Consider the following 72,089-nt stretch of genomic DNA (forward strand, 5'->3'; position numbering starts at 1 on the left):
CGAGTCTAGAGCAGCTGGACCGGATGGATTACACAATGTAATGATCTAACAGCATAAACATCTTTGGGCAGATATTTTGTTTGACATGTTTAATCACATTATGCTTACTGGCCTGGTGCCGCCGAACTGGCAAACATCGATTGTTCTCCCAATTTTTAAGAAAGGTGATCGAAGGGATCCAGCCTCGTATAGACCAATTGCGCTGTTGGACTGCCCTGGAAAAATTTTTGCCCGATTAATCCTGGGTGAATTTAACCGCTGGTTAGATCAACTGTGCCTGCGAGATTCCTTTCAAACAGGATTTGTCCGTGGACTGGGTACTGCTGTTAATTTGATAACTTTGAAAGCCATTATCCATTTGAATATGCAACGCAACCAAGCAATTTTCATGGCCTTTGTTGATTTCAAGGCAGCTTTCGATTTAGTCCCGAGGGAACTATTATTCAAGAAACTAATGGATGGAATATACTTAAATGGATCATCCAGCTACATTCCAATACATCCATTTCAATTCGCCTGAATAACGAGGGCCTGTTGTCTGAGCCCATACAAACTACGAGGGGATTGAAACAAGGATGTTTATTGGCGTCAGCCTTGTTTAACTTTTTTCTATTAGATTTTGGTTTATGTATCGAAGGTTTGATTGTTGATTCTCCCAAACTACAAGGTGTAGCAATTCCTTGGCTCTTATACGCCGACGACATGGTATTAGTATCCAAGACACCCTCTGGCCTATGTAATATGCTAAGTACCTTGGATATATATGCGGAACGAAATTGCATTAGTATCAACACCAATAAAACTCAGGTAATGCAATTCGGCTGTAATAAGGGTCGGAGCCGGTGTTGCTGGCAACTACAGGGCACTAATCTGCAGCTTGTAAATTCCTATATCTACTTGGGAATTTGTGTCTTCAGTAGATTTTCGGATAAAACACAAGATCATCTTTTACAATCGAAGCTTCAGAATGCTTTATCTCAACTCCAACTAATTCGGGCTAAATATTGCAAATTTACTATTAAACCATTGGTTATATATTACAAGCAAAAATGTGTGCCCTCCATCTTATATGGATCTGAAGTGGAGATATGTCTAACATATAAATACTGGGCTAACTTCGAAAGCAAGTATTGGAAAAGAGCGCTTATGCTCCCTAAATCTGAGTCTATTACGATCATTATATATGAATTAGGTCTTATATCACTCTATGCTGCATTTAAATGGAAATTATGTCTTTTGTATAGAATGTGCATCATGAAAGAGAGCACTAATGGACTACTCGATATTATATCTAATTACCTATTAGCAGCAGAGGAGCACTTTCCAACGAAATGGCGGGCTAATGTCTCAAAAATATTGACAGGTGCTGACATCTCCAAAGCCCTACTCATTGAAAATCCCAATAAAGCGAAAAAGAAATTATGGGAATCTGATTGGATTAAAACCTGTGAAGCGTGCTTGAAAATAATTAAATTTGAGTCAAACCCTTTTGCTTTAAAACACCAGGGACATATTGAAAAATATCTTAACCAATCACCACACCCTCAACATCGCACTGACTTTTTGCGTTTTAGATTGAATATCTGGCCTACTAGAGAAATTTTGTTTAGATGGAAGAAGATATCAGTTCAATCTTGTCGATTTTGCCATCAAGGAGTGGAAACATTGAAACATCTAGTGATTGAATGCGTCACCCTTTTACCATCTAGAATAATGTACTTTAAGCATTTGATCAACAAGCCAATAGTGATGCAAGATGAATTGTGGTCAATATTATTTCAAGGCCATTCAAAACAACTGAGGTACGCCCTTGTAAATTTTCTAAATGCTTTAGAAATTAAGTTACCAGAAATAGATGCTATTAACACAGTGTAGTTGTGATGATTACATGTATCTGAGCCTTGTTCTGAGTGAGTAATAATCAATATGTAACATGTTAATAATGAGTTTAACAATTGTATATTTGGAAATATGGATGTATAATTTTTATTTTAAAAGTTTGTAATGTCATGATTATCTTCTCTTGTTGAAAGGTCAGGTTTTACTGATCAAAACAACAATAAAAAAATAAAAAAAAAGTAACACAGCAATCTATCCTGTGAAAAAAGGGAAATGGGGTTTGGAGACTAATTCAAGATCTTAGGCCGATAAACCAGATTGTAGAAGCCGATTCCCCTCTAGTTCCTAACCCGTCTACAATCTTATGTGATATACCTGTTGAAGCACGATGTTTCACAGTGATTAATTTAAAAAATGCATTTTTCTCAATCCCATTACACAAAGACTTGAAGGATCTGACGTCATTCACCTTTAGAAAAACATGATTGAAAAGTACTTGTTTACCACAAAGGTATCGGGAGTCCCCACCGATTTTCAATAGAGTCCTTCAGATGGACCTAAGCAATATCACTTTATAAAGTGTTGCGTTGCAATACGTAGATGACATATTAGTTTGCAGCACCTCAGAGAAAGAGTGCAGACGTGATTCTGTTTAGCTGATGATTATACTCACTGACAAAGGATATAAAGTTAACAAAGAAAAATTTACAATATTGTCAACAAAAAGTGCTATACATAGGCCAATTGATTTTGCATGAAGGAAAGAAGGATACCCCAGAAAGAGCTGTGGCTATTTTGAAAACTGCAAAGCCACACACGATAAAACACATGCAGAGATTTTTGGGATTATGTAATTACATCAGGGCATGGGTCTTTGATTACAGTTCGTATATAAGACCTTTTTTGCAGGTCTTAAAGACAGCACAGATAACATAGGAAAAAATCGTGTGGACTGAGGAAATGGAAGAAGGGTTTGACGAATTGACAAAAGCAATTTGCACAGCTCCAGTTTTAGTGATTCCTAATTATACTGAGGAACTATTTTTGTTCTCACATATAGATGGAACTGTTATGACAGCAGTAGTCACCAGAGAACCATGTTATGGTACAAACACCTTTCATAATACAGTGGAATCTTAGACCCAGTAATGAGAGGTCATTTTCCGTGCGAACTAAGTTTAGCAGCCGCCGTGTTCGCCATAGAGAAGGATGCAAGCATAGTCATGAGATACTCATGACGTTATTCGTTGAGCACGCATTATTTTCTATTTTAGAGAAACCAAAAGGGCACATTGACATCTCAAAGGGCTTCTGCCTATGAGATAGTCATATTGAATCCAGCGATTAAAATAGTCTGATGTAAAATAGTGAATCCTGCCATGTTTATAGTTGAGACAATAACAAAAGTAGAGCCTGAACACGATTGCGCAAATTATGAAGAGTTCTATGATGAAATCCCTAGAATAAAAGTGAACGCATTAGCAGGTGGAGAGATTGTTCTTCAAGGATCAATCAAAATAATGGACAGAGATATACAAGTGCTGCTGTGATAAAGCACACGGCTAATGGGGCATTTTGGGTGCTTAAAGGTATTTGATTGCCGTTTCATTATTCAGCACAGGCTGCAGAATTATTGCCGTTGATACTCATGCTCGAGGATCACGCAGACCAGGAAGTAACAGTGTACAGTGACTCCGCCTATGTGATGTCGACGGTGCACGCAGGGTTAGCACGTTGGAAAAGGAGGGGCTACCTCCGAGCGGACGGCATGCCAGTACAGCACGCCACCTTGTTGGACAGGCTTATTAAAGCACTACAACTCCCAGTACGCATCGCAGTCGTCAAATGCGCAGCTCACACTAAAAGGACAGATTTGATCTCACGGGGAAATCAAGCAGCAGATGTTGAGGCCAGGCGCACAGCAAATACAAAAAAAAAGAAATGATGAATGTTGAAACTCCTAATGTAAATGAAAAATGGTTGTTATGATGACTGTATCTGAAAGTTATAATAACCTGTCAAAAATGCAGTTGGTGGAGGTCCAAGGGGAAGCACCTCAAGAGGAAAAGAATTTGTGGACACAAAGAGAGTGTTCTTTAAACCCCTCCGAAGCACTGTGGTGACAAGACAGCACTGGTTAACCGTTGATGCCTGTAGCCTTATTAAGGGTGGCACTGGAACAGCTACACCACCCCACGCACACAAGGAGGGAGAATTGCGCTGCAACTATTGCTGAGGATTGGATTGTACAAAATCTATTAGAGCATGTTGCATTTTATGTAGTGAATTGTCTTGTGTGCCAAAAATTCATGGCTGGGCATACACTGCGCACAGTTAGGGGAGTTATTCCTAGACCCAATGGCCCTTTTCAGCATTTGCATATCGACTATGTCGACATGATACAAGTATGTAATGGATATAGATACCTGATCATAGTAGTGTGTCCCTTTTCAAGGTGGATTGAAGCAGGTCCCTGTACACACCCACATTCCACCTCTGCAGCAAAATTCTTAGTGCAGGAAGTTTTTCCTAGATGGGGAGTATATGAGGTAATGAGGTCAGACAATGGCCCACATTTTGTGAATCAAGCATTTGAACAGATCAGCTTGTTGCTTGGTATAAAGCACATGTTTTCTTCGGCTTATCATCCACCAGGAAATGGGATCTGTGAGAGGCTCAAAGCCCTGCTCAAGGAAAGAATAGCCAAATTTAAGCTTACCTTGAAGAAAGGGTGGTTGCATTGCCTACCACTGGCATTTTATGCTTTAAGGAACCAACCGGGTTCTGACCACCATCTCATGCCCCACGAGATAGTGATGGGGAGACGAATGAGGACACCCCTAATGCCTCCATCCAGAGTTAGAAGTGGTGCTCAGCCAACTGCAGACTTGCTAGGAATGGAATTGCGTGACTATTTGAACTGTATGACTTCAAGTATCTCTGTCATTTCAGGACAGCTTCAGCGAGAACAGTGTAGGGCAGTACAGAACACAGAAGGAGATGCTTCAACCAGTGAATCTCAAGAATTGCGTGTTCCCCAATTTTTCCCCAGAGATGCGGTCCTAATCCTCAATCATACAGGAAGAAGTGGGGCAATCCCCGCTTTAACGGTCTGTTTATCGTGGAAGACTTCACGCCGTCTGCTGTCAAAGTGCATGGCAGGCATGCTTGGACTTTCTTAGGCGATGTAAAGATCTTTGCTGGAGAAACCCCTCTACCCACACCCCTACAGGAAGCAAGTACAAGCATCAGGGAAGAACCACAGCACATGCAGACAAGATATATGACGAGGAAGAAGGACACAGAAGCTGTCAACTAAAGAAAAATAGTTAATTGGTCTGTGGCTTGTTTTGAATACTCTGTGCAGTCCTTACATGGTTGAGGGAATAAAATTGTTCTTAAAGCCACAGAGAAGCTTGTTAAAAAAACATTGGACTGAGGCATGCTTAAGCCTTGATAAAAAGAGGAATATGTCAGATTATGCCAGATTCTGATCGTGGTTACAACAATTGGAAGAGGGTGCAGTACCCTTATTCATTTCACACAGAGTTTCTGTTTGGATTTACCTATGGTCTTACCCAGTGATGACCTTTCTTGGCTCGTTCTTACTTATTTTGAGTTGGTGTTGTGCTCTTTCCCTTCGCTGGTGGGGAGAACTAATCGCATTCCTGCTTTCTTACAAGATCCTAAGAATGCCCAGTTATAAGAAGATTGCTTATAGTTATCACTGAACACATTTTGCAATTGCCTGAGTACAGTGAGGAGAGCACAAATGACACTATTAACTGATGCAGCTCATAGACTAGTCAGTCTGGTGTTCTTTTGTCTGATTGAGGAACACCCACATCTTGCTGGAAGGCACACTGATGTACTCACCTTTCTAAGGGATCCTAGAAACACTGCACACTTGAATGTGATCTTGGAAGGCAGCATAATCCAAGTGAGCATATATTCCGAGTGAACTCACAGATCGGTGGGAAACTTTCCTTCGAGGGACAGATCGAGAGGTTGCTGATAAAGAAAGACTCTTGTTTCATGCTGAAAGAAATTTGACATGTCGTCTGGGCTGAAGCAGATTTGAGGCATAGACTGGGAGCTGATATATGTCACTGAGCTTATTTAGACTTACTGAGGTCAGTTTTTCATACTAGGGAGGCATCTACATTTCGACTGGTGAAAGACTGGTTCCAGAAATACAGTAAAAGAATGTGTTCTTATCATCCAGTAAGCAGATAGCTGATTGAGGACGAATGGCTGAATGAAGACAGCATCTTCCAGAGGCAGTTCACAAACAAACAAAATGGAAGAAGGTACAAAATGCTGATGTATTAAAGTTTGAGTTTTCCTTCCTTAGGCAATAAAGATGGGCAGCATCAATAGTGGCATCATCATGCCTAACGCAGAGAGACCTCCACAGTCTCCACGAAGTAGATGTTGTAAAGTAACTTACCTCTGTGTTATTTACACTTGCATTGTGTTTCTAATCGCACTGCTTTCATTGACTGTAAACACAGCGTTCTACATTGGTGCAAATTGAGCTAAGACTCCTGTGCATGCTCCTGAGCAGAAGGAAAATATAAAAGTGACAACTACTAGGCAACCCAGACCCTATGTAGTCATTCCTGTCCCAAATAAAGATGACAAATTGCCTGAGCCTGAGATAAGTGCCATTACTAATCATTCACATACAAAATTTGTCTTAGAAACTCTTTTTGGACTGGCCACCAGGGGGCGCACGGAGGACTTCTCCCTCCGTGTGAGCTCCATCCTCGTAGGTCCCTTAGGTGATCTGAGCCCCCACCTCGGGACCCCCCCCCACACTCAAAATAACAGAGCAGCTGTCGGAAGTGTACCCCCCACAACCGTGGAAAATCCGACGCAAAACGGAACGTTGAAGGCTGAGAAAACAGCCTTTCCAGCGGAGCCCATACGTGACTGCCCCGTGGCGCTCCGTAATCTGATGAAACTTCAGAGACGGCCGGCAATAAACAGCGGTCCTGCGGAGTTTGTGAGGCCTGCCCTGCCTCTCGCCCCAAGACATCCTCCTCCTGCTGTGGAGGGACCGGTGGAATTGTCGTTGTTGTATCCGACGCCGCATCCACCTTGCTCTCGCTGACGGAGGAGCTGACTGGAGCACAGGGAGCGCCAGACCACAGGGAGAAGGTACATGCCGGCCCCACCCCCATCACCACTAGAAGCGCTGCGGGATCACCCCGCGCCACCACCCGAACTCCTGGCTACCCCAGCGCCTGCTGAACAGGGCACCACACGCCGGTCCCTCCCCCCTCTCCACCGGAGGATCGTGTTATACGCAGGTGGCCCTGCGGGGTGTGGCGCCGGGGGCCTGCGCTTGAGGGAGAGAGCGAGGAGCAGGAGGAGACCTGCATGTGGGCAGAGGACCCATCCTCCCTCCAAAACTCCCCAAACTGTGCGATTGCCCTCAATACTGCCTCAGTAGGCAGAAGTCAAGGAATGAAAGAGGAGGGAGGTGGAGAACGGAGAGAAGGGAAAGGGCAAAGAAAGAAACAGAGGCAACGGAGAACATAGACCCCAATCTCTGGGGCCCTGAACACTATCATTTGGGCACTTACCTTGCTTATAAGACACTGCGCGTCAGGGCAAACAGTGACTAAATGCGCCCTAGTATTGCACTACCATAATTCCTGACACCCTCCCCAGTGCATCTTTACTTCTAGAAGGCAGCATCTGCACGTAACCCCACAATAACATCTACACCAGACGGGGCACTCTGATCCCCCCACCCAGGATCCCCCCACCCAGGATTCTCTCAGAGGCACTGCACCTAGCCCATGCCCTGCAGAACAAAATTAACGCGAGCTACCTTACTCTAATGAGCTGTCCCACGACCCTTGCATTATCAAGAGTGACCTGCTAGAAGGACGTGGATACTACTTACCCCGAATCAGAAGCACTGAGGAGTGTTCCCAGCCCCAGCAACCAAATAGCCCCCATCGGTGGTGCTACCTCAGACTACCTGCTGTCCACACAACCCACGAGCACTAACAACCAGTGAAAACTGAACCACGAATAGACTCTATAAAGAATGGTGAATTGGTACACCCGCCCTCCCTGAGAGAGACAACCTCGGATGAACTCCCCTGGAGACATATCCTCCTCCACGCCAGATCACCTATTGAACCCCGCAGGCACCTCTCCGGCCCGTCACGAACCACGCAAAGGCCTGAACGCAGGGACCAGCACTGCTCCCACCAACCTAGGCTCTTACGAAGAGGGTAAGGCCCCCGACTACGGGGCGTGTGCCTCCTCTGACCAAGGAGACACCCTATGAACACAAAAAGTAAGCTTGCCAAATATACCTACGCCCCGTCCTCCCCGGCCCCTGAACAGAAAACGACAATGTCAACAGACGCTACAGAAGCAGGAGCCGCCGCTACCAAGGGGGACATTGCTGCATTACTATGTGAAATAACGACAATGGGGGCCAGCCTGGGTGGTAAAATCGACAGGATCACTCAGAGAATGGACAATTTTGAAGAGAGATTAGAAGGTGTAGAGAACAACCAGGCCTTGATTGACACTCTCGAAGCCCAGTTGGACACGAGGATTTGTAACATTGAAAAGAGGGAGGAGGAGAAATGCCTAGAAATTGACGATTTGGAAAACAGGGAAAGAAGGAATAACCTCTGATTCTTCGGAATTCCGGAGACTGAGGGAGAAACCGAAGACTCTCTCAAAACCACCATTCATAATATCATAAAAATCCTAATGGCGGATGAGGAGATAGATGAAGCGAAAACAGAGAGAATCCACAGGGCGGCGGGGCCCCCCGGCGGACCACGCTCTGTCCTAGCAAGGTTCCATCGATACCAGGACAGGAACAGGATCCTGACGAAGGCCAGATCCGGGGACGCGCTCACACTGGGGGGTGCACAAATTACTATCTTCCAGGACCTATCTTCGCTCACACTGGCGCTGAGGCGCCTCTGTAGCCTCCTGACAAAGTGGCTCAAGGAACAGGGCATGAGAAATAGGTGGGGATACCCCTTCTCCCTCACATTTGAACACGTCAGTACAAGGATCGTCCTCCGGTCTGAGAAAGAGATCAAAGACTGCATTGCGGACACACTTGGAACGGCCCCAAGAGGGAGCGAAAGCGACGTGCCGGAACGGGCTGGAATGCAATGGGAGCACCAGGGTCCCAGAAGAGGAAATGTGAAAGGGTCAAGGAAATACAGGCGACCAAATAATACACCTGGAAATGGAAAATAAACAAGAACTCTAAGAACCTTCCACACCGGCTGACTGAAATCTACGTCTGCAATCTCCGGAAATAATCACTCATCGTCCCAGGGTGACAAGATCACCAACAGGGAGAAGGCACCCGGCTACAAAACCTCCCCCTGAAAGTAGGGGGGATATGGACATCCGAAGGACAGGCCGGAGAACGCACGTATCATTACACTTTTGTTTTCCTTTTTAGTGTTATAGTTGAAATAAATCATTTTGGGGGAAGGGGGGATGGGAAAGGGGGCTCAATGGTATGTTACGGTAGTATACTTGGACAGGACCGTGAGGTAACGGTGTCCACTGGTGGTCCGATACTGGACTGAACATTTCCACCAAGTCCGAATCGGACGCCGTCAAGGTGTCGAAAATGACACATCTTCAGTTTGTGGGTTCACTTGAACACCATCAACTCAGGGAAGGGGGGAAAGGGGGGTAGAGGGGAAAAGGGGGGAAAAGGAGAAGAAGAACTTGGAAACAGTAGCAGCAATGTCTAAACGAATCTGATACTCTAATAACACCACAGGAAGGAAGAATCGAACATTGGTCTGGCCGCCTGAATTGAGCGATTCTCCATGTGAACCCAGCAACGGCTATACCCAATGAACACATGAAGAGGGACTCGCTCAGGGTCGGAACTATTAATGTGAAAGGCTTGAACTCGCCAACTAAAAGGTCAATGGTTTTCAGGGAATTCCGCAGATCCAATATTGATATACTCCTCCTACAGGAAACCAAGTATGCTAAGGGTGAAGAGCGGAGCATCCTGGGGAGGCTTGGAGTTCTGGGCTCGGGCCCACTCAGGAAAGGCGGTGTTGGAATTCTACTCAAGAAAGGCATCAAATTTGAGGTGGACAAAATGTGGTCTGAAGTTGGGGGGCGTGCTCTGCTCGTAACGGGGAAAATAGCATATGTTCAGGTAACTATTGCCACTGTATACGCTCCTAACACTGGACAGGTCGCATTTTTGGAGAAAACAATCCCCAAAATAATGCTAGAAGCCACTCGTCATATCATCCTGGGAGGGGACTTCAACCAACGGGCTGACCCGCACAATGATTGGAAACCGGGCAGACCTGAACTGAGACAACAATATAAACGAGAGCATACCAAACTGGCAGCAATGATGGAACTGTTTAACATGAAGGACGTGTGGAGATTCATACACCCCACCGACAGTGGATACGCTTTCTACTCCAACCCCCATCACACATTTAGGCGTATTGACTACATATATCTCACACATGATCTCACAACCACAACACACCATTCGTACATTGTCCAGATATGCTGGTCCGGCCACAACATGGTAATGGCCGATCTCAACTGGGCGGACCTACTTGTCAAAGGAGGGAAGTGGCGGTGTAACGAGACCTTCTGGAAGGATCAGGTTTTCAAAACTACCATGGAGACCGAAATCGATGGATATTTTACAATAAATAATGATGGGGAGGTCTCCAAACAAATGATCTGGGAAGCTGGGAAGGCCACGTGGAGAGGTATTCTGATACAAGAGGGGTCCTCCAAGAAAAGAGAGCGGAAGATCGTAGAACAAAGGCTCCGAACTGAATTATGTCAACTGGAAGGAGAGATAAGGAAGGATCCCGTGGTGGACCCAGACAAAGTGAAAATAGCCCAACAAAAAAGGGAAGAACTACGACTGTTGGAGCGTGACCAAGTAGTACGCAAACTGCAGTTTTTAAAACAGAAATTCTATGAAAAAGGAGACAAGGCCGACACTCTACTCGCTGCCAGGCTTAGAGAACAAAGAGCAGAGCGCAAGGTAAATGAAATAATTGAGGACTCCGTCCCCCCTGCCCTGACTCCCTGCTCTATCCCGGAATCCTTTGCCAAATTCTATGAGAAACTATACACTTCTGAAACAACTCTTGCCCAGTCAGATATAGCCTCATACTTATCCCCGATCACTGTGCCTACAATAATGCATTTAGAAACTGAGCTCCTCGATTGCCCAATTACCGAACAAGAAATCCATGATGCAATTAAAAGGCTAACACTAGGCAAATCCCCAGGGGAAGACTGCTACACTGCTGGGTTCTATAAAACGTTTAGTAAACAACTAATACCCTTCCTGGTAGAACTCTTTAACGAAATCGTAGAAACGGGCGTGGCACCAGACTCTTTTAAAAAGGCACTCATAACAGTGATCCCCAAGGAAGGGAGAGACCCCAAGTACTGTGGATCATGTCGCCTGATTTCCCTCCTTAATCTTGACGCCAAAATCTATGCAAGGGTACTAGCTGCCAGACTGGAAACATTAATGCCCCGCCTAATCCACCCAGACCAGGTGGGATTTATACTGGGGAGAGAGGGAGCTGACTCCATGCGCAAAACCCTACACCTTATCCATACGGCCCACAACCTTCTCGGCGACCCTGTCCTGTTGTCAATAGATGCCAAGAAAGCCTTTGATAGAGTGGAGTGGGATTTCCTGGGAGCGGTGCTGCAAAAGGTGGGATAGGCCCGAGAACCAGAAAGGGAATACAAGCAATATACACAGCCCCCATGGCAGCGATATTTGTCAATGGAGAATACTCCAGATGGTTTGAATTGAAATGTGGGACTAGACAGAGATGCCCACTCTCTGCAATTCTATTTGCACTCTCGCTAGAACCCCTGGCACAAAGGATGAGAACGGACCCTTTGATAGAGGGGATATGGCTGGGGCCAACAGAATACAAGCTAGCCCTCTATGCAGACGCCATTCTCCTCCACATAACTAACCCGACAGAATCCATCCCTCACGCCCTCAAACTAATGGATGAATATGGCCAATTCTCTGGTTTTAAAGTAAATAGGACTAAGTCCATTTTGTTCCCCCTCCAGGGGACCGCAGAAGTGAATGATCCCAAATATCTCCCATTGGGCCTTACGCTTGAACATGCCGCACTCCAGTACCTGGGCATACGGATTACCAAAACCCTGAATGACCTTTTTGAAGCCAATTTTCCCCCACTCCTCCAACGATTCGCAGCCGATCTTAAGAGATGGGAAAAACTCATGATCTCCTGGCTCGGCCGAATCAATGCAGTTAAGATGGTATACCTTCCCCGTTTTCTGTATCCATTTCAAATGCTACCAATTGAGATACCCAGAGAGTTCTTTAGTGAAGCCAAAAAGATCATGATGAGATTCATATGGCAGGGGAAGAAACCAAGAATCCCATGCGATACACTAACGCTGCCTAAGGACAAAGGAGGTGTTGGGCTCCCAGATCTGGGAACCTACTACAAAGCCGCCAAGCTGCACGTCCTGATCCCGCACCTCAGAAACCATAATAACCTCCAATGGGTACAAATGGACAATCACTGCCTGGCTCCTGCCACGGTATCAGAATGGTTATGGACCCCGCACAAAAGGGTACAACGGAAAATTAAAGGCCACCCCATCTTGAGCACTATATGGAGCATTTGGTGCCCAGGCAAAGAAATGCGCAAAATCACCACCTGGCCGTCCCCGCTCAGCCACTTATGGTAACCCGGCATGAACAACCACATACCAGATGTGGGCGGGTTCCAAGCATGGTACGAGGCAGGCTTGGAGAGGGTAGGACAGCTGCTAAAAAAGGACTTATATATCACTCTACCGGACCTGATGGAGGCCCTAGGTATAGGCACAATTTCCACATTTCAGTACATCCAACTAAAAGGGGTCTTAACGAAGGCAGAATGGAGAGACAAACTAAACAGAGATCTCACCTCATTTGAGAAACTTCTAGTCTCTAAAACCCAGATGAAAGGCCTCATATCCGCAATGTATCAAGAACTAATAGCGGCAGGAGACGGATCAACGGAACCCCTGCGAATGAGATGGGAAAAAGATTTTGGAGAGGAAATACACCCCGACCAATGGGAAACAATGTGCAGAGTAGCCTCCAAAACGTCTGTATCCAGCCAATTTAAGCTTCATGCTATCAAACTCTTACATAGACGGTAATACGACCCCTTTAGGCTTTCTAAAATGTCCCAAACAATGACTCCAATATGCTGGAGGAAATGTGGAGAAATAGCCACCTATTGGCACATGTGCTGGGGCTGCCAGCACATCAAATTGTTTTGGAACGAGGTCCTGGGGTGGATCAAAGAAATAGAAGGCACCCAAAGAGACCCCGAGCCCTACCTAATACTATTTGGCCTAGAAAAAGATGAGGATGAATGGACCAGAGTGAAAGGCTTGACACCCCACTTACTCCTAGTGGCCAGGGCCCTCCTAGTGATTACATGGAAATCCACAATAGTGCCTAGTAAAAAGGAATGGATCACTCTAGCCACAAACATTTACTTGATGGAGACGATAACCGCCTCTCTCCATGACAAAGCTGCCCAATGTGAAGCCCTATGGATGGACTTTAGAAGTAAACATCTCACAACAGACTCTGAGCGGTGATTGAAGGAGCCTGCTGGGTTCTGAGGAAAAGGCTAAAACTGATGGAAAACAATAGGGTGAACATTGCAACAGGTGGTTCCAGACCGACCAAACAACGAAAATCTGAACAAACTCTTTCGAAGTTCCCACGCTTTAACGACATTCAATGGACGCGTGCTCAATCATGATAGGGAGGGGAGTGGGGGGAGGGTGGGCTTTGCGAGTCTAAGATGGATATACTCTGATACAACCAATGTAACATGTACTACGAAGCTTTTCTCTTACTATTTGACATTATGTGTACCGTCCAAGTTCCGCAACCACATGCTTTCTATGGCAAAATATGTAATATGTATTCCATCTTGTTTGTTCCTTTGTTAAAACCAATAAAATCAAATAAACAATAAAAAAAAGAAACTCTTTTTGGATGCCAGAGACAGGCTTGGCAAGACAGGCAAGAAAAAGGGTTGTTAGAGAGTGGGCCTACACCAGTAATACATGCAAATTCACCTGGTCCTGTATTAAATGACCCAAAGATAATCCCCAAAAGACAGTCACACATGGAGATTTTGTGAGATATTTTTAACCCTAAAGGTTATGTTGAGAGGATGAAACCTATCCTATACAGGATGTTCCTGTAATAAGGCTAGCTGGAAGAGGCTATTATTAAAGAAGCTCACATGTGTGAGGCCTAAAAGAAGCACCCAGGAGGATAATTATGAATTAAATGATTACCTGGACAGCACAGCACACTTGGCAAATAACATATGGTATCTACATATGAAGGAAGTTGGGAGAAGAACTTCAAAAGGTGGAATGCTTTGTATGTGCACTCCTGCCATACAGCATGGGGAAGTCGAAAATCATCATTGCTATTGAAATAAATGTGCTAACTGCACACTGCATAGTGCATTTAGCATTCTGTAGTACAATAGGCCAGTTCATGGGTCGAACAGCCTCTCTGAGCAACTGAATGAACAGATCCAGATGAAAATGACTATATTCAAGACATAAAGACAAGAAACAAAGCCCAGATTAGGAATCATGTGATCAGATATGAGAAGCCTGGTGTAAAAGGAACTGGAATCAGACGAGAAGTGAATAAAAGACTGAAAGTTCTGGGAAAGTCTGCAGAGGACATTCGTAGATGGAAGAACCGAGGCCAGATGCAGATTTGGGGAACTGTCCTATCATCAGATGGCTGGGAAGAAGGTGTGGTGATCTGCAGAGACTGGGTAATTATGGGTCACTACCAGCCAATGATTGAAAATGCACAAATGTTGTGTAAACCTTTATGGCCGAAACTTGCAAGGCTACTGACATGGGTCGAAGATAGAGGAGGACGCTTGCAGATAGTGCCTTTAGAGAGTGCAAAGGTGTGTTTCGGAAATTATGGAACAAGAAAAATGGGAGAGAACCAGAAATTTGGTCGAATATTTGAAGCACCAGGAATGAACATTGGGGCAGCAGTAATTATGGATCCCTATTGGGCTTGTGGATCCAAGGCATACATGAAGCTACTTAAAGACTGGGGAGGAATATGCACACTGGTGAATGTCAATGTTCCAGCATTAGTGATTCCAAAGAGTGATCTGAATCGTGACAGTTTTCCAAAATCAGATGCTCACCTGAGGAAGAAGAGATCTGTGGAGCTGATAAAGAGGATGAAGAGAGAGAACTATTTCTCAGCCAAATCAATAGAAGCTTTTGACTCTATCCTGTATGAGCACAGACTGTTTAGCCAGTCTTCTTCAGTGTTCACGTTGATCTTCATGCTAAGAATCCAGGTTGGAGCAAACACCAAGTGGTTACAGATAACAAGATGGGAATTGCTGCAGACAATTAACACTACAATAAAGGGATTCAATGCAATCAGAGAAGAGATGAGAGCCACAAGACTGATGACTCTCCAGAATAGATACTTCTTGGACATGATCACAGCTATGGATGGCGGTGTTTGTGCAAAAATGGGAGAATCATTTTGCACATTTATACCTTCTCATGATGACGAGAATGGAACCTTGACAGAGGCCATAGACATGCTGATGAAACTCCATGGCCAGATGATAGACGAAGTGGAAGACATTGCTGATGACAGCTAATTTGGATTGCTATTTTCTTGTGTTCCACAATAGATGGCAGACATGTTTAAGTTTCTTGGAGCCCTGATACTACTGGTGTTGCTTGGATTCTGTGTGATCAAGATAATAATCTCACAGTGCAAGAAGACAGCAAAGAAAGCCATCGAGATGAAGATCATGATCGATGTTGAGCCAGGATGGAAGCCCAAGGATCTGACAGATGAAGAGATCAGAGACTTTGCGAAGGCCAGTATTCATGCACCTGAGCGAACAAAGTTCCTCTATCCCAAGAACCATAAGAAGTATGTGGGAAGATTGATGTATTGCAGTCCAATTGGACAATGCATGCTCATGACGTGGAACAAGGATGAGCATGTGTAATCAGCAGAATGCCTGAAAGGAGTCATAAGGATATGGGTCCCTAAAAAGCTCTTTTTCAGAGGACGGTGCCTGCAAGTAAAGGATAATGAGAAAGTGGTCGATGAATCAACCAGAGGGGGGGGGGGTGTAGAGGAGGAGCCAAGTACCCCTACTCCAACCGCCCCGCCTATATTACCCGTCTGTTGGAAACCAGAGTATGAGACATACAAGGAGCAGTTGAACAGACAAAGAGCAGAGTATGGACTCTGTGCAGTATCAGTGAAAGTACCAATACCTAATAAGATCTGGGAGGCAAGGTACCCATTGAGAAAACCGTACCTGCATACAAGAAAATATGATGGCCATTTGAAAAAGATTCCTGAAGAAGCAGAGCAGATAAATGGCAAAGATGAATGGTGACGTCACACAGAATCAAGCTGACGTCTGTAGAAGAGATGCAGAGACCAGAGAATGCAGACATTCTATAAGGCATCAAGAAAGTATCAAGGATAAGTGACATCTTGGGATCAAGGTGAAAAAGCTTATGCCATAGAACCAGATGAAGATATTAAAGATAGTGTACAGATGCAAAAGAAACGCAAGCATACAAAGTAAACTTGAGGCTAGCTTTATAGTAAATAGATTGTGTCAAGCGCCAATATATATATATATATGCATATGGACGAGTAAAGGATGGGTGTTTCCACTACGCATTATAAGCAGTGCTGGACATTAGCAAGAAGCCCTCATTTCAGTGTGTCGCAGTTAAAAAGCAAATTGAATTACAAAATGAATCTCAGCAGAAGGAGTTAGATAAGCCAAAGAAGCCAAGGTCTTATCAAACTGGAGTGAACTGACATTGGATACAATTTGTGTGAAAGAACAGAAACTCCTATTCAGAAGTCTTGATAAAAACAAAAGACGTCAGAGGACTATTAGAAAATAGTATTTTAATACACTAAAAGGCTTGATTCCATGGCCTCCAGTCACGTGGAAGAATGAGATTGGAAGAACGAGGTTGTCACACCTACGCATGAGGGCAGAGTTTGCCCACACTCCTTAAAATTTCTCAGAGCACAATACAAACTCAAGGCCAGGCTTCAAATCCCTAACTTACACTGGACCATTGAGGTGATGATGGATTGATACATTAATTGGTGGGAAGCTGGTGTTAAGACGAGCTCACCAGCACCTGGATGTTCAGTCTGCAAGTTGCGAGACGTAGGTGGAAAAGTACTGACGGGGGTTAGAAGTCAACCCCCTGATGTTAAGTCCCCTGTCACTTTCCTTCACTGTTCTATACTGAGGTGGAACTTATACCTAGATATTCACTTAGAACCTATCACTTCCTTCAATAGGTTATTGTAGTTTGCCACGGAGGATGACGCTGGTAATGACGCAGGTCAACACACCATTGATGTTCGTTGTACTCCCTGTTTTAGATAATTGACATTAAAACAGACTTCCTTTTGCCAAACTACTTTCTTTTGAAACTAGTTGTTTTGATTATTGATGTATGAATAAAATCTGCATCCCCATCCATCTCAAGGGTAATTGCTACTCATCAAAGGGGCTGGGATATCCAGTTCAAGACTGATGGTCACAGAGGCAACCAACAGATTCAGTGTGAAGAGTAAGCTGAGAGATGACCAACTTCTCCAGGAGCTTGCCCAGGAAAGGAGTGATAGACATCGGATGATAGTTTGCCAGAATAGAAGGGTCAGCAGAGGTTTTCTTTAGCAGAGGGTGCAAAAAAGAATGTTTGAGAGAAGTGGGGAAAACTCCAGTGGTGAAGGAGAGGTTGCAGACGTCTGCCAAGGCTGGAGTGAGAGTGTCAATATTGTCCTTGATGGTTTTGGAGGGCTAGGGGTTCACCTGTTTGGAAGAGGCTTTCATAGACTCGACTTGATCAGGCGTGACAGCAGAGAGGGAGGAGAGAAGAGGAGGAGGAGTGGTGGAGGCGGGCTAGTATGACCCAAGAGATGTTTGGTGCAGGAAGGGGTGTAGAAGAAAGAGAGGACAGGATGTCCTGTGTTTTGGTGGTGAAGTGTGCCGCCAGGGGCGAGCAAACAGCCTTGGTGGGTGCAGTAGAGGATGTGCCTGGAGTAGGCTTGGCCAGTTCCTGGTTTTGGAGGAGTAGGGGCCACCTGTTTGGAAGAGGGTTTCATAGACCCGATAGGTGTAAGTGAGCAAACATGAGGGGCCATCACTCAAGAAACCTTACGAGCGCATCTTGAAGAAGATAGTGACCACGCAGCAGGAATAGGTTTAGTGAGCAAAGGCTGGTCATGGAGAAGAACACAGTGTTAAGCCTAAGCCTATTCTGCAAAGGAGACAGTGAGTTGCTTACAAGTAAAAACAGACTGCTGAGCATGACCAGCACCCATCCATCCATCCATCCAAGCATGAGAGTACTTGGAGAAAACATTACCTAAGGGATGGTTGAAAGAATCCTGTTGGTGGCAAGCGTGGATCGAGAAGTGGATAACACAATAGCACACAGTCACATTTGCCATGACAGCGAGCAGTGCCTACCACAAGATCAGCTCATTTACACAATACAGAATCAGTACGTGAAGTGTGGATGGAAGTGCCAGCCAACTTTATTCGTTCGGAGGCACCATTTGCAAAATTAAAGCTGTAGAGCAACAGCTGTATGCCTCTGCAGGAAACCCCAACCCCCTCCTATATGTTGGAAGCCTGAGATCGTGACGTGTTTGACACCAGCAGTTGTGCCAATAACATCAGTTTCAAGAGAAGCGTGATCCAGTAGGATCATATCATTAGTAATGGTGAGACGTGGGAGCAGATTTGGTGCGCTTGATCCCAACCAGCTGCACCCCCAATAATTATTGCTCTGAACTGCACAGTATCCTTCTGTGCCTAAGGATCCTCACCGACGCATTTGGTCTAATAAGCACCATTTTGAAAATCACCTTTTCCTTTGTTTGCTGCGACCATAGCAGTACTTGAAAATGGACGCCGCATTATCTCTACAATTGTAGAGACTTGCCAATCCAGCTGATTGTCCATGCTTATCTACTTCATTGAACCGCCTGTTAGTTATGGAGAATTCTCAAGAATGTGCTAATTTCCCTTGCCTTTTGAGACCCCCAGCAACTTTGCTGGATTTCTAAGATTTGATTTTTTACCTGGGAAGAGTGTGTGCCTTTTTTTTCCACTCTTCCATGTATTTTGATGTGTGTTTTACTTTTGTATTCTTTGGTTATGGAGTTTTAAGACAACTCCATAGGTATCATCTTTTTCTGTGTGTCAAACAGCACCTTCAGTGCAGTGGCACAGGGGTGTCTTTCAGACTTCCCAGGGTTTAAATACCTTCTCTGGGACTGACTACCCTCTCCCAGAGCATTTAAAGTTAAATTGACTTTACTAGTCTCTTTACATTTACAGACCCAGCACACACTACCTTCCTATAGAGTGCTGGAGGGGTTGCCTAGCATCCCCTGAGTCAAAACACTCATGTAACAGTAAAATGTTACCCTTTCCTACTTTAAATGGCTGGTGGCAGTGGTTTAGAACAAACTACTATGATTTTTCCCGACCGCTAACAACGGTAGCTAAAAATCGTGTCAGCCATGTTTTTCACAATGGTGCCCAAGACCTATCTGTAAAAACAGACTCCAGTCAACTTTGTTCGCCATTTATTTTAGGAAAGGTCTTTCTTGTGTTTGTCTCTGCGCGCCAAACCAGGTTTGGTCCCTTTGTTTGTTGGCATTTGGCAGGCTTCATTGCTAAAGCCCTCCTCTGGCGCCTGAGTGTCTGGGGTGGACAGGATGTGAGGGAGGTGCCCAAAACTCCCTGTGCTTAGTCTCCTAGGAGCCCTGAATGCACTCTGGCATGATTGGCCGGCTAGCTGTCCGGCAAGGACAGCCACCCTTCTGTGTGAGTGACAGCCAGGCTGGAATTAATGGGGGACAACTATTTCAAAGCAGGCCTCTGGGACTTGGGAAGCAGAGTCGACCACTAGAACGAAAGAATCGAAGACGAGCTGAAGGAAAACGACTGCTGCAACTCCTGGATGACCGGTGAAGCTCTGCTGCAGGTCCGAATTGCCTAAAACTCCATTGACAGAGAAGCCATTCAAGATTAACTTCTTCCCTTGAGTTTGGTGGGAACAACCAACTCGCAAGCCTTCTAGACACCGTCCCCATCCTGGTCGAATTTTCTTCACAGTGCTGTTGAAAACCGGATAGCCAGGGGGAAGAAAACCACCTCATGGACTTTATGGCACTCACACCTTAAACCGACGTGTTGCCAAGCTTGATCTGCTCAACAGGTGAGGCCATCTTCACTTTAAAGGTACTGTGCAAACGCGGTCCGGAAATATTTTTGGCCACTGTGAAATTTTGTGAAACTTTCCCGACTTTGAAGGCTTGTCCTTCCGTTAACATTCGTCAAACTTTTTGCCTGCCCAAATTCTTCTAAAATCCGTGGCAAAGACTTAACTGTCTAGTACCAGATACTCTGAACTATTGACTTTGGCCCAGACCTATAAACTAAATTGCTGGTTGTAGTTTACTGAAACCCTTTGCCCTGCCTATTAAAGTATTTGTGCTGTTGATTGTAATAACCTTGTCTTTTTACTCCCTTTTAAAGTATCTGAAGTGCCATTTTGCTCCCACTTCAGGGGTGCTGAACTTGTTCAGTAACTTATTGGTTGTGTATTTGTAGTATATTGGAAGATGATATTGAGCTGCTCTTGCTAGTGTAATGTTTTCAAACTGACTGTGTAAATAAATGTATATTCCTTTACCAAGAAACCCAGAGTAAGTGTTTACTTGAATCACTGTATTGGTTGGTCTTTTGTGTAACTTGTTATACCACTCACCTAAACTCTTGAGATAAGTCTGGTTGCGCAGCCATCGTTACCACTTTACTGTGTAGTACAGGCTTGTACCAAAGGTGAAATGATGCTTACAGTTGTAGTCCTAATTGCCTGTAGTGTTCCCAAAGGGTACTGCGTGTGATTCTGCCTAACACTGGTGTACAGTGGTGAGGATAAAGCATACTTGTTACATTTGGAGTACTGCTCTTACCTTTGCACAAATAACCCTCAAAAGGCAAAGCAACACTAGAGAAGCAATTTTTTTTTATCATGACTAATATGGATAGCTACAGGCAGACAGGAGACCCTAGTCACTTTAACAGTTGATCAATTGAGTGATATGTGTAATATTAGGAATCTCACTGTAAAAGGCAAAAAGGTTGAATTAATAGGAAAGTTGTTAGAATACCAAAGTCTGAGGAGTGGGTCTGAAACTCCCACCCCTGCAGCAAATGTGGAACATGTTGATCAGGATGATAATGTTCCTGAGAGTAACTCACATGTTATAGATGAGTTAGATGAGGCAGAAGAGGCTCACAATTAAGGCCCTATTTTACCTCTACCTGCTCATAGGCCTCGACCTTTGACCACAGGGACCCCACCAGGTCCAACACTAAGTCCTGAATTTGTCTCTTTGGAACGAATGAGACTTGAGTTAGAATTTAAAACAATCCAAGCTCAAACTGAAACCAAACATCAAGAACCTAAACTCAATGAAATGGAGTTGAATCATGCACTTGACATGAGGAAGTTGTCTCTTGAAACTGGTTCTCTTCCAGAGTCTTCTAGGTCTTCCAGTCCTAAGAAGCCTCCCATGCCCAAAGATGCAGTAAGCATGTATGAGGTTAAGCTTGATATTTTTGATTGGTTGGCTGTTTTTGAATATAACCATGGGATTCAAGACATTACAGGGAATCGGCTGATTCCATGGCTTTTTTTAAAGGCTACCCCTTGTTGCAACTGATGTGGTAATGGAGTTGGGGGATATAGACCAAAAGGAGTATGAAAGTGTGAAACTAGCTTTGGTAGCTAGGTTTGGGAAGACCCCTTTACAGTATTCTAAGAGGTTTAGAACCCTCAAAAAGCATGATGGTACCCCTTGGGCTACCTGGGTGACTGAATGTTTGAAAAACTTAGATGGATGGGTAAAGGGTTTCCCAGTTAACACTTATGAGGGTATGAGAAATCTGTTCATGTTGCAATCTATTTATGATGCCTGCTCTCCTGAGCTGAGACAGCACTTGGCTGACTCTAAGAAAATGGATCCAAAGAAGTTAGCAAGGGCTGCTGACTTGTGGGTTGCCAACAGGGTTACTCGCAGGGATCCTCGGGTAACTCAGAAAAAGGATGAGGGGAAGCAGGACAGGAAAGATACCAAAGAGAGTTCCAATACCTCCACTTCAAAAGAGGGCCCCAAACATAACAAGGGTAAGCCACAAGGGAAACCGAATCAGGCTATTGTACCTCCTGGTGCCAAACCAGAAGGAGGTCAGAACAAACCCCCATTCATCAGGACATTTGGAAAATGTTATGCTTGTGGGTCAACTGACCATGTGAAAGGGGATCCCAGATGCATAGACAAACATTCAGGGATCCACACTGTCTCCTTAGCCTTCTCCCCAGAGGAAGAAGTATCAATGGCAAGTGGAATCTTTCACTTACTGGCTGAGGAACCCATGAAAGTCTCAGCCAGTGTTTCTTTAGTATGTCTTGGTCTGTGGGGACAAGAGATCTTAGATGTGTACAATTCCATTCCAGACAATGCTAAAGAGTATTACAAAGACAGTGTCCTAGTCAATGCTCTGGAGACCCCTGCTATCAGAGACACTGGGACCAGCATAACTATAGTTGATGAATCATTTTTCAAGGTAGGGGATGTTGCTAAGGCACCCACATTCCTAACTAAGCTTGCTGGAGGCCCTGTCCAAATGCTTACACAGTTACCAGCTCCCATCCAGTACAATGACATGACTGTCAAGATACCTGTAAGTGTGCAGAGTGAAGTACCTGGGAGAGTCCTGTTGGGGAATTACTTAAAAACTCTTGGAGTTATATCAAGCACCCGCAGGCCTCCCAGCAAAAGGAAACAGGAGCAGACTAGGAAGGCCAGAGAGAGTACCTCAAGAGGAGATTATAGAAGAAAATATAACTCCCAGTCCACAGGACTTACTGACTGCAATTTCAAAGAAGAAGGAGGAAAAGGGGAAACCTAGAACCTCCAGGAAGAAACCAGACAGCACTCCTGTGCTACCAACAAGGACATCCCCGAGATGCTTGTTGTATTAGCAGATGATATTGAACAGCTCTTGCTAGTGTAATATATTCAAACTGACTGTGTAAATACATGTATATTATTTTACCAAGAAACCTTGAGTAAAGTGTTTGTTTGAATCACTGTATTTGTTGGCCCTATGTGTAACTTGTTCTACTGCTCACTCAACTCTTGAGATAGGTCTGGCTGCTCAGCCACGGCTACCACATAACTGTGTAGTACAGTCTTGTACCAAAGGTGAAATTGTACTGACACTTGTAGCCTGAAATGCATGTAGTGTTCCCCAAGCGTACTGCATGTGATTCTGCCTAACACCGCCATCACTAGAGGCGGAAGCCGGCCCTGTTTTTTTCAAAGGCCCGTTTTTATAAGGCCCTGTCTGAGCCTGTCTGAGGCGCTGTGCGCCGTGAACCAAGAACGCTGCCTCTCCAAAAACGTCCTCCCCTCACACCATCATGTAACACCCTGGCCCCTTGATTGCTAAAAAATCTTCACAACAGCAACGTCTACTTCAGAACTCTTACGCTGCGCAGAATCCAGTCACTGATAATTCTGTGGTAAGCGCTATGTATTTGATCATTCTGCACTAAATCTAATTCTGTTAACCGCCTCAGGCCACACCACTCGTGTGGCTTAACAGACCTGACTTCACCAGCCTGCAGCGCACTATACGCGCTAACAAGTCTATGCACGTAAACCACATACATAAGCATTAACAGTTGTTGCTTTAAATGCTAACATTGTATATGCCTTGTTGCCTTATGCCATGTCTCAACAGCTGAGGCCATCAGATTCTGTAGTATTTACGGAAATTGTCAAGAGCCAGCTCACTCCTAAAGCCTAACCATGACTAGCAGATCTCCATTTGCGCATACAATATTGGGTAATATATACCGCCCTACACCAACGCTCACTGAACGACCATATGTGTCGCTGCCATTCCATGCATGGGCTATCCTACCATATGAGCAAGTGCCCATACCCTTACTCCGCCCTTCTAATCTAATCACATGCTAACTTAACAATGGTGTTTAGAACTACTTGTGTGCATTAACCGACTTGTCTTAGTTTCACTCTGATTACCAGTTGCTAATTAATCTGCTCACCCTCTAGTACCCATTCTTAATGGGATCAGCTTCTGTATGCCATACTAATACCAATTATTGTGACCTGATACTTCCAAAGTGCTCTCCTGTATGTCATATGAATACTGAACCTTTCTACCTGCTACCTTCCAAAGTGCCCTCCTGTATGTCATATAAATACTGAACCTTGCTACTTGCTACCTTCCAAAGTGCTCTACTGTATGTCATATGAATACTGAACCTTGCTACCCGCTACCCTCCAAAGTGTTCTACTGTATGTCATATGAATACTGAACCATGCTACCTGCTACCTTCCAAAGTGCTCTCCTGTACGTCATATGAATGGGAGAAACTGCTTTACCCCTACAAAACGATAAAAAAGGAACTCCATTTGGAGCACAGATAACACCTGAAAAAACAACTCACCAGGCTGAGGCTAAGCCTATGGACCGGCAAATACCCATAAGGCAGTCCAGTAGGTTGGCGGAAAAGTTAGTCATCGAAGATTCTCAAACGGCGCATTATATGAATGAACTAAACCAGGGCCCATCCATGAAACCACGGCACAATTTAAACCAAAATATGTGGGGAAATGAAGGCTACAGTCCCCTTACAGATAAAAAAAGAAACCGAAGAGGCTCACTAGAAACTACAAGGCCGGTACAAAGCCAATGGGCAAACATGACAACAACCTCAAATGATTCACCAACTAGGAGATCTTCCACGCAACTACAATTGGCAAGTCCAGCGCACCCCCCCAACAAAAAGATGGATCTACTTTCCATCATGTCATCAGTAAACATTGCATTATCACCATTTATGAAGCTTTACGAAGCCATTGCAGACTCACTGAAAGATCACACAAATATACAAGCGATGATGTACAGTAAAGTTATTTTCTTAGAGGCCTATATTATGGCCCAAGAAGCAAGGAAAACAAATACCTTGGAAGTCGACGAGGGTGCAACGCCTGTAAGCCATCAAACGAAGCGGCAAGACGAAGAACAAACAGTGGCGAGAAAAACAACAGGGACTCAAACCATCACTACGCTTGATTTAACATCAAATAAAAAAGCAATTGAGCCTACAAACAAAAGGGCGATTATTAGGGCGCAAGCAGGGCAAACGGACTTGACACTAAAAACGAAAAAGATAACTTCACCAAGATTAAACAAAACTGGAACTCAAACGGCAGAAGGCATCTTCCAATTTTTTTTGCGCCCAGTAACTCAAAAAGAACCATTACAAACGGGAAACAGTGAAAGGAAACTACAAAAAATGAAAAAGCAAGAAAGGTTGGAAAAAAGAAACAACAGCGTATCCCCAATAACAGCAAATGGCTTGCTCGAAAACGAGGAATTGATGAATCTGAGTCAACACCTCACAGAAGAGGTTCCGATGGTCGAAAATTTGGACAGAATTATTGAAACACCAAATCCTCAAAATAGCAGGAGAAACAGCAAAATAGAGTCCCTACTGAGGAAGAAGGTCGAGAGGAGTGAACATTTTGTGAAACAAACCGTGGTTAAAGAAATAAGCCGAAACAAAAAAGACATTCGGTCTCCAGCAACCTCAAGGCGGATAATTTTAAAACAGATGATGAATGAAAGAGAAAGGGCAAGATCAAGATCCCCGGACAAGCAGGCTCCTAGATATCTAGGGAAAGTGCAAACGCGCACCCACTCATAGCAGCGGGTTTATGAAAATGAAAAACCGGACAGGAGACTGCGAGATAAATCGAAGCATCACCAGGAGGAGCAAGTGAGAAATATAAAAAGTGACAGAAGGCAAACGCCAACATGGCCCGCACTAAATCTGAATACGACAGACCTAGAAACAACGAGAAGAACAGCTTTCGTTCACCAAGGGACTCAGGGGAAACAGACTTTCGCTATAGAACCAAGACGCAAATGTACAATTAAAAACCAAGAAAAGCGGACCAAGCGAAATGTCTAATTAACTTAAGATAAGTGGAAGAAAACAGAGATAATATAATATTGAACAGAAACTCTGTGTTAGAACTTTTCAAGTATATTCGAAATCTGAGATATATCTAATCAGAAGAGCTGTTAGTGGTAGAGCCAAGCCACAAAGGTGCCGAGGATAGAACCGTGCTGTACACAGCAACAACAATGCTAAAAAACCTCATCACAAACAGCAAAACTGAACTAGAAGATATGGGATACGAGTTAAAAGTGTATTCTGCAACCCGCACAGAAGAAAAAAAAATGCCAGAAAGAAAAAAAGACAACATGTGCAAGGAAAAGCAAGACACAAATCTCTGTAAACAGCAAATACTGAAAAACCAATCTAAGACTAATTACACAAGCTCCATGGCAAAAGTCAAGGAACGGGAGCCTGAAAAGAGATCGGAGGTGAAGTCGTTAACTTTTAAAGAAAACAACAACTACGACAGCCCAATTGAAACAAAAGACACAAGAAAGACCAACAGAGACAGGAACATTAGTCCACAAGAGGACCGAAATAAAAAAATTGAGTGCAAACCCTTCAGAAAATGTGAGCCAATGAAAGGGATCTGGTCTTGGTTGCCAAAAGCCTTGACGGAAAAAAGCAAAGATAGCAATGCACCAGAGATTAGCACATTTCTCGGGAAAGACCACGTTCCAACCACCAAAATCGGTTGATAAAGATGTGCTAGTGGAACACGAGAGGCCATACTCATCTACTAGCCGCGAACGACATGGATCTGGGATCATATGACGTAATATGCCTGCAGGAGACTTGGCTGATTGAACCACCCTCAATGAGGGGCTTTGAACTCATCCTGGCACCGGCCGAACAAGGGCGCGTAGGAAGACCTTCATCCGGGCTATTGATCGCCTGCAAAAATGAATGTGGGATCAAACTGGAAGAAACCCTGATCAGTAACTTAATGATACTGATGGTCAAGGCTTCATAGACTCGCCAAGCAAACAATAAGGCTGGGTATGAAAAATCTACATTAATAATAGCCAACACCTACTGGAACCCAGCCGCCAAGGAAACAACGGTTTTCTTAGAAAAAATAGAGGCTGCGCTAGATGAGGCACTGGCAGACCACCTGGCAAAATACTTTCTGATCTGTGGGTATCTGAACGCCACCTGTGTGAACGCAGTTGATCCGGTAAAAAACCAAGCACACAGCTCGACAGGCGAACAGAGGGGCAAATTATGGTCCAAATTGATGGATTCAAGAAACCTACACAACCTGCATGAAGCTTTTCCAGACTCAAAGCATCCTCCATCGTGTGAAAGAAAAGAATCCAAGGCAACAATATACTACATTTTTGTGACCGAATCGATTCTGGCCATAACTAAATCTTTCGAAATAACACGAGGAAAAGCCAGTGACCATAACCCTTTGTCGACCACCTGGGAGTCCCCATGCCTCCTGAATGATCATATGGACTTTAACATAACTACCAACGCACAGGGAAATCGATTAAAACTATCAAGAGAGTCTATTGCAGACATAGAAAACAGATTCAGTTCTATGTCAGAGACAAACGGCGTAAACAAAACTGATTATATTCCTCTCTTGACGAAGTACAAAAAGAAGTCAATCTCAAAAAAGACAGGCAGAAATGCGCCAAGACACTTGTTTGATAAAACATTGGTTGAGAAACGCTGTAAGCTCCGAAAGATTCAGCGCAGAGCGAAATCAATTGCAACATCAGCAGCAGTAAAGAAGCAGAAGAGGTAACAAAACACTATAAATCATGGGTAAAAGGATATAGACTGAATCTCTACCAACAAGACTCAGAAAATATTCTAAAAATCATAAGTGGTAGAAACACAAGGGAATTTTGGAACACCTTGAGAACTACCTACGAAGAACAAGAGAACTCCATAATAAGTGAGATTGGAGAAACAAGATGGACAAAACATTTTTTTTAAATGTACCTGTCTCCAACAACTCCAACAAGGTTACCAACAAGGCACAAAGTTATTCCGTGGGTAAGTGTGGACGACCCAGAGAAAATCTGATTAAAGCTCATTGGTTTGAAAAACTCACGAGTGCCAGGCCCCGACGGGATCACAAATGTGGATCTAAAAACAAACCCAAAGGAGTGGGCCAGTCTCTTGAGTAAAATCTTTGGAAGATGCAGGGATCTAAAAACTATACCGTCCTCATGGAAATCAGCAACAGTGGTACCAATTTTTAAGATGGAGACAAAATGGACCCAGCGAACTATGGACCAATCGCGTTGCTTGATGTTATAGGGAAAGTGTTTGGTTCACTGCTTCTCGACCGCTTCAAGATCTGGGCTTCGAACGCCCCCTGCAACGACCCCTTCCAAACGGGATTTAAGAAAAACATGGGCACGGCGGCTAACATACTGATACTGAAAGTGCTGAAAAACAAAGTGTTGGAAGGAGCTGCAAGAATCTTTGTCGCTTTCATTGACCTCACACAGGCCTTCAACCATATAGACAGGTCGAGTCTTTGGGCAAAATTGGAAGCCTGGGATTGTCCAGCCTCCCTACTGAATCCTATCAAGGCCCTATATACTGAAACCAACATGCGTATCCATCTGGATAAAAACGGTCTCTTGTCATCTCCAATTACAACAGCACGAGGCATGAAACAAGGGTGCCCATTGGCGCCGGCGCTTTTCCTGGCATTTATTGGCGATATAAATGATGAAGACACAGAAACACGATCATTCCCACCAAATATTTGCAAAACTCATATAACGAGGCTTCTCTACGCAGACGACCTTGTCCTATTGGACCATACGCCAATAGGACTACAGCATCAATTAACAAATCTACAGAGATACATGCAAAAAAATAAATTGGAAATCAACGTTAAAAAAACTAAATTCTTGACACTAGAAGTACCTTCTAGAAAAAAGAAAAACCATGATTATACCTTGAAGGAACACTGATCGAAAGAGTTCTTGATTTCAAATATCTAGGAGTCATACTGGACTCGTCAAAACAGGATAAAGCTATGCAAGGAGCTTTAATGGCCAAAGTCAACCAAATGGCTGCCCAAGCCAAGGCCATAGACAAAATGTTCGGCAGATATTCATTAATTCCGGTACGAGAATTCTACAAGAAAAAGGTGATGCCAACGTTAACATATTTAGGAGACGCAATGATCAATCTACCATCTAATATCTGGTCAAAATGGAGGCAAAATTTTGGAGGAAAGTGCTGACGCTACCGAATTCCACCTCGGGAGCATCGATCCGCCAAGAGCTTAGTTTACCATCTCTTAAAAGTACAGTGGTAAAATCTACACTAATGCTATACAGGAAATGTCGGATGGTGGAGCCTTTGTCAATCTACAACCTTGTAAATCAGGAAATAGAACGAAACACCAGAAAACGGCTCTCAAACTGGAAAGAAGAGAACATCAGAGTGCTGGAGCAAATACAGGCCGATGAAGAAACACTAATTAACAACCCAAAGAAAATACTTACAAAAATAAGTGAGCTCGATTGGATATCGACCTTGGAAACAGCAGGAAAGAACAAATTAACCACACACCTACCTCCAAACACTAAAAAAATCAATGAACTCCAAGAATACATCAAAAAATGTCCATCTTGGAAGGGGAGAGATATGCTGTTACGTTCCCGCCTTAACTTGTTGCCGACAAACGAAATCCTGGCTATTAGAGGCAAGGCTGAAACAAACTTTTGCCGCTTTTGTAAGACACAAGAAAAAGAAACAATCCATCACCTACTTCTAAAATGTGCTGCAAAACAACATATAAGAGAACGATATTTAAGACCGATTTTCTCTGACTTCATCATCTCAGATGAACAAATATGTTGGTCTCGTTTGATTGGAGGAGATAAATCGAAATGGCAAATAGCCACATACAAGATGCTCGAAGCTGTAAATTTGCCGAGATCATAGTCAAAAACGAGGGCACATTTTAGAGAGACAAGAACTTTTAATGAAAATTCAGGACAATCTGATCACTTTGTAAAAATCTTTTAGGGATTAAATGCAAAATAAAAAAAATAAAAACATAAAAAAATATCCCATTGCAGTCTAAAGGTCTTCAAAAATGAGGATTTGCACCGCCATCCCACCACTCGTAATAATGTGTTAATGCCACGCACCGGGTTCAGGGAACGGTAAATGGGTTTGCGGTAATTCAATGGCTTTTCTGCCGCATCACTGCCAAACTTGTAATGAAGCCAAAAGAGAACATGGGGACAACACCCGAGAGAAAAAAGAGGGGAATGAATAGATGGAAAAAAAAGATTGGATGCACATTAAAAGTGTAGCGCCTGGATGCTGGCATGGCTTCTACCCACTCCCTGGGGCACAGCTCACTTCTTCTTTCTGCTGATCTTGAGGGTTGGTTGCTGCACCTGGAGACTGCCCCCTAGAGGCCTAGCGTGGTCTAGGGTGTACCCATAATTTCCCTCGCCCCCAAGGCAAAGGCTGATACCCACATGATGACCACCGTGTGATGTGTGCTTGTTACGCCACGTGACATGTTCTGTGATATTTAAGAGCAGGGCTAGTCCTGCTCTTTCAATGATGCCCTGTTATATCTGGGTGGCGCCACCGTCATGCCGCGTTTTACGTACAATCGTGTAAATGTTAGCAGGAAAGGCCAGGGCAGTGCTCTCGCTCAGAGTGGCAGCGCCCAATAATAGATCCAAACTTAAACCCCAGTGTCATGGCTGGGGTCCGTGGAAGGAACACAGCATCGTGGTTTTATCGCTCCCGTTCAGTCCAAACAACGAAGCGTTCCATCCCGGGCCTTCGCGGCAGCTGCAGGTAAGTGCACCCCCGCAATTGCAGCTGCGAGTGTTCAGCTCTGCAGTGGCATTGCTGGAGCAAGCAAGCGTGCACCCGCGCAGCACGCCTGCCAGCCACTTTAACAAATAAATTAAGCACAACCAGAGGGAAATGTGACCAGCGTGTGGTAGAAAAAAATACCACTGACCATAGTTAGAGGGCGGGAAGTGCGCACCTCTGCCATTAACAGCAAGCGTTCCTACCCCTGGGCTGCTGGTGGGCTTGGCCCATTATAAGGACAGCTTCGAGTTACTCCCATTGTCCGCAGTCGTTACCAACTTCCACCACTGGTATTTTCACTATAATGGGCAGTACCAGTGGAAAGGCAGTCAGCAGGCCCGGAAGTGTGTCCAGCACGCGGCCACGTGCATGTGACTGCCAGGAGAAATGTGCAAAGCCTTCATTGGCCAATATTTGACCTCTGGCAATAATTGCAATGTCCACTCTGGTGAGTCTGTAATCATGTCCTAGCGCCCCGAAGGCTTCTCTTTGGCACTGCCTCGCGGCAGCTGCACTGCCAGGGGGTTTCACCAATCGTGAACCTTGCTGATGGGCACCCCAGAACCGCTGCCGTGATCCCCAAGTCCTCAATGTTGAATGCATCAATTGGCATCCGTGTGTGGGGCTTTAAGATGGGGAGGGTGGAAGGGCCACAGGTCCTCCTCTGGTGCAGCCGGCCATTCTTGCTGAATTAGCTGCACAGTGTGTGGAGTGCGGGGCCTCGTGGAGTGAGGCCTGCCTCTCAGGAGCTCGTTGTTATAGATCGCCCCCCGCCCCCTCCTCGTTACATATATTGCTTCCACTTAAGCTCTTGAGTTCTGTAAACGCGGCCCTTGCCCGCCTGAGGCTGGGGGCGGCCGCCTCCTGCCCAGCCTCAGGCCCCTGGGAGCTCGGGATGATCCGCGGACAGGACGGTAATGAGTGTCCCACCCCCATGAGGTGGAGGGGGCTGTCTATCACAGCCAGGCCCGACCTGTGAACGCCGCTCCGTGGGGTGCTCGTTTGGTGCAGAGCGCAGCCATTAATTGCAGGAGGCGTGTACGCGCAGCGCATGCATGTGAGCAGTGATGTGGAGTGGCGGGAAAGCAGGCCACGGGCAGCGGGCAGGATCAGAGGACGGAGCCAGGACTACTGTGGGGAGCGACTCGTCCAGCTGCCATGACTGATATCATGTCAGGCAAATATCCAGGGTCATGACATCCAGCCATCTCAGCAGTCATTAACGCCTTTAATGCATGGCGTCATGACATCCAGCCATCTCAGCAGTCATTAATGCCATTAATCAGTGGCGTCATAGCATCCAGCCATCTCAGCAGTCATTAATGCCATTAATCAGTGGCGTCATAGCATCCAGCCATCTCAGCAGTCATTAACGCCATTAATCAGTGGCGTCATAACATCCAGCCATCTCAGCAGTTAATCTGTGGCGTCATAACATCCAGTCATCTCAGCAGTCATTAACGCGATTAATCAGTGGCGTCATAACATCCAGCCATCTCAGCAGTCATTAATGCAGTTAATCCTTGGCATCATGACATCCAACCATCTCAGCAGTCATTAACGTCGTTAATCCATGGCATCATGACATCCAGTCATCTCAGCAGTCATTAACCCCATTAATCAGTGGCGTCATAACATCCAGCCATCTCAGCAGTCATTAACGCCATTAATCAGTGGCGTCATAGCATCCAGCCATCTCAGCAGTCATTAACGCCATTAATCAGTGGCGTCATAACATCCAGCCATCTCAGCAGTTAATCTGTGGCGTCATAACATCCAGTCATCTCAGCAGTCATTAACGCGATTAATCAGTGGCGTCATAACATCCAGCCATCTCAGCAGTCATTAATGCAGTTAATCCTTGGCATCATGACATCCAACCATCTTAGCAGTCATTAACGTCGTTAATCCATGGCATCATGACATCCAGCCATCTCAGCAGTCATTAACGTAGTTAATCCATGGTGTCATGAAATCCAGCGATCTCAGTACTCCTTAATGCATAATGTCATGACATCCAACTGTCCCAGCTGCCATTAATGCATGACTTCATGGCATCCAACCGTCCCCGCTGCCCTTAATGCATGACTACATGGCATCCAACCGTCCCAGCTCCAATTAATGCATAACTTCTTGACATCCAACCATCCCAGGCGCCCCACCATCCCAGCTGCCATTAATGCATGACTTCATCACGTACAACCATCCCGCTGTCGCTAAAGCATGACTCCATGACATCCAACCATCCCAGGTGCCATTAATGCATGACTTCATCACATCTTACATTCCAGCTGTCATTAATCACTCCTGCCATGACATCCAAGGGGACTGCCCACTTCCACCAAACCGTGATTCACGACAGACAGCCTCTCCTAAACCATGGCCTGCCGGCAATCAGAACAAGTGAGAATTCACCAAGACCCAGTAGCAGCACCTCTGGGCTGATCAAAGGTAAGAGGAGAGTCGTTGGGTGAAGACTGGTGTCAATGAAAGGTTAGCTGGGGGTGGGAGGCAGGGCCAGGGGGTGCAATCTTGGGTTGGAAAGGATGGTGGTTGTGGTGCGGGCCCTTTAAGGGATATAGCACGTGGCGGGGTGACGTTGCACTCCGCCGCGTGCACTATAAATAAAGGGGGCGTTCCCAACCACGTCAGTGCGACCGGGGAGCTTGCACACTACAGATGTCTGCAGGCTGAGTCTGTGGGGGGTTTTGGGGGCTCATGGGCATTGCGAGCGGGGGCATAGACAGACCACCAACAGTGGCAACCAGTCCGGTATGTCGCTCGGGCCCAGCAGTGATAAATGAAACAATTTTTGGAAATGGAGCAGATGAGGAACTTTGTTAGTTTTGTGCTGTGGGTCGGGTGTCTACCACGTGGCAGGCGGCCATTTTGCGAATCAGGCAATGGATGATCACCGTGCTCCGGAGGGGCCCGTCAGTGCCATCCAGGCCCAATTTTTGGATACAATGATAGCGGGCAGCTATCTCTGCCCACACATGCCCACATTTTGAAGTTTTCTTCATTTTAAGGCGAATTACACCGAGTGAAGTTGAGGTGCTGGGGAAGACTGCTGATTCCTGCTTTGTCTCTGGACCTCCCTGGCTCAATTTTTGGAACACCCTTGGGGGACTGTGAGCCATTTGCATAGTTCTGCAGCTGGAGATCTTCATCATCATCATCATCATCATGACTAGCTGCTGAGCTCAAGTCAGACCTTTGGACTGGTGGCCTTTGTGGCCTGCAGGGCCTGCTGGAAATCATCATCATCTTCATCATCATCATCATCATCAGGTCTGGATGCTGAGCTCAGGTCAGGTTTCACGACTGGTGCACTTCACGGCCTGGGAGGCCTATGCTGGCTGGGTGAGTTGCAGCCCCTGCTTCTTCTGGCTGCGGTGCCTGTGCACTTAACCCATGAGTGCACCTGGTGATCAAGACGGTGGACACCCTGTGGACCAGCAACTACCTCAAGGTCAGCCTCCACCTGTGGCCCAACCAGTCATTCAACCTGTGCCCCAAGTCATGGCACAAATGGAGGCCCCTGCGGCACTCCAGCCAATCCCTGAGTTCAACGTCTCAGACCCTCCATCCAGTCTGGGGTCTATATGGAAGCGGTGGGTTGACCGCCTCGACATGTACTTCAGGGCTACCATGGAAACCAACGAGGACAGTAAGTTGGCGATGCTGCTATATGCTGCAGGGTCTGCGGTGCAAGAAATATTCAAGTCCCTCCAGACTGCTGATGCCCCTTATGATGCAGCCAAGACACTCTCTGCAATCACTTCATCCCCTTAGCCAACGCAGACTATGAGCGCTTTGTGATGTTGTCTGCTCGCCAGAAGGAGGATGATACGCTGGACACATTTTATGGTCATCTCAAAAGCCTGTCCCTGGTGTGTGGTGCGTGGGGTGACCCCGATGACATGATTAGGACCCTCCTGATCCAGGCATGCTCGTTGGGGAAACTGCGGTGACAGGTTCTGAGGGAACCAGGGACTACCCTTGCTTGCATCCTGGAATTGGGGCGTTGCCAGGAGATCTCAGAGGCACGTGCATCCAGAATGGAGGCAGGCACACATCCCATGAAAAGGGAGGAGGTGTGTGTGGTGGGACGTGGCAGCAGAGGTGCAAGGAGACCCAGTGGCAACATCCGCGACATGGGCAGTAGAGCTGGAGAAGCGCGTCAGAAGTGCAGCTACGACCTTCCCCACCTTGCGGAGTGTCCAACGGTAGGAAGAACCTGTGGGTGGTGCGGCCTTGCTGACCACTATGCACGGGTGTGCAAAGCATCTCTGCCAGTAATGGTGCCCAGAGGCCCGGTGCGGTCTGGCTTCCTTTGACAATGTCGCCCGCCCAATGTGGCCCAAGTCGACCAAGTGGAAAAAGGTGCACAGGTGGACGAGGAAGAGGAAGAAGAAGAGAACATCTTCTTTGTGTCAAGTGTGGAGGCTCTCAAGTCGAAAAGCAGACAACAACCACAATGCATTGTTGCAGTGAACAGGTCTCCCGTCCCGGTGCTCGTGGATACTGGTGCGTCTGCCAACGTGATGGCCCGAGGACATTATGATGCTATGGACAGCCCACCAAAGCTGGTCACCCCAGAGCTCGCATATTTACATTCGAGGGCCTGAACCAATTCCCCTGGACGGGGCATTTGTGGCCAAGGTAGAGCATGCTGGGTCAAGGATCACAGCCCGATTCGATGTGACACCAGTCAGCACCAACACGCTTGCTGAGCTGCATGGCAGCGGAGGACCTGGGCATTGTGAGTTTCGCTTACTCTGTGTACCTGGAGGACATTCACGACCTGCTAGACAAATACTCTCGCCTGTTCCAGGGGATAGGACAGATGGCTGGCAATCCGGTGAGGCTACACATCGATGAGTCAGTGCAGCCCATTGCTCTGAAACACTGTAGAGTGCCCTGTCACCTGAGAGAACTAGTGGACAAAGAACTCGACAATTTAGTTAACCTGGACATCATCGTAAAGGTTGAAGGTCCCACACCGTGGGTGTCCCCTATTGTGATTGCCAGGAAACCCAAACAACCCGACTCAGTAAGGATCTGCATCGACTTGAGGCTTCCCAACAAAGCCATACGGAGGGAGCGACACCTAACACTGACCATCGATGATATTAACACGGAGCTACAAGGAGCTTGCTTCTTCTTGAAGCTTGACCTCAGGGCCAGATATCACCAGGTCGTCCTGCACCCAGAGTCGAGATACATCACGACCTTCACCACCCACAGAGGTCTATACAGGTACAAAAGATTCTGTTTTGGGGTGTCATCGGTGGCCGAGGTATTTCAAAATATAATCAGAGGCACCCTGGCAGATCTTGATGGGGGATTGAACATCAGTGACGACTGTATTTGCAAAGACTGAGGTAGACCATCTACGCAAGCTGGCCAAGACGTTTGAGCGGCTGCAGTCTCTGGGCCTTACCCTACACCGGGAGAAATGCTAATTTCTACAGCCAACCATCGAGGTCTTTGGGTTCATGTTCAAAGAGGGTGGCGTGTCCCCAGATCTAAGAAAAGTGAAGGACATTAAAGCGACCCGGCCCCCGGAAAATGTGTCCAAGGTGAGGAGATTTCTGGGGATAGTGACCTACTGTGGACGATTTATTAAGAACTTGGCATCCAGGTCAAAGCCCCTGAGGGCCCTCACCAAGAAAAAGAAAGTGTGGCAGTGGGGCCCTTGAACAGGCAGCGTTTGAAGACATCAAAGGCGCCCTCACAGCAGAGGACACAATGGTGTTTTTTGACCCTGCACTCCAGTCGGAGATAATTGTGGATGCCAGCCCATTTGGCCTGGGGGCCGTATTAACGCAGATCGGCCCTGATGGAAGCGTCTGCCCAGTGGCGAATGCAAGCAAGGCACTGTCGGACACTGACCAGTGCTACTCCCAGATCAAGCGGAAGGCCCTTGCTGTCCTGTGGGAGTGCAGGCACTTCAGGCTGTACGTCCTGGGCAGGCTTGTAACTGTTGTGACTGACCATAAGCCACTGCTCCCCATTCTGGCTGGGTCGTCATCAAAACCACCGGCGAGAATTGAATGATGGATACTCGCACTTCTTGAGTACGGGGTCTCGCTGGTGTACAGACCCGCCTCGAACAATGCGGAGGACTATTTGTCCCGTCATCCGAGGAGCGGCAGTGGAGACGCACCGGACGCATGTGCGGAGGAAGCGGACGACCACGTGCAAATGGTGTTGGAAGCAGCGACCCCTTGCCGCTGGAGGATCTGGAGGCGGCAGATGCCCAGGATGAATGTTTTCACATCCTAAAAACTGCCATGCAACAGGGTTCATGGAAGAGCGTGCTGGAATCCCTGGCGGGGCACACACAAGAAGCAAAAGGCGTACTGCAACAGTTGTGGAAGGTGAGGGAAGAACTGTCATTCTCTGCCACAGATCTCCTGCTGGGGGGTGGCTGAATCGTTGTACCCAGGGCCAAGATCAAGGAAGTAATAAGTCTGGCCCATCAGGGACATCAAGGGGCCACGAAAACCAAGTCCTGGCTGCCCCTCAAAGTGTGATTCCCCAAACTGGAGCGGCAGGTGGTTGAACATGTGGCCACACAGCGAGAGCCCGCTATCGAGGTAATGCCCAGAGGCACATGCCCATGGGAGGTGGTACACACAGACTTTGGGTCCAACACGCAGGGTACCCACTTGCTGGTGGTGGTGGATGAATACTCCCGATACCTGGAGGTGGAATTCATCGAGTCGTGGCCTTTGAACATGTGGTGGTGGCCCTAGAGAAAGTCTTCGCCTTTCATGGTTTTGCCCATACCCTGTGCTCGAACAATGGGGCGCCCTTCCAGGGCGAGCGGTTCGCGGAGTTGATGGACGGTTATGGGGTTCATCAACAGAAGATCACCCCACTCTGGCCAAGAGCAAACGGGGAGGCTGAAAAACTAATGCGGACTCTGAACAAGACATTCCGCATAGCGAAAAGCCAAGGCCGGTGTCTGAGAGGAGCGATTTACCAATTTCTGAGGGTCTACCGGTCCACTCCCCATACATCGACAGGAGTGGCACCGGCGGAAGCACTGTTCAAGCGGTACCCAAGGGGACTGCTGCCAGAGATTGCAGAAAAAGAACCAGGGGTCATTGACGACCAGAAAGTGGAGCGTGATCGCCGGCTGAAGACCGAGCAAGAGAACGCGAGGAGAGGGCTCCGGCCCCAACACCTGGCGCCCAGGGATGAGGTGCTGATTCGAAACAGGCACCCCCACGGGAAGCTGTCCCTAGCTGTCCCTACCCTATGAACCCAAGCCGCTGGATGTTGTAGCTGTGAACGGCTCGATGGTGACAGCAACCGATGGCAGATCATCAGTCACACGGAACGTGAGCTTTTTGAAGAGACTGGGGGAAACGAGGACTGATACACCCCAGGAGCAGGACAGTGTGGAGGTACCCAATGAGGGTGGAGGTGCTGGACCCTTCCCTCCGTCTCTGGCTGAGGGGACACCAGCTGATGGATCTACCATGCCGGAGGCGAGCAGGAGGTACCCCCTGAGGACAGGGTGAGGGAAATCTGTTCGCCTCAGCGACTAGGTGATAGAACAGGTGTCCTGAACGACCTGTGGGTCATAGTAGTCATAAAGGGGGACCCAGGGCAGCTGTTATTAAAGGGGTCCCGCTGGGTGATGTGTTTTGGTTACATTGGTTTATATGTTTGGTTGTTGTGTGATTTTGTTAATGTAAATTTGTTGTCCTCATGGAAAAGGAGGAGTGTGGTGCTGCCCCTTTAAGGGATGTAGCACACGGCGGAGTGACTCTAAATAAAGGGGGCATTCCCGGCCGCGTCAGTGCGACCGGGTAGCCCGAACACTACAGACGTCTGCAGGCGGAGTCTGTGGGGGGTGTTGGGGGCTCACGAGCATCGCGAGCAGAGGCACAGACAGACCCCCAACAGTGGTCTAGCGGGAGACCAGGAGTTTCTGGGATGTTACCTGTCGTGACCTGGGCCCAGGGTCCATGCACACCTTGCCTGGGGTCACCCAGCCAACACACTTGGGTGCAGGGATCACCCTGGGGGACTGTGAACACAACCAGAGTTGCCCAGCAGGTGCTCTGGGACACAAACGCAGTTACTCGGCAGGGGCTCTACTAAGACAGTTCGGACATCATGGACAGCTGTGCCCAGCAGGGGCACTGTGTCCTGGTAGAGGGCCCTGCAGGGTAGGTCCTCTGCCTGCTACACAGTGCCAGCCTCGTGGAGCAGGACGAATGACACAGCAGGCAGGAGTCACTTGGTATCGACCGGCGAGCTGGAAATGGCTCGTCCTTTTTATTGCGTGAGGCACATGGTCACATTAGCATGAGCCCTGGGAGGGACCATTATACCACAAGGGGTGGCACACCACATTACCCTCATGGGATAAGGGTGTTGGATGGGGGAACAGGAAGTGAGGGACCAGGGGTTTGCAGGACAAACATTGTGTGTTGTCCTTTCTTTAGTAATGACACCTTTGGCAGCCATTTGCAAGAAGTGCCAAAGCATTTTCTAAGTGGGCAGATTTTGAACTACTCAATCATCTGCAAATACTACTCGTGCCAATTTGTTGCCCACTTCTCTCTCTGATTCGGATGTCATTGCCCTGAGTACCCACTGCCGAGCACCCGCTGTAGACCCATGCAGGAGTTGGGACCAGCACGGCCCATTCTACCCTCCGCCAAGCACAGCACCTTTCAGTCCAGAGATGCAGTTTTCATGTCCAAACTTCTAAACACCACACATTATGAGGCAGAAGTCATCACGCGACAAGATTTGCGAATTTACAACTCACACAAAATCCAAGTTTTGGTACCGTTTATTGGACTAACTTCGAATATAACGGTCTGATGCATTCGCTTTGAAGTGGGCTGGCTGCTGACAAACGTTTCATTTAGAAAAACTGAAGGTTGGTTGCACAAATGAAACTTAAAGCATCCAATTTAAACAGCTTTACACTCTCCTTGGGGTCAACGCAACACGCTGGGCCCTGGTCAAATGGTGTGACTTTAAATTAGGGGTTGGCGAACCTTCCCTTTCTCGCCTCGAATGCTCTTTTGAACTTTGGAGAAAAGGGTCTGAATCCGGCCGAGCCACTCGAGCCCCCGCAGAGACAGCTCGCCTGCCAAATCCAGCCGACTCGGTAAAGGTCCGATTGAGCTCCAATCAGTTCACCACAGTTGACAAGGCACGAATTAGGACAAATCCACTAAGGTCCATGTGCATTTAAGAAAGGTTGGGTGTATAGATTCCCAAAACCTTTCTTGGTACAAGCGATGACATACACTTGCAGATCTCATGCTTAGACCGCAAACTCCTCTGCACCATTTTCCAAGTCACCTGCACCAGTGTGCCCTCAGGACAGATACTTACTTTACTGACCTAGACACACACTTAGCTGGCCAAGTAAACACAAACCCAGTGTCTGGAGACAAAGAAGAGGAGTAATCAGGGGCCAGAGCCCTGTGATGTTCATGGCAACGAGAGATGGCCATCTTAGTTCCATGTCAAAGGAGAAAGTAGGGTTACCTGTGATCTCGCCATGTTCAGGCATGGAAGGCTAGGATGCGTTCATGATCATTATTACTGTTATCTGTGATTTCTCTGTCCTATTTCAATGAAGACCATGGTTTATTCAAGGTAATTACTACCATTCTCAGTGTTTTCCCTGTGGATGACGGCTTTCCCTTTGATGCTTACTCTGCTTGTCCGCGGCGTCTCCATGGTCGGCAGTGGATTGCCATCGATTGTCCATCACAAGTTACGTAGTTATCCCAAGTCTTTCCACGATTTACAATAGGTCCCCATAGTGTCTCTCTTATCAATACCCAAAGTCTATCCATGATAGCCGGGTGTTGCCTTGGATAGGTGAGCCATGCAGGATTCACAAAAGATCAATTCACTCACTTTTATAATCACTCACTCCATCACCTGCTCACTCACCCGACCCACCTACCCATTCAAACACTCTCTCACATACTTATTCATGGGCTTTTGCTAATATTTCATTCATTCAGGCATTCACTAAGAGCTACTTGACCTTTAGCAAACCTACACCCGGTCGGAAGCCAGGATCCTGGAAATATGATAATCTTCCATCATCTTGGACATGCTGGAGCGCTCACGCCGGCATGTTGACAAACAGCACCTTCAGGATGACCTCATAAGTGCAGTGAAGACACAAATAGTGGCAGAAGGGTGTAGAGAAGGTGCCAAGTACCCCCACCCTCAAGCATCGCTCCCATGTTGCCTATATGTTGGGAACCAGAGTGTGAAATACGTGCAGCGCCAGTGAAGATACCAATACCAAGGAGAATCCTGGATGCAAGGTTCCCGCTAAGAAAGCCATACCAGCATACACGACAATATGACGCCCATATGAATGAAATTCCAGAAGAAGAGGGAAAAGTGAGCAAAAGGGAAGATTGGTGACGTCATACAAAGCAGGACTGACGCATCCAGAAGAGATGCAGAGACAAGAGAACATAGATATTCTATGGGTGTTAAGAAAGTGTTGAAGATAAACATTTCAAGATCGAGATGAAGATGTTTATGTACAGAAACAATGAAGATATCAAGTAATTTTACACATGTACAGATGCAAGAAACTCAGGCAGACAAAGTATTCTTAAGTCTAGCTATGTAGTGAATAGATTGCGGCATGTGACAAATATATAAGTATAGGCGTGAAAGAACTATGGACGATTTCACTACGCATTTTAGCAGAGCTGAGCCCAGAGAAAGAAAGGATTTTCGAGTGTGTCTCAGTTAAGAAGCAATTGAATTACAAAGGTGAATCAAAGAAAGGCAAGGCTGGACCAACACCAAGAAGTCAAGGCTGCTCTGGGCCTGAAGGATCAAACAGTAGTTACAAGTGTGTGTAAAGAACAAACTCCTGTTCAGAAGATGGGCACAAGAACAATGAAGACGTCAGAGGTGCATTAAATAATAGTATTTTAAATGCAGCAGAACTCTAAAACATGGTCTTCATTCATGTGGATGAGTGAAAATAGATAATCATGACGTGCTACTCCAACTCCAGGAGACAGAGTATGCTATACTCCCTCGTATTCCCAGGCACGAAGAAAAAACTCAAGGCCAATCTTCGAAGGGCTAATTAACTGGCAGACAGCAGAGTGATGATCCATAGTAGGCTTATTGGTGGAAAGACCAGCCAACCAGCACATGGATGCCAGCCTGCTTGCTGCTGGCGTATGTGGAAAAGTACTGACGGATACAAGGGTGCCAACCAATTATAGAGGCCCACGTAGTAAAGAGCCCTATAGTTTGTTTAACCAATTGGATCTCATGTTTTTGATGACCTTCGTAGTGACCTGAACTAGAGGAGGGCTTAGTTGTCCCACCTGATGTTAGAGACCCAATCACTTTCCCAACAAGTATGGAATGTATACCTAGATGATGTCTCTAATCCTTTCACTTTCCCAAGTTGGTTTTTGTAGTTTGCTACGTAGGATGACGTTAGTAATGACAGGTTTTTACTATATAACCTGTTTTTTATGAAACTTGGTGAGTGAGAAGATCGATAGAATTGTCGATGTTTGTTATAACAATTGCAAATAAAACAGATGTGATTTGTCAACTTCCTGAGTTAGTTTGATTATTGATGTTTGAGTATCTTCTGCATCCCCATTCATCTCAAAGTATTCCTGTCTCGTCTTAAAGGGCCGGGTCGGTTATCCCAGTTCACGTGGTAGCGGAGAGGATGGTTAAACATTCGTCGATGTAGTAAGCTTTGGGGTCACGGAAATATCAGACGTCCTCCACCATTTAGCTGGAAGGCTGTGAAGCTCCTTGTAGATAGCGGCAGTTTAATTTAAAAATCTTGCAAGTGCAGGTGGGACGGGTCCCTCGGTTTCAAACGGAATCTGTTCCCGATTTCTACAGGAAGCTGAGCAGACCGAAAGGCTAAAGCGGCTGGTTGAGGAGTCGGAAGTTGAAAACGCGAATGGTGAGTAGACTGAGTGAGGTGGCATGTTGTTGAAGTAGAGAAAAGTGATAAGGGGAAATAAGTAACAGAGGATTGGTTGGGGTAAAAAACTCAAGACGGTAAGCATCGAGTTATTGAGTAATTGACTTGAGACAAGGAGCGTCAAGCAATTAAGGTACATAGATAAAGGAAGATCTATATGATAAGCCTGAGACCTACATCAATGGATGTCTAGAACGAGCTGTTTCAGAGTCCCAAGGTGGATGATGTAGACTACGAACAGATTGTTCGGTTAAAGGGAACAGCTCACACTCTGTAGGAGTAATTTTAGGGCCAAGAACAGTCACAATGAGGGTGGACTGAGAGATATATGTGTGCCGGCCAATTCTGTCAGTATTCTCTGTCTATTTATATGTTGTATAACATGTATGTGGTGAAGAAATAGTGAAAATTGAAGGAACAGCGAAAAAAGCCTGGAGATTTGAAATTGTATTATTTATTTATTTAGTTGACTGACTGTGTTCATTGAATAAAATAGATTGAAATAGAAAGTGATATAAAAGGCTTGGTGCTGTGACGTTTGATGCACGCTCATATTGTATCATTTTTCTGAAAAGCATTTATAAAAGTGTAAAAACAATGGTGAGTATTGACAGTCAAATGTGAAGAGTCAAAAAGGAGGATATTAGTCTGCTTATACATCTGTGCAAACAGCTGCCAAAACATGCACCAAAGCTTAAGCAGTACAGTGCGGAATGGGTAATGGGCACAGCAGATAAGATGTTCATGTTATGGCCACAAGGGGGATCACTAGCAAAAGCAGTTTTGCAACACATGACGACATACTTGCACGCAGCATACACGGGAAAAAAGTTAGAAAAGAGGTTAGCTGAAGACTGGATGTTTAACCAGTGCAAAGACGGGGTGAGGAGCCTTCTGCTTCCCAAGCCTCACCTGAAGTAAATGGCAATAGTACATAGGATGATGGAGTGTACCCATTGAGAGAGCTTAAGGCGGCAATAGGGTACAGCAACCCGGCATATGAGTCACCTGCACATAGCAGCAACAAAAGTCCAGAAAAGACTCCAGAAAGAAATGTGATTCCTAAACTCTCACCGGACAAGGAGAGAAGTGATCGACCAAGAATATCCTTAGACATAGACAGGGAGACGAAGAGATGGAAAGGAGAGAAAGATAAGGCTGATGAGGTAGCGCTCATACAGAACAAATGGATGGGCGGCCAGATTTTGCTCAAACTTGACGGAAAGAGCATTGAGGACGTAAGGCAAAAGGAAGATTAGAACGAACAAGATAAAAAAGACAGGGAAAGGGAGGAACGATTGAAAGAAGATGAGGCCAAAAGAAAGAATAGACAAACACGGGAACAGCTGTATCAAGAAGAGCAAGAAAGAAAGAAAGAAAGAAAGAAAGAAAGAAAGAAAGAAAGAAAGAAAGAAAGAAAGAAAGAAAGAAAGAACGAAAGAAGAAAGAAAGAAAGAAAGAGCGAGCAGAGGAGCAAAGGAAATGTGAAAACAGGCAGAGAGCAATTAAAGAACAGGATAATCTAGAAAGAAAGAGAGAGGAAGAGGAAGAACAGTAATTAAGAGATAAAATAATGCAAAGGTGAAGGGATGAAGAAATACATAAGGCAAATGAGAAAAGAGAGGTGAAAAGACAGGAAGAGGAAAGAGTAAGGGAGGAAGCAAGGAAACGAAGAGAGCTTGACGAACAGATAAAACTCAAAAGGAGGCAAAGGACACACAACATTGATCGTATAGAGAAAGAGTTAATGGAACCGAATCCAGTAGTATCATGGGAAGACATAGAAGAATTCTTCCTGACACATGAACCAATGCCAAGTACATCCAGAGCAAATCTACAAGACAATTTTGACATAAAAAGCATTGGGGACAAAATTGATAAGGTCTATTATGAGATGAGGACCAAAAAAGAATGAAAGGGAAATGGAAAAAAATATCGATTTGAAAATAAGCAGTCGCAGGGCACAGAGGGTAGTTTGTATAATCTTGAACACAGAACATTGTCTTTGGACAGGCTAACTCTGAACATAGACGAGAAAGATGGAAGTCACATGAGTTGGGGACAGGATATGTCAGATGAGGACATAGAAACCTTCCATAGGGAGGAGGGAGCTAATGCATGTACACTTGAGGGATGTTCTCCGACAGAACGAGAAGATGGTCCATCTTGGACCTACCCAACTCATGGACGTCAGAGTCTTTGACGCTACCAAGTTGACCCAAAGGGTGCAGGAAGGGGATCCTCTTGTTTACATTTAGAATTTTCAGGAGGAATGGAGTTTGGAAACGCAGGAACTGTGGGGGAACTCAATACCTGTATTTTATCATATGTTATTTCAAGGGCTGCCAGATCAAGTGCAAAGACAGCTCAAGAAATTGGTGGGTATGGAGGAAAAACAATGGTCAGAAATACAGCTGACCATTGCGAATTATTGGCGATTGTTGCAAGAGAAAAATTGAAGGAAAGATGACACTAGGAAAGTTGAAGAACCAAAGTTAGTGCAAAAGAACAGTCAAAATACGCCATAGAAGGGGTGATGTTGACTAGTGGAGAAGGGTCAGGATGACAGCATGCAGCAGGTATCCCACAAGTGAATAACCAAAGGCAGTTTGACCATGGTAATAATGGATTTGTACCAAGGGATAGGGGAGGTTTCTGAGGTAGAGGCTTCCAGAATAATCAGGGCCATTTCCAGAATAACCAAGATGGGTTTCAAGATATGCAGAATGACAATCAGGGCAGGCATGGAGGGCAAATTGGGAGACTCCCTCTTCCATGTTGGACATGTGGCATGATAGGGCACTTAGCGGGAACATGTAGGAGTCAAGGGTTTTTCAGACTGGGCATTTCACAAGAGGGCAGACTGCTTATCCACCTGCATATAGCCAGCAAAGTAGGGACGGGTTTGCTCAAAATCAGACAGTGCAGCAGGCACAAGTGCCGAGAATGCAACAGGCATTGCAACCACAGCAAGCACCACCGAATCTGCCGCAAGGGCAGTCACAGCACACACCCATGCAGATACAGCAGGGCCAAATCACGGGGCAGTTACGGATTCCTAGGATACGGGGTGTTACCATTGAGGGTGGGAATCCTTTCACATGCACAGCAATAAGTATGTATCCACAATAGGACAGCTCACTGGGTGACTTGATGTGTTCAGTGCTATCTGTGACTCCTAATCCTCAAGAGGAACCGAGGGTTGATGCCACTATTGGAGCCAAATATTTGTTCTTTTTTGGTAGACACGGGTGCAACACGCTCATGCATATGGGAGGCGACATTTGCCTTATCAGGAAATGCCATGAATTCTCAAGGTTTCAGAGGAGCTAACAAGTAGAGTTCATTTTACTGAAAGATTGGCAGTCTCTATAGGAGAAAGTGATATGTCAGTGCCTGCCATTATTGTATTCAAGGCAGACACCAGTTCATATACCTGGCCGAGATTTAATGACAAAGTTGAATATGACGATTTCTTTTACTGATGAAGGTATAGTGTGTTCAATGCCAGGAATTCATTATTTAAACGTGAGTGAATTTATCATGACATTTACAGGGCAAATGGCCATACAAGGGGCACTGTTGGAACCTGAGGTCTTTCACTTGGGCATATGCATTTTGTTAATGTTGCTAGCTGGTTTAGTGGGCAATACTGTGCGAGTACCTGATGAATTTTTGTTCAGACCAAGGATACCTATGGATGAAGAGGAGGGACAAATCTTTTCCTTAGAATTACAAGCAGCTAAAGTGCGAGGAGAGTTAGCTATGGTTGAAGGAGTTGATATTGATGGCAGGACATGGAGCACAGTGATTGCCATTGGAGACGGTTACAGGTTGACTGACGTCACTGATGAGGATATGTTTAGAGCCCACCCATCAGATGACGAAGTAGTATTTGAAGTATCACTTATTGGATTAAGACAGTGAGACGTGAAGTTCCCCAGAAAATGATGATAGCACAGCAGAGTCCCGCATTATTTGATGAAGACATGGTGAAAGTGCATGTTTCATTATGGACCACAGGCCCTTATGACATAGGCCTATTATAGGGGGTTGGAGAAGTTAAGATTACATTGAAGCCAGGAGCAATTTTGCCTCAAGCACGTCAGTATCCCATGTCACAAGAGGCAGATGAGGGTATTTTTAAGACAATATCGGCCATGATGGATCAAGGCATTTTAGTTACGTCAGCGTCACCAAGCAATACCGCAGCGTACCCTGTGAAAAAATCAAAGGAGGGGGTCATGGCATTTAGTGAAAGACATGCGCCCAATTAATCAGATTGTAGTGGCTGAATTCCCTCTAGTTCCTAATCCAGTGACTATTTTATGCATTATCCCTGTTGAGGTGCGAAATTTCACTGTGATTCACTTGAAAAATGCGTTTTTCTCAATCCCATTGTATGATGATTTTCAAGATCTGATGTCGTTTAAGTTCAGACAGACTAAAAAAGCACAAGATTACCCCAGGGGTACTGTGAGTCCCCATCAATTTTCAATAGAGTCCTGTGGATGGACTTGAGCAATATTGATTTAAAAAGTGTTCTGTTGCAATACGTGGATGACATTTTAGTCTTTAGCACATCAGAAGAAGAGTGCAGAGGAGACTCAGTTCAGCTAATGATTATCTTAGCTGAGACAGGATATCAGGTAGACAAATTGAAATTGCAGTATTGTCAAGAAGAGGTGTTATACTTAGGGCAGTGTATTTTGCATGAAGGAAAGAAAGTTACACATGAAAGGGCTGAGGCTATTTTGAAAACAGCAAAGCCACACACGATAAAGCATATGCAAAGGTTTTTGGGGCTATGCAATTATGTTAGAGCATGGTTATTCAATTATAATTCATATCTAAAACCCTTGTTGCAGGCTCTGAAAAAGGCACAGGCAACCCAAGAGAAAATTATTTGAACTAAGGTCATGGAAGGAGGGTTTGATGAATTGAAAAAGGCAATTTGTACAGCTCCAGTCTTAGGGATTCCCAATTATGCAGAGGAATTCTATTTGGTTTTGCACACGAATGGCACAGTCATGACAGCAGTCCGCATGCAGAGAACCACGTTGGGGTATAAGCCTCTAGCATATTACAGTGGGATTCTGGACCCAGTAATGAGGGGCCACTTCCCTTGCAAACAATCTTTGGCAGCCGCCGCTTTCGCCATAGAGAAAGCTGCCAGCATAGTGATGGGGTGTTCCATGACGTTATTTGTCGAGCATGCTTTATTTGCTATTTTCGAGAAACCCAAAGGTACTTTAGCGCAAAATATATAAGGGCACCTGGCTAGGCCCTGAAAAACCCAGGTGGACGTACGTATAGGTAATCAAAAGAATCAGGGTGAAAGGTCACACATTCATTTCATATTTGTTTGATGGTAGCATATCTATCATGTTGAAAAAAGGAGAATCAATCACAGAAAGTGTTTTTGATTCTATGTATTTAATTCACATTTTTTATTTTAAAAAAGTGGGGATAGAGCACCCAAAGATATTCAGAATTTGTTTCACAAAGTGTACGATACAAGTAAGCAAACCCAGTCAGGTGGACTAGATTTTGGTAAGTACATAACAAGTTTTGCTTTCATTCTATGGCATATTGTGTTTTGACAAATACACTGCGGATAAAGAATACATTTCAGTGAACATGACAAATAAGTGACAATGTGTGGTATCAATACTGAAATGGTAATGAAATGGTCGACACTATGGTGTTTCGGCCCAGAGTAGTGCTGTTCAATGGAGCTCGTGTGTGTAAGCCTTCATCAGGACGTGTGGAAAATGGTAGATCCAAATCCTGGGTTCTCTATCTACCAGTATTAATAGAAGAAGTGTTGGACAAAAGTGGTGTGACCTCATAAATATTTAGTACATAATTCTAGAACAATTTGTGATCTTTCACCCTGATTCTTTTGATTACCTATACCCAAAGGTACTTTCACATCTCAAAGGGCTTCTGCCTATGAGGTGGTCATATCGAATCCAGCGATAAAAAAGTCAGTAAATAGTCAACCCTGCCATGTTTATAGAGGAACCACTGCCAGAAGATGAGCATGCACACGATTGCTCACATTATGATGAGATCCTGATGGTGAAGGAAAATGCTTTAGCAGCTGGGGAAATTATCTTTGTTGATGGTTCTTCAAAAATCGATCAAAATGATGGGCAAAGATATACAGGTGCTGCTGTAGTAAAAACAAGGGCTAATGGGGAATTCGAAGTATTGATAAGTGCACGACTACAATCTCACTTTTCAGTACAGGCTGCAGAATTAGTGGCACTGATTGTCACACTCAAGAAACACACAGACCAGGAAGTAACGATGTAAAGTGACTCCACCTATGTGATGTCAACAGTACACGCAGGACAAGCATGTTGGAAAAGGAGGGGTTACCTCTGAGCAGACAGCGCTCCCATGCAACATGCTGCATTATTGGACAGACTTATTAGAGCACTACAGCTCCCAGTAAGCATCGCTGTCATCAAGCGCGCAGCACACACTAAAGGAGCAGACTTTATTTCGCACTGAAACCAAGCCACAGATGAAGAAGCAAAACGAGTTGCATATTCAGTGGAAATAAGGAGCTTTGACACGCCTGATGTCAACGAAAGAATGGTTGTGATGATGAGGGTGAACAATAGTTTTAATAACTTGTCTAAAATCCAATTAATGAAAGTTCAAGGGCAAGCACCACAGAATTAGAAAGATCTGTGGACATGCAGGGGATGTTCCTTGATCCCTTCCAAAGCATTGTTGCAACAGGAATGCACTGGTAAACCAGTGATGACTGTAGCCTTATGACATGATATGATATGATAAGGCATTTATAACGCACCTATACACAAGTGTTTCAAGGCGTGGCAAGGCAAGGGAGGGGGAACAGAGGGAAGACAGACAAAGATCCTACTAGGCCAAGTGACATTCAGATCGCGCAAGTGCATGGGAAGGGAGGAAGGGGAAGTGCGGGGGGGAGGGGAAGGGGACAGTGCAGTACATGGGATAATAGAATAAATAACAAAATAAAGTATGGCCAGCAGGTGGCAAGTGCAAGGGAGAAGGGTAAGTGCAGGCAAGAGGTGTCAAGTGCTAGTGGCAGGACTGTAGGGATACAGAGAACAGTCCCCAAGTGCAGGGGTTTCCAGGAGGGCAGTGCAGGTGTGCAACTGGCAGAGGGGGAGGGGACCTGGGCCCGAGATCAGAGGGTGGCCAGGTAAGCCTGTGCAGTTTCAGTATAAGCCAGGAAATCAGCAGGGGAGAGGAGGAGAAAAAGTAGAAGCAAAGAGAAAGGTTTTGAGGTGTTTCCAGAACCAGAGATGGTTCTCCTCAAGTTTCAGGACGGCGGGGAGGCTGTTCCAGAGGAAGTCCCCGGCTGAAGAAAGTGATCTACCACCAACACGTTGCTTGGAGAAGTGACTGACCCTGAGGGAGTTGCAGGTGGATGAGTGAAGAGCTCAAGAAGGGAGATATTTAGGAAGAGAGAGTTGAAGGTATTGAGACAAGTTTCGCAGTCCGGTTCTGGATGAGCTGCAGAGGGTAGAAGCAGGCAGATCTAGAAATAGGCTTTTGCAATAGTCCAGCCTAGAGAGAACCAGAGCTCTGGAGACAGTGAGCTTCTGGGGGAAGGATAGGAAAGGTATAATACCTCTGAGGAGGTGCAGCTGGTAGTGTGACTTCTTACAGATATCGGAGATGTGAGGAGAGAAGGAGAGTGTGGAGTGGAAGATGACCTTGAGGTTTTTAGCCTCACAGGTGGGAGCAGGGAGAGGGCCAAGAGAGGCTGGCCAGAGAGTGACAGGAAAGGAGGGTGTGGATGTGCCTATGAGGAGAATCTCAGTCTTGCTGGCATTCAGGAAGAGATCATTGGCAGCCCACCACTCCTGGATGGCAGACAGGCAGTCAGAGATGAGAGAGGGAGAAGAGGTGGCTGAGGGTATCCTGAAAATGAGCTGAGTATCATACGCATAGCACTGGAAGTTGGGGCAGAGTGCGGCAATGGGGTGGGCACGAAGTGCCAGTTATTAGTTGAACAGCCAGGGAGAGAGGTTAGACCCCTGGGGAACACCATATGTAGAGATAGATGGAGGAGAGGAAGGACCCGAGTTGGACCTGGGAGGTCGATCGAGAGAAAAGAAGTCAGCTACACCAGGGCTTGACCCATGATACCCAGGTTATCACGAGACGGTTGAGCAGGATGTCATGGTTGCCCGTGTCAAAGGCAGACGAGAGATCAAGTAAGATGAGGACACAGGGGGTGTTGGAATCAAGGTTAGAGAGCACATCTTTGGGGATGTTCCGAAGAGCAGTTTCCATGCTTCTGGCAGCCCTGAAGCCAGAATGATGGTCCCGGAGACAACCAACAGATTCAGTGTGAATATTAAGCTGGGAGATGGCCAGCTTTTCCAGGAGTTTGCCCAGGAAAGGAGTGATGGAGATTGGGCAATAGGTAGCCGGGCAGGAAGGTTTGGCAGAGGGTTTCTTAAGAAGAGGGTGCACAAGGGAGTGCTTCAGGGGGGAGGGGAAGACTCCAGTGGTGAAGGAGTGGTTACAAAAATCAGCAAGGGCAGGAGCCAGGGTGTCAATGTGATCCTTAATGGTTTTGGCGGAACAGGGGTAAATCTGTTTTGACAAGACTTTCATAGATCGGACTTGTCTAGAAACCTCATCTGGGGAGAACAGGGGAAAGGCAGAGAAGGAGGGAGAGGTGGCCGCAGAAGGGCCAGAGTAAGCACAGGGAGTAGAGGTAGAAAGAGAGGACAAGATGTCCTGAGTTTTAGAGATGAAGTGAGAAGCCAGGGCCATGCAGAGGGCCTGGGAAGGGACAGGAGGGGTAGAGACTGCGGCAGGATTGGCCAGTTCCTTGCAGATTTTAAAGAGTTCAGCCAAGTTGTTGGAAGCCTCAGAGACGCGGGCTTGGTTGTAAGATCTCTTCTTTGTGTGAACAGAGAGCCGGTATTGCCTTTGGAGCAGCCAGCAGGCCAGTTTGTCAGAGGATGTCCGTGAAGCAAGCCATTTCCTCTCAGCCACCCTGCACTTGCGTTTAAGGGTGACGAGGACGGAGTTGTACCAGGAGTTGCACTTGGCTTTCGGCTTCAGGCAGATCCTCATGACAGGGGCAAGAACATTGAGAGTGTCTGATATAGCAGCTTGGAGCATGGAAAGGGCTGTTTCAGGGTGTGAGTCAGCCAAAGGGGGACGTGGGTGAGAGAAGGTGGCGGTGAAAGCCTCCACTGACACGTGCTTCATGAGTCTGATGACCGAGAAAGTGGGTGGCAATGATGGAGAAGGCTTGGCCTGGGGGATAGAGAGGGTGAGCTGGGAGGAAAGGATAAAGTGATCACTCCATGAAAGAGGAGTGGTGAGAGGAATAGAAAGGGGAAGGTCAGAGGAGATCAGAAATTCAAGTGTATGCCCTGCAGACTGAGTCGGGTCAGAGGGGAGAATGGACAGTGAGAGAGAGTCGCAAAGGTCGCAAAAAAGAGTCCAGAGGAAGAGCAGGAAGCATCCAGGTGGATGTTGAAGTCTCCAAAAAGGAGGAGTTAAGTGGTCGAGACCAGGAGGGAGGAGGAGAGGTCTAACCACTCAAAGAGGAAGGAGGAGATCTGACCAGGTGGCCGATAGATGGTAGCCACAGTAAGAGAATGGCTAGGAGAGAGAGAGAGCCTGCAGACGAGGCATTCGAAGGATGAGTAGGCCTGCGTAGGAATGACAGAGGCAGGAATCCACTCAGGGAAGATCAGGGCTACACCCCCTCTGGAACGGTTGGGCCTAGGCGCGAAGAGGATCTTGTAGCCATCAGGGAGGAGAGTGTCAAAACTTGTGACAGAGCTGGCTGTGAACCATGTCTTGGTGAGACCGAGGATGTCGAGGTCAAGTTCCTCCAGAAGGTGGCAGATGTCAGAGGAGTGTTTGACAGCTGAGCAAGAATTAAGAGTGGCAATATGGAGAAGGTTGCTACCCTTGAAAGACTTCCGGGGAGGGGTACAAATCAGAGCTATGCCCTGCAGAGGTGTAGACGATGCTCGAGAAGGGGGCAGAAAGGGAAGGAGGAGAGGTCAAGGTAGCCGAGGAGGAGACAGCAGGGGAGGCCCTGGAGAGAAGAAAAGGGACAGCAGGAGAGGAGAGGAAGTTGATGAGGTGCGGGAAGCGTCTATCAAAGAGGAGAAGATTGGCTTGAGTGCCTTGGACCAAGACGGTACCATTCAGATAAACATTAATGATGACCTAAGAGGAGTGGAAGGAGGCCAGGAGGCCCTCCCACTGAGTTCCACCACTAATGGGAGAGGAAGAGAAGGGAGAGAGCACAGAGACCACATGTAGGGTCCATAGGTCTGGCGAGGGAACGACAAAGCGGATGTCCGTGACAGTTTGCCTGGAGGAGGCACTGATATAGGTGTCAGAGATAGGGAGGCCTGGATTGGAGACCAGGATGTCTTTTTTAAACTTCTTCCTACCAGATTTAGTGAGGAGAGCGGGATAGTCGATAGAGAAACAATTAGAAAAGATAGGGGAGACAGAGAGCACCATAGAGAAGGAAGGGAGAGGTGAGAAGAGAGAGCGAGTGGGAAGGGGTAAGGGAAAAAATTAGTTCAGGACACAGGGCAGGGTGCACGCAGACGAGACAGGATGACAAATGGACAGGACGACAGGTGCTAAGAAAGTGACAGAAGGTTGGATGGATGAGTGCTAATGCAAGGAGGCATGACACAGAATGGCACTACTTTCAATGCAGTATTGAGGACAGGAGGAAAAGGCACCTAGTTTTGAGAGTCCTGAATAGTGGGAAGAAGGCCTAGGTTTCACAATGCAGTTTATAACACTTTCACAATGCAGTATTGAGTTCAGGAGAAAAACACACCAAGGTAAGGGTGGCGTTGGAATAGATACACTACCCTATGCATGTCACTAGAGAAAGCCTCGCAGCTACTATTGCGGAGGAATGGTTTCTACCAAACCTGCTAGAACACACTGCATTTTATGTAGTAAATTGTATCGTATGTCAAAAGTTAACTGCTGGTTACACGCTGCGAATAGTCAGAGGAGTTATCCCGCGACCTAATGGTCCCTTTCAGTATTTACACATCAACTATGTCGATATGCCGCATATCTTCAAAGGATATAGATATATGATAGTGGTAGTATGTACAAGTTGGTAGCAGAGGATGGTACTTGTTGGGCACGGACCCCCAGGTATGCCAGAGGGACACTGGAAGTCTGCAGACCTGGAGGGACCAACTCCCTCCTCCCTCCCCCCGTATACGTGGAGGACTCAGTCAACGGCAAGTTCAAATTGTGGTTTATTACAGACAAAACCAACAGGTATCAGCACAGGAACAGGAAAAAGTCTGTGCACATCTGGCTCTTCCTCGGCTCGCGGTAGGATTTACTACCAGATGGCATCAGAATGATGTCACAACTTCAGCCCTTCTCCAAAAAACCTATAGGGCTGAAGGATTGGGGATTGAGTATTCTGCCACCTATAGTGGGCATTATAGATGGTATTCCACTGGCCCTCGCCTGTCAGGTGGCTGGCCTGGTCCATCCCCAAGTCACTAACTATAACATTCTTGCAGCGTGGTGGACTTACCATTGGTTCTTGCTAGGGATGTACCAAACACTAATTTTAAGTATTCGGCCGAATACCGAATAGTTCTACAACTATTCGCCCGGATCCAAATACGGTACTGAAGAGGGCCTTTTTAATGAATAAAGTGATGTGGACAGGAAAACCACTTTGTAAATTGAAAAGACACTTTAAAATGTGCACATCTGTTTGGTATTGCCTTTCTCTTCTTTGCTGTCTACAGAAAATGTCACTTCAAAGTTGTTCTAAATCCCTGCAGTTAAGGATAAGTTTGGCTAAAACTAAAAGAATGTTGGCTCCTTGCCACCATAAAGTAAAGAAAAGGCATTGCGGTTGTTGAAAGGTGTGTGGACGCACAAAGCCCTGATCAAGGGGTTCTTTAAATACAGCCATGGAGTCTTTGAATGGGGGCTGCGAAGTGAGCCTTTCCAAAGAGCACAATCAGCCCGTCCATGGGAAGGTGCTCAGCGCCTTTCATACAGGTGCCCATTAAGCACAGCTCGGGGGGGGGGGGGGGGGGGGGGAGGGGGGCGCTAATCGGCATTTGCATTTTGGATTCCCCCTCCTCCCCCCAGCTGCCTTTGAAATGCAGAGACCAGAGACTGCTGCTGTACTGCAGTGGTGATGCGAATGCACAGCCAGGCAAGCAGAAGCTTATCCAATCTCCCAGCTCTTGCCTTTTTATAACCCAGAGCTCATTAGGAGCCATGGTAGCTCCGGCCCAAGATGGTTGCAGCACTCCCATCAAAGGTATAATTCAATCACTGTCTGCCTGTGCCAGGGTAGGTGCGAGGGGGCGGTCAGAGGTGTGCTGCCCCAACCACCACCCTCTCCGTTTCCTGCTCACCCCAGATGCCAATAGTTGCCAAACTCTGCGAGGTCAATTAGACCCCAGGATATCACTAATGCAGCACCTAATGGCTGCCATATCCTGACCCAAGCAGGGCTGCTCAGCACTATTACCTCCCACTCCTCCACGCTACTATGTTAACTGTAAGGATGCAACATCTGCGGTTGTCTAATGTCTAATTCCCAATCTCACACTTTGCAGTGCTTCGAAGCAGCCCGGCCTGAATGCAGAATTCTGCAAAATCAGTTACCATAAATAGCATGCACTTACACGGATGTGACTTACAAAACGTCTTTTCGTAAGACAAGTGCAGAAAACTGTGTGTAACTGTTAAGCCGCGGGTTCAACTCCTGTCAGCTAATGAATGGGTACCAGTGAGTTGGGGACACTTGTTATTACAGCGCTATGAGATGATTCTACTGTAAAGCTCTATGTAAACAATACGTTTTTACAACTCTCTGTAGTGTGTTTCTGCTGCTAAGTAATCCCAGCCTCCTCGGTTCAGCCACGGGAGTGTGGTGCTGGGCAAGTCTCATTATTTGTGTGGTGGGCGTTGTTATCGGGCTAGTCTCACTCTAACTCATGCTCTCTTACAATCACTGACACGGAGAGCCATATCAGTGTCAACCATCTTTATTCCTTTCCAACTCGTAACTAACTGTAACTCCCCTTCCCCCGTCCCTTCCCTTCAGCCCCCCTTCCCGCCCTGGCGCGTGCTCCTCTCTTAAAGGAGCCGGTTGCTTAACTCACTCGTAACACCTCCCCTGTACTTAACATGAAAGCTGGGCTTACATTAGTTCACTAAGTCTCGCGGGTCTCCACACTGTCCTTTGCGGTCTGCCCGGGAACTCTCTGGTTTCACCTGTCACTCCAGTTCGGGGATCGCTCTTCTCCTCAGCGTCCTGGTCGACATCTGTAATCTCTGGTGGTTCTCTCTCCTCGAGATACAGTCTCTTGAAGAATGATGCATTCCTGGTGATCTCGCCTGGTTCCCCTATCGCAGTTACCATGGGTCCCTTTATGGCCGTGATTACTCGGGGTTCTGTGCTGTATGGCGTGTCTGTCTTTTTGAGTTGCTTTTGGCGGACCAGAACCGTTTGTCCCACTTCAAGCTGTGATTCTTTGGCTCTTCTTTTCTTATCGGCCCACTCTTTGGCTCGAGCTTTTCTTTCTGCTTCTTGTTCCCTTATGGCTGCATCTTGTTCTGGGGTGTAGTCGTCCCACTGGGAGATGCGGGTTTGAGGTTTGTACTTTATCATCAGCTCTGCAGGCGTTTGCCCTGTCGCATTGTGTGGGGTGTTTCGGTAGCTCCGGAGCATTCGGCATATTGCTTGTGAGTGCTGTATTTGGTCTATTAAGGCTTTTTGTCGTGTGAGTTTAATGGTTGCCATGAAGCATTCTACCATCCCATTTTCCTGGTGCCAGAGTGGTGTGATCTTCTGGTGGTGGAAGCCTAGATGGTCAGCAAGTTTCGCAAAGTCACGTCCTTGGAAAGGGGGTCCGTTGTCAGTTTTTACGACGGACGGGATGTCCCATTCACTAAACAGTTCATCGATGATTGGTGCTGTTTCCTGGAAGGATGTAGAGCTTGTCTGCTTGACGAACGGGAATCGTGAATACTCGTCAATCGCTACGAGCAGATATCCTCCTTCATCTAGCGGCCCGTAAAAGTCAATTGCAACTCTTTGCCACGGCTTCTCTGGGAGTGGCACTAGCTGTATTGGGTTTGGGTCTGTCTTTCTCGCTGCTTGTTGGCAGGGTCCGCGGTGGGCTAGGACATCTTCGACTATTATGTCCATATAGGGAAACCATGCATAGCTTCTCAGGATTTTCTTAGTGTTCTCAATTCCCCTGTGCTCTTCATGGGCAATGGCTACTAGCATTTTCTGCAGATCTTTCGGGGTCACCAGCTGGTTTCCGCGTAGCAGTATCCTTTGGTCAGTGGCTACTAGTTTGGGGTGTATTTTTGCTATTCGATCTAGGTCTCTCTTGCCTGTCCCTTCTTCACTCTTGTTTGTTGTGTGCACATTTTTCCAGTTGTTTGTGTGGGTGAAATGTAGGGCCGCCCTGATGGTGGGGTCAGCTTTGCTTCTGGCCGCAAATGTTTCTATTGAGATGGTGGGGGCCATGGCGTTGGTGGGCAAGTATGCAATATAAGCTTCTGCTTCATGGACCAATGAGTTGTCTTTGTCTCCTGTCGCCTTGACAAGTAGTCAGCTGGATGTGCACCCCCTGGTTTGTGAATGATGGCAAAGTTATATTCTTGAAGTTTGATGCCCCATCGTTCTATTCGGGGAGGCATTTTGGTTTTGGGATTTCCAAATAGCAATAGTAAGGCTTGATGGTCTGTTACAAGAGTGAATCTTCAGCCTATTACAAAATGGTGGAAGTTTTCGGAGGCCCAGACCGCTGCTAGGCTTTTCCGCTCCGCTTGAGAATACTCCTTCTCGGTAGGGGACAGGGCTCTGCTGGTGTATGCTACTACTTCATGTTGTGCCTTGTCACTGGGGTTGGTCTGTGCTAAGATGGCCCTGAGGCCCACCGGGCTGGCGTAGACTGTGATGACAGTATCCCATTCTGGGTGAAAGTATGGTAGCTGGCGTGGTTTGCAGGTCGTCCTTGATGGTTTGGAAGGCCGTCTGGCATTGCTGGTCCCAGTCGAAGGGAGTATCTTTTTTGAGCAGTGCCCTGAGGGGGTCGGTGATGGTGGCGTAGTTTTGGAGGTATCGGGTGCAGTATCCTGCCATACCTAGAAAGGACCTTACCTCTGCCTTTGTTGTGGGTGCTTGAAGATCTGTGATGGCCTTTATTTTGTCTGGGTCGGCTGTGATGCCCTTGTTGGAGAATATGTGTCCGACGAATTTAAGGCTTGTTTTGTTGATGTCACATTTGAGGGCGTTTAGGGTCAGGCCGGCGGTGTCTAGGATTCTGCATATTGAGAGAAGTGTTTTATCATGTAGTTCTTGAGTTGTTCCAAAAACAAGGATGTCATCAATGTAGTTTAGTGCATTGACTTCGGATGAGATGAGTTGTCGTATTGTTTCTTGGAAAATTTCTGCGGCTGAAGATATACCAAAATGGAGGTGTTTATATCTGAATAAGCCTTCGTGTGTAGCAAAGGTGGTTATCGGATGGGAGACCGGATCAATGACCAGTTGATGGTAACCCTGGTTAAGGTCCAGTTTGGAGAAGTGTGTTGCTTGGTTCAGTCTGACAAGCACGTCCTCCAGGCTTGGGCCTGGGTGCCTCTCTCGTTGTATGGCAGTGTTGGGTATGCACATGTCGACGCATATGCGTAATCGGCCGTTGTCCTTGGGTACAATCACTATGGGCGATACCCATGGTGTTGGTCCGGTGGCTTTTTCAATAATGTCATTTTGTAGTAGGAGTTGTAGTTCCTTCGATACTTGCGCTTGAAGATGGAACCCCACTTTCCGGGTGTGTTGTGGGACTGGTGTTACTGTGGGGTCAATGTGCAGCTGAATAACTGAGTCCTTGAGCATTCCTACACCTTCAAATAGCTTGGGGAACTGGAGTTTCAGGGTGTCCTTGTCGATGGGTTGGCAGCTTACCGTCAGGATCTCGTGTCTGTCTGATGGGTGTCCTCTTATTATTTCTGTCGGTTCATACCGTAGATCTATGAGCGCCAGTGCTCTAGCTGTTCTGTAGCTGAGGAGGCATCGTCCCACTGAGGGACTCTGGATGATGTGTATCACTGTCAGCACAGTGAGGTCTCTGTGGGTTATATCGCAGAGGAATTGTTCTTTGGATGTCAGGGGTAGTGTCGCTCCCCACTGCAAGATGTGAGTTTTCGATTGGTGTAGGGGGTATTCATCTGCTAATAGTTGGTATAGTTCCTCATTCATCACGTTAACAGTGGCCCCTGTGTCAGATTTTTGGTGTTGCCTAGTTGTACCGTTACTCTGGGAGCTGGTGTGTCCTCTGTATTGACGTTGAGGAGTCGAATATATTCTCTGTCATACCCATCTTGCAGGTATATTGGTGGTTGGTCTTCCACCATTGGTGTCCTAGGCGGTGAGTTGGTGTATGGGTCATAGTCCAACACCCTGGGAGTGATGATTCTTCCTTGGATTGGATCTGTTGTGAACTCTCTCAGGTAGGCTTCCCCTGGGTTGGACATCCTTGGTTGATCATGTGGTTGATAGTCATATAGTTCATGGGCTTTCCTGTCGGGTTCGATCTGTAGGCCCTCGAGGGCTCGTACAGTGTTCGGGCATTGGTAGGTTGTCGTGGTGTATGATATTCCTCTATCAGGTGTTCGGTGGTCTGGTTGTTCTCTTGGTGATTCTGGACGTGGGCTATGGGTCTGTATATTCTGTTGGCGGGTGGACCCTGTGTCGGGAAGTTGTTCTTTGCACATGGCCTGGAAATGGTTTTCTAGTCCACATCGCAGGCATCTCTGTCCGATCGTGGGACATGGTCCTCTGTGGAGGTATTCAAACCCACATCGGTAGCACTGTCGGTCTCCTTGCAATCTTATTGGGGGGTCCTGGAGTGTGACCTGCTCTGTGGGCTTTGGTATCTTGTGTACGGCGTCATGGCAGCGATGATGTCTCCTTTTTTTGGATTTTCAATGGCAGCAGCTTGGACATCTATTCTTTCATATACCTGTGCGAGGTCAAGGATTTCTTTGAGGGATAAGGGCTTCTTTAGGAGGTGCTTTCTGAACATCGACGATATGCATCCCTATTTTATTCGTAGTCTGATTGCTTCGTCATCGTTGAAGTTGGCAAAGTCACATTTCAATATTTTTCTCTGGAGGCGTATGACAAATTCACCAATGGACTCATGGGCGAGTTGAGCGCATTGGTTAAAAGTGTAACATTCATAATCTCGGTTGGGAGTAACTACTAACTTCTCGTTGATGGCTGCCAGAAGGTGTTGGTATGTCGTTCGGTCCTGTGGCGGGATTGTTCGTATTATGTTCTTTATTTCTCCTCCCGCGACATTGGTGAAGATGCTGATTTTGTTCGGCGGGTCTTGTGTGCCAATGGCACCTACAAATTCTTCAAATTCTTCAACCCATTCTTCCCAGCGCTGACCTTGGTCGTGGTGTGGGTTGAGCGTGAATGGGCTTGGTCACCTCATGAGGCTGGCATGCGAGGTGAGGCTGGCATTGGCAACTGGGGGTGTCCCTACATCTGCAGCTGCCTGTGCTTGGTCAGTCATGGTTGCACTTTGGTGACGAGGTAGGGCGTGGTCACTCTGGTGTTATTCAGGTTGTTCTGCTGTGGGCTTGTATGAGTTGGGTTCTGGTAGTTTCCCCATGTTGGTGGTGGCGAGCGTGGCTGTGTGGTCCTTGTCCTTTTCGCTCTGGAAGTGGGAGCGATGGTTTTGGGCCACCACGTGAATGAGGCGCGGTGGTTGCGCTAGCGCGGTTGGCACGTGCACCACTGACTCTTTCCGTTCTCTAGTGTCCTTTATGTGATTGGGCTCTTGATGTGATGTGGAGTTAAGGTGCTGGGTAGTCACCTTTTATTGTTCTCCTTTATAGTGCCCTTTTACGTGGGCCATTCATTATGTTTATGGGTTTCCCGGGTTTAGTTTGCATCGGTTGGGGCAGCCAGGGTACTGTTAGGGTGCCGGGTGGTGTCTCCCCCTTGGCCTTTGTTTGTATGCAATCGGGTGTGTGGGGCTGCTTACCCATTCCTGTCCTCCGTGCTGTGGAGGGATTGGATCTCTTCTCTGTGGGACTGCCGTGTATGTCGCCGTCTTCCGACTGCTTCGTGCGAGTCGGCTCGCTCTGTAGCGGTGTTTGCGGCGTCCTCCTCTTGTGTTCCTGTTCCTCGGGGCACTCGGGCCTTCCTCCTGGATTTCCGTCCGTCTGCTCCGCAGGGCACACGGGCCCTCTTCTAGGATCACGTCATAGCAGGGCGCCCGGTCTTACTGTTGCTATAGGGCACATGGGCCCGCCGTTTCCTCACTCTGCAGGGCACACAGGCCCACCGCTAGTGCTGGGCGCACGGGCCCGCCGTTACCGCTGGGCTCACAGGCCCGCTGCAGGGCACACTGGCCCACCGTTAGTGCTGGGCTCACAGGCCTGCTGCAGGGCACACAGGCCCACCGTTAGTGCTTGGCGCACAGGCCCGCCATTACTGCTGGACTCACGGGCCCACCGTTACTGCTGGGCTCACGGGCCCGCCGTTACTGCTGGGGTCATGGGCCCGCCGTCGCTATTGAGTTCACAGGTTCCTCAAGTTGCAGAGCATGGGCTCTCGTCTGTCCTTCGTCGCCAGTTGTTATTGGGTTAGTCTCACTCTCACTCATGCTCTCTTACAATCACTGACACGGAGAGCCATATCAGTGTCAACCATCTTTATTCCTTTCCAACTCATAACTAACTGTAACCCCCCTTTCCAGGTCCCTCCCCTTCCGTCCTCCTTCCCGCCCTGGCACACACTCCTCTCTTAAAGGAGCCGTGTTGCTTAACTCACTTGCAACAGGTGTGGTACTTTGCAGGGATCTGCAAGCTTCCCATGGCAGTGTGTATTCTCTCTGTTGGTCCCCTCCCCCTTTTAAGATGGAGAGAAGGTGGAACTCCCCATTCGTTTTCAATTGGTAGCCTCTGTGGCTTATCCGTTGATGCCAGTTTTTTGCATGTGGGATCTGCCGTCTTTATGCCACTGCCATGAATGTCAGGGTGGCTGTATGGATCCACCACCTGGTACATATGTTTGTGCGCGACGCACCTCATCGCCCCTGCCTCTGTGCACGCCACTGCATGTATGTGCATATAAAATTGTGTCAGCAGGCGCCAACTGGTCTCTATAAGGGTCTGTCTGGGAAACAAAATCTGCATGCATGTCTGTGTTCATCCGTGTGCATGCATGATGCCTCTGCACCGCAGGAAGCACACATTCCCTATAGCCAACAACAGTGTCTTCGCCGATCAAAGCAATGGAGTTACCGATCGATGCTAATGGCCTGCACATCTTTCCACTCCGAGAACTGTCACTACGATGAATGCTCAGTGGGTAAATCGTAATTAGGGGTGTAACTTGAACTTTGGCTTCGAGTGGAGATACGAGTAAGTGTTCTGCCGAAGCCGAATACCTCGTTTTGGACCGAACTTCGGCAGAATAGTTACTCGAAGCTGCGGTTTGGTATACCCCTAGTTCTTGCCCATTGCTACCCACCCCTAGGGTACTAAACTGTGATTGCCTAGAGCTGACGCCCACCTGGCCTGGGATCTGCAAAAATTCTCAGCTCACTGTGTACCTCTTCAAGGTAATGCAAATGATTATGTGTCTGCATTGTAACTTGTGTGTATCACCTTAGCTTGTGAGAGTGCTCTCCTGACAGGCTCAGCACTTGTTGCATACGGTTGCATTCTTGTTGCTGTCTTTGTCTAGCGGCCTGGGACCAGCTCTCCTTTCCCACCCCTGATCAGTGACCAGTTTCTGCTTCGGCCTTGTCACGTGTTCAGAGAACACGAATTTGAGCCCTGCAGCTCTGAATTATGAGGATTTATTTGTTTTTTTCTGCAGCTGGTCTCTTTGTTGTCTGGGGATTGGAATGTCATTCGTATCTCGTGGCCTTGGCTGTGAGTCCTGTCTCACACATCTTGCTCCTTGTTCAGCCTGAATCAGTTCAGCTCGTCTCTTGCTCAGAGGGCTGAGACCTGCTGTAATTTCCCTAAGCCTTATAACGTGGTTTCTATAGTGTCTATGCTATGCTATATTTCCATAGGCTCATCACACTTTGCTCTGTCAGGTCCCATAGGTGTTCCTGCAGTTCCATAGGGTTATTCACATGTAAGCACCTGCAAGCCTTGCTCAGGTTCGCTTGCCTCTTGAGATTTCTGTGTTGCTGCGTTTGGCTAATGGCAACATAATAAAAGCAATGACAGTATGTATATGTATCTGTCCTCTAACTATAGAACTGTACGCTTTTGTTCTTCATGTATTTGAGTGTGTGTTTATATCCCGACATGCGGATGGCATGTGTGCTTCATCTCTAATGTTGCTCTGTCGTGGTGTCTCTAATGACGTCAGCAACATAGCTTCTTGGTGCCTTAGTCCAAGCTGTCCACACATGTGTCTTTAATCATAGCCTGTGGCTCTTCATCCACACATGGATAAATCTGTATGTCCCTTGATCGGTGTGGCTGGCTGAGTGGATACCTCTCAACATGCATGTCAATCATTGGTCCACTGGGAATTCATCCGAAATAGAATGGCTGATTGCAGTGTTTGCTGGGCTTCTTACTTGTCATGAATTTAGTAATAGGGAGCGGGGGTGGCAGGCATCCCCATCCCTCTCCAGCTACCTTTAATACACTGCAGTCCACAGCACAATCCACCGCTGATAGCCTTAGACTATGTGGTCCACAGCACTATCCACAGCTGTTAACCTTATCACTCTAATGTCCACAGCATTATCCTCAGTTGTTAACCTCAACGCTCTGGGGTCAACAACACTGTCCACAGCTGCTAAGCTTAAATCTCTATGATCCATAAAACTATTATTATTATTATTATTATTATTATTATTATTATTATTATCCAAAGCTGATAACCTTAACACTCTGGGGTCCACATCACTATCCACAGCTGCTAACATGTATTCACTGCAGGCCGCAGCACTATCCACAGAGGCTATCCTCACCAATCTGTGCTCCACAACACTATCTAAAGTGGTTAACTTTAAGGCTCTGATGTCCACGAAACTATTCACAGCTGCTAGCATGATCAATCTAGGGTTCACAGCACCACCCAGAAATGAAAGCCTCAGCACCTTCCACAGCTTCACACGTTAACACACTAATGTCCACAGCACCATCAACAGCTGCTGAACTCAACATTCTGGGGTCTGCAGCACTATACACAGCTCTAACCTTAACACTCTGGGGTCCACAGCACTAACACTCTGGGGTCCACAGCATTATCCACAGCTTCTAACCTTAACACTCTGGGTCCAAAATTACAATCCTTAGCTTCTACCCGTCACACTATGCGGTCCACAGCACAATCCGTATCTGCAAGTCTTAACACTTTGGGGTCCAAAGCACCATACACAACTGCAGGTCTCAACATCAAGCTTAACCCTCTTGGGTCCACATCACTATCCAAAGCTCCTAGACTTATCCAAGGGTTCAACACACCATCTGCAGCTGTGAACATTAATATTCTGGGGTCCACAGCATCCCCTTCAACTTTAAACCTCAACACTTTCCTGTCCGCAAGCCTGACCTTGCCAAGGGCCAAAGGCCCCTGACTGGCCTAAAAGGGTGGGAAGATGGAGGCCAGGTGGGTTAGGCGCGGGACGTACAGCATGGGTCGCTGAGCGGGATGTGGCATAACAATGGCAGGAAGGAACCTAAATAGGGCACCCAGTAAGGTAGGGATCACTTCAGAAACAAGCACGCTCAGTCCGGGTGAGCTTGTGCGAAGGACCAGAGGAGGATGTTCGTTTTGCAAGCAAACGTTTTGTTACCTTGCAGGGCAGGGAGATCCTGTTGGCAGACGTTCGTGTTCGGAAGCAAGAAGACATGGCAGCCCCGTACTGCACCAATTGCCTAACCTTAGTGTAACTTACCTGATGTGACCTGGCATCCCCATGCTGCACCAATTGCCTAACCTTACTGTAACTTACCCGATGTCAACTGGCAGCCACGTGCTGCACCAATTGCCTAACCTTACTGTAACTTACCCCATGTCAACTGGCAGCCACGTGCTGCACCAATTGCCTAACCTTACTGTAACTTACCCCATGTCACCTGGCAGCCCTGTGCTGCACCAATTGCCTAACCTTACTATAACTTACCCAATGTCACCTGGCAGCCACGTGCTGCACCAATTGCCTAACCTTACTGTAACCTACCCAATGTCAACTGGCAGCCCCGTGCTGCACCAATTGCCTAACCTTACTGTAACTCACCCGATGTCACCTGGCAGCCCCGTGGTGCACAAATTGCCTAAACTTACTGTAACTTATCCCATGTCACCTGGCAGCCCTGTGCTGCACCAATTGCCTAACCTTACTGTAACTTACCTGATGTCACCTGGCAGCCCGGAGCTGCACCAATTGCCTAACCCTAATGTAAGTTAACTGATGTGACCTGGCAGCCCCGTGCTGCACCAAGTGCATAACCTTACTGTCACTTACCTGATGTCACCTGGCAGCCCTGTGCTGCACCAATTGCCTAACCCTACTCTAAGTTACCTGATGTCACCTAGCAACCCTGTGCTGCACCAATTGCCTAACCTTACTGCAAGTTACCTGATATGAACTGGCATCCCCATGCTGCACCAATTGCCGAAACCTACTGTACGTTACCTGATGTGACCTGGCAGCCCGTGCTGCACCAATTGCCTAACCCTACTGTAAATTATGTGATGTGACCTGGCAGCCCCTTGCTGCACCAATTGCCTAACCTTACTGTAACTTACCTGATGTGACCTGGCAGCCCAGTGCTACACCAATTGCCTAACCCTGCCGTAAGTTACCTGATGTGACCTGGCAGCCCCGTGCTGCACCAATTGCCTAACCCTACTGTAAGTTACCTGATGTCACCTAGCAACCCCATGCTGCACCAATTGCCTAACCTTACTGTAACTTACCTGATGTCACCTGGCAGCCCAGTGCTGCACCAATTGCCTAACCTTACTATAACTTACCCGATGTCACCTGGCAGCCCCGTGGTGCACACATTGCCTAACCTTACTGTAACTTACCCCATGTCATCTGGCAGCCCCGTGCTGCACCTATTGCCTAACCTTACTGTAACTTACCTGATGTCACCTGGCAGCACTGTGCTGCACCAATTGCCTAACCTTACTATGACTTACCGGATGTCACCTGGCAGCCCCGTGCTCCAACAATTGCCTAACCTTACTGTAACTTACCCAATGTCACCTGGCAGCCCTGTGCTGCACCAATTGCCTCACCTTACTGTAACTTACCTGATGTCACCTGGCAGCCCGGTGCTGCACCAATTGCCTAACCCTATTGTAAGTTAACTGGTGTGACCTGGCAGCCCTGTGCTGCACCAATTGCCTAGCCTTACTGTAACTTACCTGATGAGAACTGGCAGCCCCGTGCTGCACCAATTGCCTAACCTTACTGTAACTTACCCGATGTCACCTTGCAGCCCTGTGCTGCACCAATTGCCTAACCTTACTGTAACTTACCGGATGTCACCTGGCAGCCCTGTGCTGCACCAATTGTGTAACTTAGCTGATGTAACCTGGCAGCCCCGTACTTCAGCAATTGCCAAACCTTAATGTAACTTACCTGATGTGACCTGGCAGCCCAGTGCTGCACCAGTTGCCTAACATCACTTTAAGTTACCTGATGTCACCTAGCAACCCTGTGCTGCACCAACTGCCTAACCTTACTGTAATTTACCTGATGTGACCTGGCAGCCCAGTGCTGCACCAATTGCCTAACCCTACTGTAAGTTACCTGATATGAACTGGCAGCCCCATGTTGCACCAATTGCCTAACCCTACTGTAAGTTACCTGATATGAACTGGCAGCCCCGTGCTGCACCAATTGCCTAACCCTACTGTAAGTTATGTGATGTGACCTGGCAGCCCCTTGCTGCACCAATTGCCTAACCTTACTGTAACTTACCTGATGTGACCTGGCAGCCCCGTGGTGCACACATTGCCTAACCTTACTGTAACTTACCCCATGTCACCTGGCAGCCCCATGCTGCACCTATTGCCTAACCTTACTGTAACTTACCTGATGTCACCTGGCAGTCCCGTGCTCCACCAATTGCCTAACCTTACTGTAACTTACCCAATGTCACCTGGCAGCCCTGTGCTGCACCAAATGCCTAACCTTACTGTAACTTACCTGATGTGACCTGGCAGCCCAGTGCTGCACCAATTGCCTAACCCTACTGTAAGTTACCTGATGTGACCTGGCAGCCCTGTGCTGCACCAATTGCCTAACCCTACTGTAAGTTACCTGATGTCACCTAGCAACCCCGTGCTGCACCAATTGCCTAACCTTACTCTAACGTACCTGATGTGACCTGGCAGCCTAGTGCTGCACCAATTGCCTAACCTTACTATAACTTACCCGATGTCACCTGGCAGCCCCGTGGTGCACAAATTGCCTAACTGTACTGTAACTTACCCCATGTCACCTTGCAGCCCTGTGCTGCACCAATTGCCTAACCTTACTATAACTTACCCGATGTCACCTGGCAGCCCTGTGCTGCAACAATTGCCTAACCTTACTGTAACTTACCCAATCTCACCTGGCAGCCCTGTGCTGCACCAATTGCCTAACCTTACTGTAACTTACCTGATGTCATGTGGCAGCCCGGTGCTGCACCAATTGCCTAATCCTATTGTAAGTTAACTGATGTGACCTGGCAGCCCTTTGCTGCACCAATTGCCTAACCTTACTGTAACTTACCTGATGTGACCTGGCAGCCCCGTGGTGCACACATTGCCTAACCTTATTGTAACTTACCCCATGTCACCTGGCAGCCCCGTGCTGCACCTATTGCCTAACCCTACTCTAAGTTAACTGATGTCACCTGGCAGCCCCGTGCTCCACCAATTGCCTAACCTTACTGTAACTTACCCAATGTCACCTGGCAGCCCTGTGCTGCACCAAATGCCTAACCTTACTGTAACTTACCTGATGTGACCTGGCAGCCCAGTGCTGCACCAATTGCCTAACCCTACTGTAAGTTACCTGATGTGACCTGGCAGCCCCGTGCTGCACCAATTGCCTAACCCTACTGTAAGTTACCTGATGTCACCTAGCAACCCCGTGCTGCACCAATTGCCTAACCTTACTCTAATGTACCTGATGTGACCTGGCAGCCCAGTGCTGCGCCAATTGCCTAACCTTACTATAACTTACCCGATGTCACCTGGCAGCCCCGTGGTGCACAAATTGCCTAACCGTACTGTAACTTACCGCATGTCACCTTGCAGCCCTGTGCTGCACCAATTGCCTAACCTTGCTATAACTTACCCGATGTCACCTGGCAGCCCTGTGCTGCAACAATTGCCTAACCTTACTGTAACTTACCCAATGTCACCTGGCAGCCCTGTGCTGCACCAATTGCCTAACCTTACTGTAACTTACCTGATGTCATGTGGCAGCCCGGTGCTGCACCAATTGCCTAATCCTATTGTAAGTTAACTGATGTGACCTGGCAGCCCTTTGCTGCACCAATTTCCTAACCTTACTGTAACTTACCTGATGTGACCTGGCAGCCCCGTGGTGCACACATTGCCTAACCTTACTGTAACTTACCCCATGTCACCTGGCAGCCCCGTGCTGCACATATTGTCTAACCTTACTGTAACTTACCTGATGTCATCTGGCAGCCCCGTGCTCCACCAATTGCCTAACCTTACTGTAACTTACCCAATGTCACCTGGCAGCCCAGTGCTGCACCAAATGCCTAACCTTACTGTAACTTACCTGATGAGAACTGGCAGCCCCGTGCTGCACCAATTGCCTAACCTTACTGTAACTTACCCGATGTCACCTTGCAGCCCTGTGCTGCACCAATTGCCTAACCTTACTGTAACTTACCTGATGTCACCTGGCAGCCCTGTGCTGCACCAATTGTGTAACTTAGCTGATGTAACCTGGCAGCCCCGTACTTCACCAATTGCCAAACCTTAATGTAACTTACCTGATGTGACCTGGCAGCCCAGTGCTGCACCAGTTGCCTAACCTCACTTTAAGTTACCTGATGTCACCTAGCAACCCTGTGCTGCACCAACTGCCTAACCTTACTGTAATTTACCTGATGTGACCTGGCAGCCCAGTGCTGCACCAATTGCCTAACCCTACTGTAAGTTACCTGATATGAACTGGCAGCCCCATGTTGCACCAATTGCCTAACCCTACTGTAAGTTACCTGATATGAACTGGCAGCCCCGTGCTGCACCAATTTCCTAACCCTACTGTAAGTTATGTGATGTGACCTGGCAGCCCCTTGCTGCACCAATTGCCTAACCTTACTATAACTTACCTGATGTGACCTGGCAGCCCCGTGGTGCACACATTGCCTAACCTTACTGTAACTTACCCCATGTCACCTGGCAGCCCCATGCTGCACCTATTGCCTAACCTTACTGTAACTTACCTGATGTCACCTGGCAGCCCCGTGCTCCACCAATTGCCTAACCTTACTCTAACGTACCAGATGTGACCTGGCAGCCCAGTGCTGCACCAATTGCCTAACCTTACTATAACTTACCCGATGTCACCTGGCAGCCCCGTGCTCCACCAATTGCCTAACCTTACTGTAACTTACCCAATGTCACCTGGCAGCCCTGTGCTGCACCAAATGCCTAACCTTACTGTAACTTACCTGATGTGACCTGGCAGCCCAGTGCAGCACCAATTGCCTAACCCTACTGTAAGTTACCTGATGTGACCTGGCAGCCCCGTGCTGCACCAATTGCCTAACCCTACTGTAAGTTACCTGATGTCACCTAGCAACCCCTTGCTGCACCAATTGCCTAACCTTACTCTAATGTACCTGATGTGACCTGGCAGCCCAGTGCTCCACCAATTGCCTAACCTTACTATAACTTACCCGATGTCACCTGGCAGACCCGTGGTGCACAAATTGCCTAACCGTACTGTAACTTACCCCATGTCACCTTGCAGCCCTGTGCTGCACCAATTGCCTAACCTTACTATAACTTACCCGATGTCACCTGCCAGCCCTGTGCTGCAACAATTGCCTAACCTTGCTGTAACTTACCCAATGTCACCTGGCAGCCCTGTGCTGCACCAATTGCCTAAACTTACTGTAACTTACCTGATGTCATGTGGCAGCCCGGTGCTGCACCAATTGCCTAATCCTATTGTAAGTTAACTGATGTGACCTGGCAGCCCTTTGCTGCACCAATTGCCTAACCTTACTGTAACTTACCTGATGTGACCTGGCAGCCCCGTGGTGCACACATTGCCTAACCTTACTGTAACTTACCCCATGTCACCTGGCAGCCCCGTGCTGCACCTATTGCCTAACCTTACTGTAACTTACCTGATGTCACCTGGCAGCCCCGTGCTCCACCAATTGCCTAACCTTACTGTAACTTACCCAATGTCACCTGGCAGCCCTGTGCTGCACCAAATGCCTAACCTTACTGTAACTTACCTGATGAGAACTGGCAGCCCCGTGCTGCAACAAATGCCTAACCTTACTGTAACTTACCCGATGTCACCTTGCAGCCCTGTGCTGCACCAATTGCCTAACCTTACTGTAATTTACCTGATGTCACCTGGCAGCCCTGTGCTGCACCAATTGTGTAACTTAGCTGATGTAACCTGGCAGCCCCGTACTTCACCAATTGCCAAACCTTAATGTAACTTACCTGATGTGACCTGGCAGCCCAGTGCTGCACCAGTTGCCTAACCTCACTTTAAATTACCTGATGTCACCTAGCAACCCTGTGCTGCACCAACTGCCTAACCTTACTGTAATTTACCTGATGTGACCTGGCAGCCCAGTGCTGCACCAATTGCCTAACCCTACTGTAAGTTACCTGATATGAACTGGCAGCCCCATGTTGCACCAATTGCCTAACCCTACTGTAAGTTACCTGATATGAACTGGCAGCCCCGTGCTGCACCAATTTCCTAACCCTACTGTAAGTTATGTGATGTGACCTGGCAGCCCCTTGCTGCACCAATTGCCTAACCTTACTGTAACTTACCTGATGTGACCTGGCAGCCCCGTGGTGCACACATTGCCTAACCTTACTGTAACTTACCCCATGTCACCTGGCAGCCCCATGCTGCACCTATTGCCTAACCTTACTGTAACTTACCTGATGTCACCTGGCAGCCCCGTGCTCCACCAATTGCCTAACCTTACTGTAACTTACCCAATGTCACCTGGCAGCCCTGTGCTGCACCAAATGCCTAACCTTACTGTAACTTACCTGATGTGACCTGGCAGCCCAGTGCTGCACCAATTGCCTAACCCTACTGTAAGTTACCTGATGTGACCTGGCAGCCCTGTGCTGCACCAATTGCCTAACCCTACTGTAAGTTACCTGATGTCACCTAGCAACCCCGTGCTGCACCAATTGCCTAACCTTACTCTAACGTACCTGATGTGACCTGGCAGCCTAGTGCTGCACCAATTGCCTAACCTTACTATAACTTACCCGATGTCACCTGGCAGCCCCGTGGTGCACAAATTGCCTAACCGTACTGTAACTTACCCCATGTCACCTTGCAGCCCTGTGCTGCACCAATTGCCTAACCTTACTATAACTTACCTGATGTCACCTGGCAGCCCTGTGCTGCAACAATTGCCTAACCTTACTGTAACTTACCCAATCTCGCCTGGCAGCCCTGTGCTGCACCAATTGCCTAACCTTACTGTAACTTACCTGATGTCATGTGGCAGCCCGGTGCTGCACCAATTGTCTAATCCTATTGTAAGTTAACTGATGTGACCTGGCAGCCCTTTGCTGCACCAATTGCCTAACCTTACCGTAACTTACCTGATGTGACCTGGCAGCCCCGTAGTGCACACATTGCCTAACCTTACTGTAACTTACCCCATGTCACCTGGCAGCCCCGTGCTGCACCTATTGCCTAACCCTACTCTAAGTTACCTGATGTCACCTGGCAGCCCCGTGCTCCACCAATTGCCTAACCTTACTGTAACTTACCCAATGTCACCTGGCAGCCCTGTGCTGCACCAAATGCCTAACCTTACTGTAACTTACCTGATGTGACCTGGCAGCCCAGTGCTGCACCAATTGCCTAACCCTACTGTAAGT

This window comes from Ambystoma mexicanum, chromosome 9 (genome assembly GCF_040938575.1).
Source record: "Ambystoma mexicanum isolate Mex_15411 chromosome 9, UKY_AmexF1_1, whole genome shotgun sequence".
Lineage (NCBI taxonomy): Eukaryota > Metazoa > Chordata > Amphibia > Caudata > Ambystomatidae > Ambystoma > Ambystoma mexicanum.